Here is a 72089-nt window from a genome sequence, read left to right on the forward strand (position 1 = left end):
GGCATACTGAGCACTTTTGGCAGACTGGTGAAATCTGTACTTTGAAGTCATTTGTTTTGAATTAAGTGATTTTCTGTCCGGCAGTGTGCAGTGGTAAGACAGCTGATTCACGTGCAAAAAAAAACATTGGACAGAGCAAGGGCCGAGCATGTTTGGAGGACAGATGCCAATCATCCTGGTTTCAGCTCTCCATTTAACCCTGAGTGTAAATGCAAAATGATTGTGTGCTATGGAAAGTCATGTCATCGAGGATCTGTTGATGATAACTATGCATCAAGTGTAATAGCATTTACCAGCATGTCCATTAGGCAGAAAACAGACACAAAGATAAGATACATTAAACTCTAAAAAGCCTCTTCTGGAATCACACATGGTCACTCAGACTTGTTCTCCCAAAAAAAATAAATAAATAAATAAAATCCGGACATAACACTTCTCATAAATGATAAGAATGAGCTGCTCATTTCTCTTAAAGCCTAATCCATCACGAGAAGCTGTCAGGATGCAGGTTTAGACAATAGGCCTTCCCTCAAAGCTGTTATAGCTATGAACACTCATCACTATGGTGTGTTTCATCTCAACTGTTGAAACAGCAATAATCGATCTGATGGCAGCAAGAAAAACATGTTGTTTTTCCCTCTCCCCCTGGAGGCACACAGCACAAACACACACAACAGATGGTTTTTCACGACACGCACTAAATAAATACAAATATAATACAGACAGTGAGTATGTTGTGTGGTGACCCCCACCGAGCAAGTGTGTTTCTGTGTTTTGCACTGTGTGTGTGTTCAAAAGTTGGACTATATCACATGCAGGATAGTTCAAACTCCTGAAAAACTCCAGTAAAGCCTATAATACAGTGCTTTCTAAAGTGGGGTCCCTGTGGGGGGCTCCAGGGGCCCCAGCTAAATAAGAAACAGTTTAATTTCACTATTATTTCACTCCCTGGATGATAGCACAATGGGAGCATGTATTACTGTAATCTATTCTCATTAGAGGTTTTACTGTCCTACTGTTGTCAGACATCCAGAGCAGACAGTTGCACAGCTGTGTGGCCAAATTAAAGCTAGAGAGAGAGAGAGAGAGAGAGACAGAGAGACAGAGAGAGAGAAAGAGACTGGTCATCAAATAAGAGTCTGTGGTCTAATGTGGGCTGTATCCGTCTGGGGGATCTTGATATTAAAAGTTTGAGGACCTCTTCCCTTTCATATGAAGTGCCAAAGGTCTTGAGTGTTCATTGTGTAGCCAGCGGTGAATAACCTTGTGAACTGCGGTTTGATCCATCACAGCTAGATGTACTGACACGCAGCAAATAATAATGCTTCGGCAGAGTGCAATGCTGGCAGAGATAGCCTTGTGACCCGGGTACAACTCATAAACTGCAGTGCGGCATCAGCTGTATAAATATCACATAGTCGTCCCCATGTTTCCTTACACAGATGAATATTTCATTCCCAGAAACCTTCGGTGCGTGTTGTGCAAATTAAAGATGCGCTTCAAATGGCGCATCGTCTGTAATAACATCTGCCGGGCAGCGTGGTGCATTATGAACAGCCTCATATTTATACCAATGTTTTATAAAGGTAAAAAAGAACCACCACTGGATTCATACTGGCGACACTGTCAGAGCGCAGATTTCACCCCAGGCTGCAGAAAACTAATGAAATAAGCAAAACAGTCAAATGGAGAGAATAATTCAGGGGGCTAAAGTTGAGACTTACTCACCCCTTTTGAACATTTTGTAGGCCTAGGTGTATTTCGTCTTCTGTCCTCGGAGAATCATCTATTCTTATATTCCAGACTTAAAACTTGTGCGCTTTAGTTTTGAAGTTGATCCGGAGCCTTTCGTGGCTCGATCGTGTGAATGTCAGTTGTCACTCCTCTGGATTTTCTTGCGATCCACTGTGTTGAGTTGCACCGCAGGCTGCCGTGGGTTGGATGAAGACTGACAACAAACAATAATCTCCTTTTCCACAAAGTCTGGCGGACCTCGGTCGGACCTGGGAAATTAGGCGGCAATCATTGCGAAACAGACGCACTAAAATCATCCCCTCAGTCCGAAATAATAACTCCAGTGTATGTGTGTGTGTGTGTGTGAGAGAGAGAGAGGGGAGCACAAACGCACAGTGGTCCGATACAACCTCTGATAGCCAACTCCTTTTTTTTTTTAGACGCAAATGACCGTGGAGGCTGCAAATCAGTTCTGGGGGCAAGTCGACGGTGAACACAGGCAGTCTCCAAAAAACCCCACAGATATTTAAATCCAAGTGGCCAATCTGAAATTCTCCTCTCGGTGCTTCAGATCCGTTCAAATCGCATCATATTCGTTAAAATCTCTAATTAACATAAGTTATTTGGATTCACATTCCGCCTCTGATGTCGGATTATAAACGCAGACTCCTCAAATCCTCCTTAATAATGTAGACTTTGATGCCTTCGGTTTCCTTAAACCCCCCCCCCTCTTTTCAGCTCTCCTCTCCACTCGTAATTGTTACATTTCTGTGATCTTGTCTGTGTAGATCTCTCTGCTTTCCACCTATGGATCAGAGCTCGTTGATGCGCTCAAGGAGGGAGAAAGTGTGTTGTACTGCCTCAGCCCCTCCACCGGGCAGCATCCTGCTCCATCCATCTCACTGCCTCTGCCCCTGTCTGCGCCAGCCTGAGACACACTGCTCCCTGACACCAGAGGTCTTCATGATAGTAAATAGGATTTAACACAAGTGGACCAAACTTACATACAGCAGCTGTATATAGGTTATTAGATCTATTAACCAGCCAGACAAAGCATCACGGGAGATTTGTGATGCTTCCCATTCTGCTTTCATAAAAGAAACTGATTTCCTGATCAAATAGTCTGCAAATCACAGGGCTCTCTTATAGATAATGGATTATTGCATAAACTGAGTCTCTCTCTCTCTCTCTCTCTCTCTCTCTCTCTCACTCTCTCTCTCTCTCTCTCTCTCTCTCTCTCTCTCTCTCTCTCTCTCTCTCTCTACAACTCACACACACACAAAGACACACACACACAGAGACACACATTTCTTTTATATTTTTTTATATTTTATTTTAAAATGTAAAACACTATGAAACTGTCGCATTGAATTACTCATGCTCTAAAAATCCTCTCTCCTGTTTGATTTTTATTGTAATTATATGTATTATTTTTCGATTAATTTTTTATTTGATATTTTAATTGTTATTTTTTTATTAAGTTAAGCACTTTGAAACTGGGGCACAGTGTATAAATAATTTTTTATTTCATTTTATTTAATTGTATGTTTACTTTCTGTTTTTGTTGTTGTTTCTATTTTTTATTATATTTATTTACATTTTAAAGTGATTTTATATGATGTATAAAGAACCTCGAGACGAAATTGGGATTTTTATTTTATTTTATTTTATATATTGCCACTGCACCCATAGAAATTCTGTATACCTTGGTGAACTGCTCTGGTCTATCGGTACGGTCCGGTCCTGTCCTCCTGTCCCGTTCAGTGACATCGATTACATCGGTGCTCGACTTCTCTCCACTGTCCTCCTCAGTCGATTGGTTTCCCCTTTTTATTCCTCACATGTTTTATGTTTGGGGAAAAAAACATGGCTGCGCCTTCGAGTGAAGTCCAGATTGTTCCTGCCAAAAAGCCCACAGGTAAATATTAACGTGGAGAATGAAACGTTCAGTACAGGAGGCGGTGAAATTTATCATTTCTATGAGCACGTTATACAGTTACCTGGCCTCCACGTCGATGAGAAGGAACTACGACATTCAGTTTTTTTTTTTTTTTTATTATTGTCAGCACAACACTTTGGCAATGATGTCTAGTCTGCATGCTGTTTACTAGCTCTCCGGCTGTCTACATTATAATCAGTTTACACGACAGAACATTTGCTTCTTTAGCCTCATAGTTTGCATCCAGTTCGTGTTCAGTGTTGTCGACATGACTCACCAGGTTTCATTAGATCGATGTGGCGTGTTTGTGGAACAGGAAATCAGATTAGTTGAGTGTTTGAGGGTTTATGAAATATGTTGTGTTTCAGTGTGGCGTTTGATTTAGTACAACACCAGATCAATATCTTCTTGCTGAATCCATTGAAAATAAATATGACCTGAAAACATGGCCTTTTCTCTGATTAGACGATTGCACGCCAAACGTCTTAGATAATGTAATTAATCTATTAATTAAATTGAGTTGCAGTGGTTGTTTGTTCTATATTGGACTTATATTTTACTGATGTTTTTCAAAGCTTGTGGATAATTTGAACAGGCGGCTGCATGCATTGTAAAGGAGGTGGTTGAGAGACCAGAGACAAATTTTATAGTATGTGGCAGGATCTGATGTAGCTATTGTCAATGCTAAGGATGTTTACTTAAAAATGCAAGTTACATTATTATTCTTGGCAACCCTGTAGTGTATCCAACAGCATGACACAGCATACTCAATCTAACTTTGATTCAGACAGACATTTTCCAACATGATTTCAAACAATCCCAGCATGTACTCTGTCATTTTCCGCTTTAAACTTTTGAAAGGAAGACACACAAAAGAAATTACAAGGAAATTGTTTGGGTTCGGTCATACTTCCACATCCTGTTTATAGGGAAAAGCTATAACAGGAGCTCTTTGCAGACACTACAGTTATTAGTTGAGTCGTGTTTTTAAAATGTCAATAAGATAGAGGAGGTTTAAACTGCCAAAACATCTTCCACACTGCAAATCATCTGTATAGCAATTGACGCAATGCAGGGTTACTGCCAGAGGAGAAAGCTGACGATGATCCTTGTGGCCCATATCTAGAAAGGACTATAAAAGTTGTTTTTAATCAAGATTATTGTAGATAATACAATACTAGACAGGAGTTCTTCTTGAAAAGCAAAACAGTGTCTTTAGTGTCTGGTGGCAAAGATTTACATAGACACTTGTTCAAAGGTTGGATTAATTATGATAACTGTAGTTTGAGTGTTTAACAAGTTTTACATTTACATTTTTATAGAAAAAATAATGTCTGAGTTATTTATTGAACTCAACACCAAACCAATCATGTCAATACAGTGGTGGAAAGTAAAGTGGTGCATGGTCCTGCTGTCTATCAAGAAAACCAACAAACAATAGCAGACAGAAGGTTGTAGCCAAAATACAAATTAAAAATGGAATAAAAGACAGTAAATTAAAAAATGCTGGTGCAGTCCCAGTTGTAGAGTATACATTGTGCTTGTCATTGAAATCCTGGCTGTACCTGGGAACAAGACTGTATTGGAGCTCAAACTCTGCCAGCAAAATCTCCCTCAGTGTATCTCCCATTTCAGCTGACATTTCCAGCTACACAGCAGCTGGTAGAAAAACATTTTCAGGAGATGCTACAACGACAGATTTGTCTAATTCCCCACCTCTCCTTCCTCATTGTTTGTCGCCTATTACTGCAGAGGTGAGGGATGCATTTGTAGAGTGCTGATGACACAACAACTTTCAACAACAACAATTTTCCTGACCTGTATTAACCCCCTTCACACTCCAAGATCTTGTCCAAACTGTAGAACATGTCTTGCGCTTGTTTGAAAGTCTATAGCTTCATTTGGTGCAGGAGGCTCCCAACGATCAACTTCACCCATAACTCCTGTGTTTGTCTGAAGAATGTAAGGACAGTTAGGTCTGTTAGATATGGCTTCAGCCTGTGTTCACCACATTGCTAACAGCTCCATCATTTAACCCTCTCTTCAGTCCGAGGACCACGCCGAGTCGCCAATCAAATTCCAGATGAAATCCTGCAAGACGCCGAGTTACAGGAGGCGATCAAAGCCCTGCCTGCAAATTACAACTTTGAGATCCACAAGACAGTTTGGCGAGTGAGACAAGCCAATGCTAAGAGAGGTGAGCTCTGTTCTTTCTTTAATATATACACTTTATTCATTTTGCACATGACTAGAAATCTATATTTACTCTTTTAACAGAAGTGTTCACTGTTGTTGCTGTTGGGGGAAAAATGCCAGTAGTAAAATAAGCTTTACTGCAAAGGTAAAAACAGAGTCTGGGTGGTACTCACTTAAAAATTTGAATTTTTAACACAACAGTATTCAGCAGTGTCACAGTGCTCACAAATAAAGTCTAAATATAGCTAAGTACACACACATGCACAGATATATAAAACACTTTAATTTGCACAATTGACTTCTGAATTAAGTTACATTAGCTGAACTGGAGCAGAGGCTGGATGAAGTTACATGGAAGTAAAGGGTCTGAAATAAATACAGTCTTTTAAACTGCCTCGGTTTACATTAGAGGCTGTGTAATTATTGTCATGAGATGGCAGAGATGGAGCAGAAATGACACTTTTTGTTAAAAGTTAAAAAGAACTCATGACCATTTGCACTGTATTACTATTCCCTTCATCACCTTCATTCAACAATATTCATTTTATGTCCATGTAATGTCAGTGGCACCATAAGATAAGAGGTGTAAGCTGAGGGTTTATAACACAGTTCAGCACTCAAGTGTTTTCCTTTGCATTCTTATTCACACCTCATTAACAACTGCTTTGCAAGTTTATAGAGCGTTAGCACGACAGTTTGAAGGTCTGAACACACAGGTTACAGAGCATTAAGAATCCAGTGTTTACAGACTGTGTGCATGAGCATTAATACAAAAAGCCCTCCATGAGCACATCTGCGCTTTGACCTACTTGGATGACGAATGTACATTCCTGCAATGTTCACGCAGGTTTATCCAGTGTTTTGACAAATTTGACAAATCAATGACAGACCCAGTTTTCAAAAGGCCATGTAGGTCGTCCCATATGCTTATGTCAGTGCGATTCAAATCTCTCAGCACTGAACACACATTTAACAATGGACAACACAACCGAAAAAATGTAAAAATGAATACATAAAAATTGGTATGTTAAAGATGATGATGCATCTGTGGCTCTGCCATGACATAATTCAGAAAAAAAGCCTTTTTTCCTGTGGTGTGATCGCTCTTATTGCACAGCACGGACTCCAAAGTGATGCAGGATGCTGTTCACAATCACTCTGAGTGGTGTTTTACAGACAGTTAGCACAGAATTTGTGAATGAGGATCGGTAATCCTCCTTTGATCTTCAGGGAGGGGACAGTCCGCCTGGGAATTGTGCTTATGTGTTATTGACAGAGTTGGAAGGATCCACTAACACTGCAGCTGATTGTGTGTTCACACTCAGACTACTTCTCGCCAGTGTAACTAAAAGCATGTACAAGACTTTTTTTTTTTTTTTGAATTTTTTGGATGCTTATCAGAAGTAGAACTTGGCCTCATAAACAACAAAGAGTTCAAACCCAGTCTCAGAGCAAAAGGAGAAAAAATATTCTCTTCATCAGCTGGGAAACGATTTCTGTTGTTTCTGACAGACAGACATGTTGTATCTTTCGTTGTGATATCTTTTGTTCATTGGTGTTATTTCAGGATGGAGGTCACTTAAAACGGATACACGATATAGGTCGCTTAAAAAATATAGTTCAATCAAACAGAATCATCACATCTGAGATGAGTGGAGGAGCAAGGCCTGCAGTGGGATCGCAGCCTCAGAACTAAGAGTGTGGACACAGCGGGAGGCTTCACTGACATCGAGAAAGTGGTGTGTGGCAACAAGCACATCATTTTTGTTGCTCTAAAACTGCATTCAGTGACATGGGATGGTAATTTTACATCGTTATTATTAGGTGATAGTGACAGAACAAAAAAAAACAAAACAGGATTTGTAATTAGTACCAGCAGCTTTGAAGCGGTCCAGCCAGTCCCCTGTCAGCTTTACAGTGTGGAGGCTGAACTATTTTTCAAAGTCGGTAGGGAAACAAAGAAGCAAAGAAAAAGAATCACTGATGACGCATCCAGTACTTCCCTTTCACTGTCTGTTTCTACAGAATTCATGCTCATCGATATGACATCGCTGGTGTATAGTGTTGTGAATGTGTGTTACACAGCCGATCCACAGTTTGGAGGGACTCTTGTGTGAGACTGTAGAAACAAACCAGGGTTCAGGCTTACAGTCTTCTGCGCTTCTATTAAGTTGTCATCATTGTGATTTGAAATTCCTGTGAGCTGGAGAAAACGCAGTGACGAGGAGTTCAGATGTCTCAGGCAGAATTATATTTATTGTAAGCTTGGCGCTTAACTTTATCCTAAACATTCATCTATGAGGAGGCTGTTGGTCACCAAAATCTGCATTCTCCAGGTTCTTACCTAATTAATATTACATATATCTTGTCCCTTTCCCTACTTAGCTCATCCTTGACAAGAACTAGATTTGAACAATATCTTGTAGCTACTCTTTCCTTGTAAACCCTTATCTATAAGACTAAGGGTACCCTAGCTACGGATGATAGCAGTGGCTCCATCTAGACACATAGTCATAATAGAAGCTAAACAATGTCTAACAATGTGAAGGTTGACTTCTACTTGATTGCAGTGTTGCCTGTGAAACGGGTCATGGGGTAGTGTTACAATGCTGGCCTCCAGCCCAAGAAGAAAACCGTCCTTCACTAATATAAATGTCAAATTGTGTACTCTTCCAGTCGCTCCTGCCTTGGGTGGAAATATGCAGATGGCATGCCAAGAGGATTGAATCATTTTTTTGATGTCCCTGTGGGGAGTGTGTGGTTTACCACCGCCTGCTGGGTTTGCTTTTTTGTTGTGTGACGTTTTTTTATTTATTTTATTTATTTATTTATTTTATCAGAGCTCATCCTCTCTCTCTCTGAACTCAGAGAGTATAACACACCTTATCACCCCTCTCTCTCCCTCTCTGTTCTCTCTCTCTCTCTCTCTCTCTCTCTCTCTCTCTCTCTCTTTCTCTCTGCTCCTTTTTGTGTCCATCTGTTTCTTTGTCAGCCTTTGAACTCGCTTTTGAAATCGAGGACTAAGGGACATACAGTAGAATTTTATTTTCGCTGCCCAGGCTCTTTTGCTGAGCTTTATAAATAGTCAAAAGCCATGTGTTGTTTTGCTTAATTTCCTCATTTCATTCTAATTGTGTTGTTTTGAAATCATCTGTTGTGCATCTCAGCTCCTTACGAGAGCAGCTCAGTTCTGCAGACTTTGGCAGTCGGCTGTTTCCATTACTGTCGCACATTCAGTTCAAATAAAAACAAGTCAACACAAAATGTAATCAGATTCTGATAACTAGCTGACCTGAGTCTAGTCTTTTGTTAATAGAGAAGCAATAGCAATGAGTGACACACCTATGACAGGAATTCAGACCTATGAAAAGGCCAGATGGAGGCTCTTCTGGCCATTAAGAAAAAAGATGGAAACAATGTAATCATCCATATTCTATAGAAACAAGTGGTTGTGCACCTTGCAACACTGCTTCATTTCATTGTAGCTACTATATGTTTTTCCAGGTAATGACACTCTGCTCTTGATGTAAAGTTAAACTAATATATCCACAATATTAAGAAAACAAAGTTGTCCACTGTGGTTAAATCATCTTTATTTGAAACTCAACCAATCCTGCGTAATATCATTAATGACATATTGGCTGATCTCAGTTTGTGTTCATTCATACCATATTTTTTTGTGGCCTGCAGTGTGTTACGCAATAGTTTTTCAGCCTTGAAACTACTGAATCGCACTTGGTGAAAAAAATAAAAATTAGAAAAGACAGAGATAAAGCCATAGAAGCGAAAAAGCAGTACGGCCTTGAGTGTCTTGGGGGACCTTGAATCCATGAACAAGTTTCCCTTGGGGGTTTGTGAAATGCCTGAGGAGTTGTTCTGTTTCCCAAGGTCTTCTCACAGCTAAACTACAGACAATCAAAAGCTTAGCACAGTTGACACTTTCCTTGTGCTTGTTTCCTTGAGCTTCAGGACAATAAGCAACACGTGGAGCCTTTAATTCCTCCTTTTAGTTTCTTCAGCGCGCCCCCCCCCCCCATGGTGAAGTTACTTCTATGAGAGCACAGGGTGTGGGTAGAATAAGAGAAAAGCTGTAATGGGAATAATGTTGTAATCACAAAATCTTTTTTTTTTTTTTTTTTAAAAGTGAATTTTCAATTGAGGATTCCTGAGTGCTGCATGTTAACTAACTACACATCCAGCTAAGCCACAGATGGCCCACCACACTGAACAGAAGTGCTTCACAAGTCCAGAATGACAATTACGTCCATGGCTGGGAACTTGTATTTTTCTCCAATTAATTAATGGTCCTTTTCTAAATAGTCTTTTTGTTGCCACCCTAAATAACAGAACCAGCGTTTTCTTTCATCCCCGAGTACAAAATGACTCCTCAGTAAGCAGTCCAAGATGGCCTTTTCCCCTCTGTCTGAACAGCGTGTTCCTTTATAGAAAACATGACAGTAGTGAGAGTGCCGGCTGCCAGTGGAAAGTTCAAGCAGATCAGAGTCATTGTTGGTATCTACAGACCGGACATGCACATATGGAAATTTTTTGTGTTTGCTGAATACAGCTTTATGAATGGTAAATAGACATCTGACATTCAGAGTCTGTTTGTGTGACTTTCATTCACGCACGTGGAGATCTGCACATACTGTAGAGACTTTCCAAATGTAGACAATTCAAAATAAATAAGAAGTCATAATAATGAGTGTAATCTGTAAAATGTAGTGAATTATGTCAGAATATGTTGGTTAATTTATATAATTAAAATGGGAATCAGGTTGGAACGAATTCTGTACATCCTGCCGTAGCAGCCAGCACCTCTAAAATAGTTTCAACATCATGGACACAGGATTTGTTGTAGGACTGTTGCATAAGTCAATAAACTGGCAACTGGGTATGTTTATATTTTGTTCATTCAATGAATTCATTTTGTCCCCCTTTTCTAATATTGGCCATTTCCATTCCATAACATACAGTATATGAAGACAGAGGACAGACATGAATTATCATCAGCGTACTACTCCTGCCTTAATTGACATTTGACAAAACTTCACAGCTCAGCCTAAATGTTACTGTACACATTCAAACAGCCACAATCCAAATCTACTACAGGATGAACCCTATCTATAGCTATAGCACTATTCTCATCTTCCCGGCCAAAACCCCCCTTTTGGAAATTCAGAGTAATCCCTCGGCTTTATCCGGTCAGTCTGCCGTTCACTGATAAATTGGACTTCCCAGCAATTTCTTTAGTTTACCTCCTGTCTTTGATTGTTACCATAATCCCACATGTATCTCTTGTTGCCTGTACAGCTATTAGAGTTACAACAATAGATATGTCATAGGACAACAATGATTGGTGATTGACACTTCATGTTTGGCTTCATGTATAAGCGAGTTTTTTGTCACTGCAACTTGACAAAGCTGCTTGTATGTAATAGATAGATAGAAAGATACATAAATACATACAAACAAACAAACCACCAAACATTATTTTTATCCTCTTGGGGAAATTCATGAAGTAATAGTCAGAACCATCCAAACTTTTCTTGTCTCTCTCTTTATGTCTGCATGATTTGGATGCTTTATTTTTCGTCTTTTTTTTTTTCGGAGCAGTACTATACTTCCAAAGTTAGAAGCAGCTTATCATGCTTGCGTGCAAATATTCATTCAAACAGCCAGTCCCACCTCCAGCATCTGACTCACCTTTTCGCTGGGGGGAGCAGATGGAGAAAGCGCTTTGCTTCTGTCAGCCAGGGCAGAGGTGTGCTCTGAAACCTTTCTCTGTTAATAAACTTGCCCTTTTCGAGGTAATGACCTGTCTCTCACTGTCTGCATGAGCTCCTGGTGATCCCTTAACCTTTCATCAGTAAATAGTGCTCTCGCTCCTCCTCTTCATATCGCTCCATCTATCACTCCATCTCCTGGCCATCCTCCCTCAACTTTCCCGGCCTTTAGTCGGTCCCAGCTTTTATTGTTTAATGCTGTCTGGCACTGAAGTCTCGAAATCGTTTCAGGCCTAGTCATGTGAAAACATTCAGTGTTTTCGAATTATAAGTGTCCGCGGAGACATTGATGGATTTATTGAAGTAAGGTGTGACAGAGTGTGACTGGGGGAAAATGGCACGGTTGATTGCAGCAAAGCCTTTGCCTCCAGGTGCCGACTCCGTGTGTCTGAAGCGGTGACAGGGAGTTCACACTGAAATGGTCAACACCTTGTGAATGCATGTCTGTGATCATTTTACATTCACACCAACCGTAAATAACTGACTTCACAAAGGGCATTAAATGGGAATAAGAAACCTGTTGACAGGAGGCCTTGCTGACACACACACACACACACACACACACACACACACACACACACACACACACACACAAAACCACTAAACAGTGGAACCTCTATATTTCACACAGTTACAAACAGACAAAAAAAACACACTCACATTTAACTGAAAATTAGTTAATGAGTTTATGAAATAATCCTCAAACTGGAGTCTACATTTGAGTTGTGTATTTAAAACAATAGTCAGTTCTCAGCTAATTCCATCAAATGTTAATGTTTTAGGGTTTTTATCTACTCTGAAAAGTATGTTTATCTGCTGGTGAAACAAGGGATTTCCTTAACGTCTTTTGTTCTCTTGGAAAACACGTTTGTTCATTGAAGTCTTTACTGGATGAAATGGATTGGAATTATTTTTGCTAATTGATTAAATGTTTGCATCATTTTATCAAGCAAGATTTCCAAATATTTTCTGGTTCCAGCTTCTCAAATATGAGAAATTCCTACTTGGGTCTGTTTTTATATCTCTGACAAGTGGCTCTTCTCTTAACGGTTTTGCACTGTTGATCCTATGAAACAAGAAATTTAAATGTCACATGGGGCTCTGGGAAATTGTGATTTTCACCATCACCATAATCCGTAATCGGTTGATTGGAAAAACAATCAACAGATTTCTGGAGAAAGAAAAAGTCATTAGTTGCAGCCTGAATTGGTATATCGGTAAATGTTACACTCTAACTCTACTCTATTTCAAAAAACAGACCAAACTGAGGAACTAGGGAAACTATTATTATTATGAGCGTGTGAGCCATCTCCCAGCACCGTATTTGCTTTGCTTACTAATCTTTTCTCTGTCACTCTTGTCTTTATCCACTTCACGCTCTGATTCCTGTCCTGTTATTCCTTCCTGCGGGGTTAGCGTTGGCATAATCAATATCTGACTAGTCACTGATACCAAGATGTCATCCTGTTTATTGATGAAAGGATGGCTGGATTAATGTATACGGAATCATGGACTCCGCCAAAAGACATAGAAGACTTATCTTGTAAGAAATCCCCAAAGGACAGGACACTCATTAGTGCAGTGACATTTTATTTATTTGTTTGACCATGTATAACTCATAAAAATGTCTGTATTTATAGAGATGTTGAAAAATGAAAGCTCTATGAAAGCATTACTTTTTAAATAATCTACTAATCCAATGGTTCCCAACCTTTTCAACTCCTGGCCCACATGAAAATCTCAAAAATGTTAGCAACCGACATCCAACCCCATAACAACACAGAGGCCAGATAATGTGATAATGTGTTCTCAGAGCACTTTTTTTATTTTGATGGTAATGATCGAACACATTGAAGCGGAAAATGTAGGAAGTCTCCACAGTTGTTTTTAAGGACCATTTTGTTGTAAAACATTTTAAAACACTATTCACATATAATTATATACATATAAGGAGAGGAAGCATCGATGTGACTAATGTCACTGTAGAGCCAAAGCTCACAGCAGCATCATGTGTAAATGTGTCAAAAAATGTGCTATATACAGCTTCATATTAATATGTTTTATATTATATAGAAGTTAAACCAGCTTATTAGGGTTCAAGCTAAATGACTCATTGCTTTTCTTTCTCAGAAGCTCATATTTTCACTTGAGCTAATTTATTTAAAATCCCCCGCACACGTGTTAGTGGTGAGCTCGCACTTTCCATAGAAAACATGTTATTTAAATTTTCCTTTTCCCATTACAACCTTCCTTTTAATATACCTGCACCTGCTTTTTTTAGAGGTGGAGACGCTTTCATGCAATGCTGATCCCCACATTTATATTAGCAGCAAATCCAGGAGAATGTGCAACCTCGCATCACATCTCCAGTCATCATTTGACATGTGACTTTTCTTGAAATGAATATGCATAAAGGAACGAGCTGTACTTCACTGATTGCAGGCAGGGTGCAGTTGAGATGACAGGGAAACCGTGCTTCCAGGGCCTTCTGCCTGTTTGATAAAAAAAACATGTTCGTCTCTTGATGCAGAGTGAGTCTGAAACGAACCACTTAAAACCACTTAGTAAATCCTGCCCTAATCGAGATTTTTCCATTGGTTCACCTCAGTAGATCAGTAGGTCTGTTATCAACATGCAGCAGCATCAGCAGGACCAGTGTTTTGTTAATAGGTTGTTTAACTTCAGCTTTATAGCAGCCTCATCAGTAGTTTGTCCGTAATAAATTCCAGCTGTGACACGTAAACTTGTTTAAAGCTTGTTTTTGTGTGTTTCAGTAGCAGAGAGAGTGGATGTGTGTGAGTCACAGAGCCAGTGGCAGGCATAGAGAGACAGGAAAAAGAGTGTTTAATGGCTCGGTACAAGCCATGAGCTGTAAGGATAGACCTGTGGTGATTGGTTTGGACTATATTTCCAACAGCCCGTCACCCGCTAAAATAAACCAACAGTCCTGCTGTGGCAGAGGGGAAATTGCCCTGAAATGTCACTATTTGCTGTCAGTGGCGTACTCCGAACCAGTAGCGGGGGCTATGTATAGTTGTACTCTCCAGGATTTATTAAATAATATGTTGCCGTCACTCTAGTGCAAATGTGTAACTCTTCTGTTTGCTTTTTTCTGTTTTGTTTTTTTTTTCTCCCCACTCTCACCAGTGGCCTTGCAGCTTCCAGAGGGCCTGCAGATGTTTGCCTGTGTCATCGCTGACATCATTGAGAGGTAAGGCAGAGAGAGAGAGAGAGAGAGAGAGAGAAAGAGTAAGCAAGCCTTTCTGAATCTTTATTTGCTGGAGTTATTTGAGAGTCTCTGAGTGAGCAGCAGCGGACGAACTCTAACTGCCACAGCCACTTGATACTCATTAGGAAAGCGAGAGCTTTATCGTAATTCCCCACCTTCGACTCAATCAGGGATTCAGCAGAAAATGAGACACAATTGCACTGTTTTTACGACAGTGCTGATATCGCAACTTCCCTTGGTCACAGTTTGGAGGAAGGGACAGATATTATTCTTGTTAATTACATCTTCTTTCAGTACGCATATGCCCTATTGCACACCAGCTCTCCGTCACACAGACACCACAAAGTTGTTGCTTTGTTTTTTTCATCCTGCAGCGAGAAGTGCTTCAGCATTAAAGTGCTTCACTGTGGTTTTGGTCCGCACTGTGCTAAATAAAATTTGTACTTAAGTGCTTGGTAAACAGAAACACACATTCTGAAATACACTTCTGCGAGGGCCACTGTGAACTACAAGAAAAAGCTCCGTTGTTTTTCCACTTTCCTCCCTGGTTGTTGTCTCTGCGGTCTCATCTCACCTTGAGTTGACCTCTGTTTCTCAGGAGCTCTTTTCTGCTAAGTGTTTTCTCAAAGAAAATGGCTGCTATCATTAAACACCTAGAGTGGATCTCTTTCATAGGTGTTTAGTCAATACTAACCTGATTATGAGATGGACAAGATGAGGAATAGAGTGGTGGGAGTTGCCAAACGTTTTTCAGGCAGGCTGGATATTTGATTTCACGCAGGAAACTGCGAGCACAACAGTTTGTCTGTATTATTGTGTTTTTAATTCTTACATGCATTTTATATTACTATACTGAGACACATTTATTTACCATATAAATTATAAAGCTTTGGTCTTACTCATAGAAGCATCTGGAGGGCAGTTGTCTTTCTCCTTTGCCTCAACTGTTTTATCTATCCTCTATTTTTTTACACCATCATTTTGTTCATTTTTTTACTCCAGCTGTATCGGACTTCTATCGTTTTATCTTTCTATCACTCTCTTAATAGACATTTCTTTTCACTACAAGAAAGACGATAGAGTGAAATTTTGATGATAGGGGTCTGGTCTTATCATTCCTGCTGCTATCAGACTGAGAGCTACCAACGCGTGCTGCATGACTTTTAAACCACACACCCATGCAGTTCACATTTATATGTTTGAAGAGTCACTGTCCATCATAGAGTCTGCTAAATCGGCCCCATCTCTTCTAATGAGAGCAATTAGTGAACACTAATTGCTTTTCCCACTGTCTTCATACCTCCTCGTCGATCGCTCACGTGTCTGTCTTTTTCACCCTCTCTTCACCATCCACACGATTTCTCCCTGAGACTGCGGCAGAGAAGCAGCTCTCAAGGTTTCCCTTCATTAGGTCCTTCTATATAGTTTCCCTTAAGCCATTTTGCCTCTGCACGTACTGTTTTAGTAATTTCAGTCTCTCCAGATTTAACAGATGGGTTCTTTAAGTCCTGGATCAGAGCCTGTGCAAAGTTCTGAGTATCTTCCATCTTGTGCACCAACATCTTGTTTGTCCTGGATCATACAATGGCAGTTGCATCCTTAAAGGATATTTACATTTTATTTCAACTTGGGATTATTTTTTCAGGTTTTCTTATGATAACATTTTACTGACCAAAGTAACGGCTGAGATCTGGGAACATGTTGATATTGCTCCAATAAAGTTGGATAAAGAAAAAAGTGAGGCAGTCAGACAGATTGCAAACAAGATGGGAGTTCAGACAGATTATCTAAACCGCTTTATTTGGAGGGTGAAGTGAAAGTGAGCCCGCCTAAATTGTTGGCAATAATCCCTGATTGCAAAGGAAAGATATCTGTTTACACATCTACAGCAAGTGCTGTAGGTCAAAACTGATCGACAAAGTTTGTTTGTAAACTGGGATGTATGTTTACAACCGTTCACCTATGCTTTTTTTCCCCCCAATACATACGTTTGTTTAAAACTTTTTTGATTGTTTCCAAACCTACAACTTGGCTGTGTTATCATATTAGTGGCCAAAACTATGAAAATAAGATCAAGTCCCAATAAACAAGGATCATCCTCTGACCACCAGAGACACTACATGACAGTGGTTGACAGATTAGAACACCATGAATACCTTAGGAAACACAGCAACTGGGTCTTTGTTAAAGGTCTGCACCTGTAGGATTGGAAGCTGCGGTGTGTGTGATGAAGTGTGATGACCAAATGTCTGCAGTTAATGGCACCCAAGACGTCCAGTTGCCTTTTGATTTACCACGTGATGACCTGTCTGACTGAGAATCTACTGAAACATGCTTTGCTTCTGTGATGGCCACAGGATTGGCAGTTGTAGTTGACAGCCACATCAAGTCTGTCAATGGGAGCAAACAGTGACACCAAAATCGTCAGCTTTTATCCTCATGTGGGGATTAAATTGCAACATTTGTAAAGAGGAGCTAAAGAAACTCGGTGTCTTGGTCCGGATAGATAATGCCCTGGAAGTCAGAGTAGTTTCGATAACGGTGTCAACACAATAACTCACAATATGGCCATTTCAGAGCACTTTATCGTAGCAACCACCAAGCCAGTTGCTGAATCAATGAAAATCTAGCAAATGGGCACACCCATCCTAATATGGATCTAGTGTAGGATTGGAGGGTGGTGTTTGGAGAGAGTGAATGACGGCAACCTTTGCATGTTGGCACAGCAGTCAGCTGACCTTGTGTTGCCTAGCTTATGTTGAGGGTTACCAGAGGTCCCAGGAGTTGGGCGGCTCTTCCGTCACCATCACTGCCACAGTACCTCGTTCTCTGGAGACAGGGCTGAGGTCCATATCAAAATGGGGATGAAAGGGCTAAGCTGTCCTCAGAGTAAGGCGCTTCAGTGGGATGGACCGCTAAGTCTTAATGAGGACAAGCTGCTCTGAATTATGGCCATGCTGCAGTTAATACACTTAGGTCAAAACCCACACCCTTTCTATATGCGCACTTTACAGTCTACCATGCTTAATGTGCTAGCCAGTGAATTTCTTTTTCTAGCATGGTCTATATATATATGTCTACTCATCTATTTATACATCTATCAGTATGTCTTTCTGTCTGATTCTCCCTCTCTCTCCTTGTCTTTCTCTTTGAGTCGCATTCCCAGTAAAAACCAGGGGAATAGACATGATGTTATTATTTTGCTCTTACTTACAATGAAACAGCGCCACAAACTGGGTCCTCCAAAGTGACCGACACGTGTCTGACTTCAAAATGCTTTAAAAAGAATTTCAACCAAAAAAACAACAAAATAAATACTTGTTCAGTTTGAGTTTGGTTTAGTTATTCAAATGTTTAGACAGTGTGAACTTTCTGCCCAGCTGCCAGAATCCAGATGAGAGATGCTCTGAGTGCTCAATATTGCTTATGTGAGTCGCCTTCAGTATTACCATGCACTCACAGCAAATAAGCTTTGCCAGAGCCAGCAAGTGATATACTGTCTCTGTTTGCCCTGGGTTTCACCTCTCAGGCAACATACAGGCTGTCCTATCATCTAGGGTGGAGGTTGCTGTGAATGTATCCAACCTGAGAGTAATCCTGCAGACACTACTCAGGGCTGAATAATACATAATTTATCAGGTCTCAATCAAGGATATTATAGGTGATTATAAGGTAAAAGGTTATAAAGTTATAGATTATAAAATCATAAGGTTAAAGCATACATATAATAAAAGCAGTTTTAGTTGCATTTTCTTATGGAAAAGATGATAACATATTTTACCATGATTTGTTACTTAGTAGATGATGTATGTATATAAATGCAGGACATAGCCGTTCCATTAAAACTCATTAATGTATCATCAGTAAAATATCTAAGAAGAAGAAGAAGAATTTTATTTATAGAGCAATTTTCAAGCAACATACATACACATACACAAATACAGTATATACACATATATACAAATACACATATTAATGCTCACAGCTGACCTGAACTTTGACTGGTTTGACTAGTTAGAAAACCCAGACTAGCAGACCTGAGGGGCCTGTTTGAGCAGTAGGGTGTAAGAAGCTCAGAGATTTAAACCTAGCGCCTGATCATTCAGAGCCTTGTATGTGATTAAAAACACTTTAAACTGGATTCTAAAAGAGACTAGAAGCCAGTGCAGTTGAGCCAAAATTGGTATAATGTGTGATAATCGCTTTGTTTTGGTCAATACTACAATTTTGGAGCTGCCCCATACCGTGATTGTTCACACGAGTGAACAAGGCATTACTGTAATCAAGGCGGGAGGATGTAAGAGAATATATAATTTTCTCTGTGTTACTAAAAGACAGAACTGATCTAATTTAGGAAATATTCCTCAGTTGATAAAACCAAAACTGGACTACCTTCTTTACATGTTGCTCTATAGGCTCAAGTCACAGCCCAGGATTACAGTGTACATATATATATATATATATATATATATATGTGTGTGTATGTATGTATGTATGTATGTATGTACAAAAACATTCAAGCATTCATGTAGAGATGCTAAAATGTTAGGATGATATAAGGTGGGGGTTAGTCCAGGGCTGTTTAATTGAAATAAAACGTGTCTTATACGCTGTCAAATCAGTGTATAGTGTATAAGTAAACTGTATAATATTCCTGGATTTTAACATTTCATGACCTCATTACTAACCTACAGATGTTTTCCTGCATAATAATCCATATCATATATTGGTTTTCAGTTCACACTATGCAGGCAAAGAAAGATGTGAGCCCACTTGATACTTTACCGTAGATCTATAGGATCTTTGAAGTAAACTCCTCCGATGCCTGAAGTCTAAATACCCACAGAACCTCCCTCCTCTACCTGATTCTCTCCGTGCCATTTGATTCTTTACTCTTCCAGCGTTGAGATTGTCATAACAAATTCAAACAAATTCATAACGAATACAAAGACTTATGTTTTCACCAGTAAACAAAAGAGAAAAAGCTTTCAGAGTAAAAGAAAAACAGTAACTTGTGCAGGCGGGCGATGATGCATGTGCTGTCACTGTACCATATGTTTTATTGCCTTTGATGGTATGCCAGCTGTCTCATTCTAGCTCTGAAAGATACTTTTATGAACTTACTTCAGTATTTACTGCTGCTGCTTTTGTGACGGTGAAGGAATATAAAGCAAGTAGCAGAAAGCCGGGTGTGTGGGACCGTCGCCATGCCCTAATCCTGAGGAAAGCAGTAGCATTTAATGTTAATCACTGTTCTCCTGGCACAAAAAACTCTGGGCCTCTACACGGAGATGTTGGCCTGTAACCTAATCCAGGGTCTTGGTATCTGCTGTTTGGTGCTTGAACTACAAATTCGCTGAGCACACAAGGCCAAAGGGCTCCTATTATTGAAGTGAAAAACAACAGTGAAAAATGAAACATTACTTTCGCTGACTGAACAGAAGTCATCAGACTCCATTTGTCAGATCATAAGAGACAAACTACATGTTTTAATTGTGGTGTGGTTTTATTCAACAGTTTAATAAGTTTTCATAGACGTAGATTATAGTCAACATGTTTTGATGTGATTATATTCAGTCTATTTCCACGTTTCTGACTGCACAGGGAATCTGCCTTTAACAGCTATTACATTAAATGACTAAATTAACATAATTGACACATCTATCGTAGCCCTTGTTCCGAATATTTATACTGCTGTTAGACTGATGATCTGCTATGTGGATCTTTGTAATTATTTAAGTTTTATATTCAGACTCGCCTTTTAAAGAGAAAAATGATATATCGCCTCAAAAAAGGCAAAGGTATAGTACAATAAACATAAAGTCAAATGCATTGAAATAGCAAACACAATAAAAGAAAGGAGGATAGCAGGATAGAGGAAAGTAGAGATCAGTAAATTAAAATGTATGAGTAATTTGCTTTTTGCTTTTTTTACTATGAGCCTCGGCACTCACCAAACTACTCATTTCCCTTAGACCTGGCAGTTTCCCTAAACCAATTCACCACATTTTCACGCACAATAACAGTCAGCAAAAAAATATCCCGGGTCTTCAGACGGCAGTATAATGAGGCCCACATTTCTGATTAATATAGAAACAAGAGTAGGAAGGAAGCTTTCCCAAAAATGGCCTTATAAATAAAGATAGACCAGTGACTAAGCCTGCGCATTGACAGAAACGGCCAACCAGCCCCGGCAGTGAGTATACAGTGATGAGTCAGAGATTTACCATTTGTAAGAATCTCAAAACAGCATAATAAACAGTGTCTAACATCCAAAGACACTGAGCTGATGGAGGGAGTCACAACACATCACCATAACAATAGAAAAATGTGGCAAAAAAAGAAAGAAAAAACTTGTGTGTGTGAAACATTATGGTGAAGAACCAACTTAGGGGATTAGTCCTGATTGTAATATGAGCATACATGAATTCCAATACAGATTTTGAATGCATTCATAAAACATTATCTCTGAGCTGAATAACCAATTAAGGAAGCCAAAATCACAAATCAAACAACAAGTAAATCCAATCATTTAATTCATCAAATGAACATAGAAATAATCAATTGATAATTAAATCCAAATTCAATCTAGAATTGATAGACAAAATATAAGCATGCCATTATCAGTAATCAATCATCAAAATAGCAGGTAAATATAACAATCGATAATGAGCAGGTTGGAAATGGAAAAGCATTCGACTAAAATATCAAAGCAATCAACTAAAATCAGCTATAAAAATGTTCAGATGTTTCAAATTTAAAAAAAAAAGTTAAATTAAAAATGTAACCAAAGAAATCAATCAGTGCTTTCACACCAACTTTGAACACAATCTCGAGTCAGTCTAAAAGTCCACCAAAGAGGAGAGCAAAGGGTTTTCTCAAACCACTCTCAGGCAGACGGTTTCCCCAGCAATCATCAAGAAGCCCCCAAACTTCTTGCACTTAATCAGAACTGGTAGAGTTTTTGTGATGTAGGTGTTTGACACTCCGTGGACCTCTGAAATAGTCGAAAAGTGTGAACGCAAATGTCTGAAAAATGTGTGACCAGCAGTAACATGACTGTCAGAACAAGAGCGGGATTCAGTCAGGTGTGATCAGCGAGGCGAGCTGGTGTGGAGGGAACTGGTTCTCAGATGCTCATTGTTGAGGCTTCTGGAGGAGTTGTGTGCTTGTATGTATGATTGAACAAAACATGTGATGGAAGACGCGCACTTGGTGATCCCACTGACATACCGTACCTGTTTTCTGTCTCTCTCCATCATGTACTATCCTAGATAACTGTCAGCATAGACCCCAGATGGCTAAAGTAACCGTCATGTCAGATGCAGTGTGTTTTGGTAAATTAAGGTTCAGTATGCACACACAGCCCCCAGACATCGCTAGGTCCTTCAACGTAGCCGTCTCCATCCATCAGAATGGATTCCTCTATATTCTGCACGGCAGGTTGAATCATTTCTGTGGAAGCAGCAGCCCCAGCCCACAGCCTCCTGGGGTAAATGTCAACTCTACCATTAGGAAGGAGCCTGGTAGGAGCCTTGAACGCCTTCTTGTCCTCACACCGTCACAGTCTTCACAGCGCCCACAGCACAGCTGAGCTGTAGCAACAGATATGGGCGTTAAGTAAGTGAATGTGTCTGTGTGCCAGAATACAAAGTGTATGTATGTGCATATGCATTTGTTTTTGTACCTAATGGGCAATATGGTTGTGTGTCTGTGCTGACTCTAACCTTCAGCCTGCTCCTCAGCTATATGAGAACTTCATGTATGTGAGATCCGTATATGAGCTCCCAGCTCAGCCATACAGCCACGTGCTGTCTAATTAGGCCTCCTGCCAGACACAGCCTAAAGCTTATGCTGAGCTCCAACAATATCTCAACATCAGCGACCACCTGTAAGCCCTATAGAAACTTGTCAGTTTCGGTCAGGTTTTTATGTTCCTCTGTGTCCTTTCCAAAGTACAGAGAGAAGACATGGACTTGAAGATAAAATCAGAGAGGACAAAGGTTAAATATCTTACTTGAGACTATTTGCCAAATTTAACTGAAAGAAAGTTCATAGGTGTTAGATTTGCTAATAGGGCAAACCCAACCACAAACAAGATTTATACTCATCATGTAACCATCTCCTTATTATCCACATTCTTTTCAAAATGGTAAATACAACAGAGTGAAAAGCAAAAAAAAAGAGACGGCAAGCATTTCAGAATGAAAGTATAGACTGTCACAACTACCCCAGCTAGTTTTGTCAGAGCAGGTACTTGTCACCTCTGACACTGATGCCTTCACAGGTGAATTTGTATGGGAGAGCGATAAGTGCATCAGCCACACCTAAGTCCATGTGCTTCTCTCAGACAAAGGCTTGGAGAACCACTAGGATACCTACAGTTTCTGTCTTTGCTAATCTCAATCACATCTCATCTAGGGGGACATCATGTCCAGGCAGACTGGAAATCCAGATAGGTGCTGACATGCTGTAATATGATATCTTGGCAGATAGCACCTTTGAAATTGCCTGAGCTGTAGAGCTGTGCTCCGTCTACAGATACAGTAAGAAAAAAAAAAGTCACTTTGGCTGTAACTTGGACATAACTGAGCAAGCCCGATTTAAGTTGTGATTAGAGGTCTTCACAGGTCCAAGATTTTCAGACAGACTGTAGAATCCATATCCGAACCCAAAAGTGCATAAATTAAGAAGAGAACCGCGGCTCATTAGACCCAATCCAAAATGCGGACCAGCAGCAGCAGCAGCAGCATGATGCGCTATCAGTTAATTTGATCAATCAACAATCGTCAAAACGAGAGCGAGAGTGATAATACTAGTAATGTCCTAAGAATGTAAAGTCATAGAAACTAAAAGATTTTGTTAATACGCTTCATACACAAATTTATATACAGTAAATAATGTGAACTCCTATTTTCGCCTCATGCACCATTGATAAAACATTCATGGACAAAAGACAAAAGAGCAATTTAATATATGTGAATCAGCTCCCAGAGTAAAGCTCCAGCGAGCTGTGAAGGTCACAGTTGTCAGTCTCCCTCTCACCCTCAAAGCACACCTGATACTGTGTACGCTTGGGTCCATTCAGATCCACTTAGGTATTGGACATATTGACACAGAGACCTGAGGCCCATGGCAGTGAAACGAGGCCTCACCCAAACGGATCAAACCGAACGTGGATTTGGGCCGAGTCGAGTCCCATGTGCCCTTTGACGTGAAGATAGGAATGAGCACTGGGGGGGGGGACAGTAGCTGCTAGTTCTTCTGCTGTTGTTGTCCAAGACTGGATACTTCTTATTTATGAAGTGATGATACAAGCACATTTCCCTCCTCTCAGCAGTGTGTAGAAGAGATAAGCAGTGCTTAGTGCTGAAGGTTATAGTCCCTCTGTTCCCCTCTGTTCCCGCTCCAGTACAACCACTCAGACTGGTCATGATCACTCTCATTTTGGATAGCGCAGTACCCTGCACATGTCCATATAATTGCACTCACAGAGAGCCATGTAATATTATGCACAGCCTTGAAAGAATGTGTTGGGAGAATTATTTTGTATGCTTTTAAAATGTCCTTTCACAGTAATTCCACTGTCATTGCTATGGCAGTTGAAGGACGCAAATTGGGGGTTGCACAATCCACAAAATGGAAAGAATAAAAACAACAGAATAACATTGGAAAGCATCATTTGATCATGAAATTTTGAATGAAACATCAAGTGTTGTGAACCGAGCCCAATGGATGGCTAGAAAAAGATGAATATGATTCCTAATGAAACATGAAACAGCTGGTCTTCTACTATGAAAACACAAACATATCTTTCCTCATATTTTGCATTATTTTGTTCAATTTTTCACATATATGTACCCACATGAAAATGCCTAAGTAAACAGAATAGAGTCGGGGAAAACACAATATAAATTGCACAAAGTGTAACTCAACTTAACAAGACTCCTATCAAGAGAAGGAGAGAGAGAAAAGCAGCTATTAGAATGTCCTTTTTCGTTAGAGGATAAATAAAGGACAACTCAATCACTAGATTTGTCAAGCACTGAGAGATACCCTAATGAGTGGGCGTTCCCAAAAATTAAGTAGGCGATGTAATGACAGACAGCAGCTCAGAGAAATTATGACAAGGAGCATAAGAGGAGAGGAGAGGACTCAGAAAGCTAGAGAAAATGAAGAGAGAGGAGAAGGACTGAAATAACTTGAGGGAGCCGAGTGACAGATGATAGAAGGAAGCCTCAGGGGTGACTGAAAGAGGGATTAGATGGATGTGATTTCATCAATCGCAACGAGAAAAGGTTTTTAAAATCTTAAATTTTTTTGGTTGAGTTTTATGTGACGAGGATTGTGGCTAGCGAAGCAATGTAGTGCTGTGTTTGATAAATATGGTTGTCCAAACTGGAATGAGCAGGCGCAGCATGTAAATTAGGTCCAGGGGGTCTGAGCTTGGAATTGTAGTCATTACATTTTAAAGGTCTACAAAACCTATTCTCTCAGTCGGCTTCTTACCAAAAGCGATTGCAAACAGTTTGCAAAAAGTTTGAATGTTGTTGATTATTTCACTAGAGATTATTTCACTGTTTTTTGGCTCAGCCGGGGAAAAGGTCACATCGCGTACTTCCTTGCAACAGCCAGTTTAACAACATCTTAATAAAAACGTATCAGTTGTTGGGTTGTTTCCTTTTTTTTCCAGCAGTATCCATCAACTCTGATCAAACCACACCCACATGGTGTCGATCAAGCAGATTATTTAGTAGCATTTTTGAGTCTCACACCCTTAAACCTGCAATAACAGGTATTTGCCCATTTGGGGGCAGTGGAAAGACTGTGTCCCAATTCAGGGGCTGCATACTTCGGAAGATGCAGTCCATGAAGGTGTGGCACTTCGTAGCCATCGTGATTGCGAAGGCAGAACCGAAATGAGACAGAGGATTTTCGCTTTGCAACACCAGCCCTTACCATTGCGTTGCAAAGCATGGCTCATGTTGCCTAGCAACCTTGATAACACGTAAGGTTTCCACAGAAACCTGAGGTTTTAAGGCCCTTGGTTTTCTCAGTTGTTCAAGAGAGCTTAACCAAATGTTTACATTTAAAAGTGTAATCCTCGGGGTCTTTGTCGATGTTGTTTGCTGCCATACTATTTCCTCAATGAATCTTGGAATAGGTTGGGCCACGAAGGATCCATCCTTGAAAACTTTGTTGCCCAGGAAAAGAAGGCTGCATTTCTTGGCCACATTTGAAGGAGCCTTTGAAAGGGCACAGCCTAGTCACGCCACCGTGATGCAATCAGCCATTAAATGCAGTCTCCCAATTAGGACATATTGAGCAACATTAGCCTTTATTTGCCGTGGGTTTCCGACCACCTGAATGTAAGTCTAACATTCACACTCATCATCTCCTTACATAAGGGAAATGTCTGTCTTCATAGCTGCTAAGTCTTCCACTATATTGTCCAGGTAGTCGTTAACTTTGTCTGCTTTTTGTTGTTAGGCAGGTAGTATACAGTCGTTTTTTTGGAGCTTTTTTAACTGAAAAAAAATACAAACTGTGTCCAGAAATATTGCAGTGAGCTTGGTGATGTGGACCAAAACAGTTACCTTACATGCCAGAAAAACCAAAACAATGAGCTGAAAGATGCTGGAAAGCTCAATAGAGCTGAGGGGAGCTGCAAACTCAGGTAAAAGTTATTTGTGGTTTCATCACTAAGAACAATCCCTTTCCCATTGCACACAGTAATTTCATGCATTGTTGTTATAAAAATACTGATTATAAGCACTTTGATAAATAACAACGGAAACAGTTTTTATTGGAACTTTAACTTTCTTCTTGCTGATTCAGTCATGAATATTTAATGTTGTTGAGAAACAGTTATGATTTAAAAACCAAATTTTCAGGAGTCCCTCAAACAGTATACCCATGCTGGTTTTCCATGGCCGTCTATGGTATGATTAATTACATAAGGCTAAGCAAGAGGTGAATAAATAGTTTCAGCCAGCAACAGCAACTTCAAAGAAGCTTTAGTGCTGTGTTCTTGTAGCTGCACAATAGATAGCACTTAATACCCCCATTATCTGTCCTCTTTGGTCCCTTATCTTGATCCCTGTCTTCATACCCGCACAGATCTGATAACCACTGTGTCAAACTAGATTTAGTTTTCTGTATTATTTTCTTAGAGATCCTTGGAGATCATATCTATTCTTGGTTGTAGGCCTTGCCCTGAGTTTTCACCTCCTAGAACAGTATCAGCACAACAGCAGTCACTTGTAATAACTGTTGCCATATCACCATTTTGTTTTGTTCACTAAATTGGATTGCAGCTCTTTTAAGCATACTCAGCTATGCTGCAGTTTGGGGCTCTATCTTGATAAAGCTGTAGGCTTTTCCATAATGACCCATGGCTCAGGCTTTTGAATAAATGCCATGACAAATAGATGAGATACACTCACAGAAATAGCAGTAATGATCTTGTTTTTCAGGGAGTTAAAGGATTATCTAATGGTATTACTGAAAACATCTGTCTAAGCATCATCCCGTACTCGCTGCCTCACGTCTCTCTGTTTACTCATTCCTGGCAGATGTTCAATGACTGCAGTTAGACTGTCATATTTTACAGGGGGTTTTGTCTCCAAATTTTCACTGTAGAAGACAGGAGGCTCAGGAGCCTTGTGCCAATATGACAATGAAATGAACTGGGAGAGACATCGAATGGAAGATATATATATATGACAAAAGAAGGAGTGGAGATCATTTAATCCTCCTGCCCAATGCCCTGTGCCAAATTTGTAATTGGGACGGGAGTACTTTGTCAGGATATTTACTATGTTATATGTGCAAAAAGCAGATTAGAGATATCTGATTTGCTAATATTACAAACATGGCAGCATACAGCTCATTGGTCTTAACATATTCTGTCCTCGCCTCATCATCATCGTCATTTTCTCCTTCTCTCCTTCTCTCTTCCTTTACCTCCATCTCTCTTGATCTTGTGTAGAAAACACTCCTGCCATGTTTTTCAGCTCACGTTAGCTCGTTTCCCCCGTGTTACCTCCCACTCAACATTAACTCTTCCACTGGACTTTAATTTTGCTCCTTTCATCCTGGTTTAATCTTATTTTCTCCTCATTCATTCAAACTGAACTCATTTAAAGAGAAAATAACGACAGCTCATCTTTACCCTGCTCTGCTGCTACCTTTGGGAGAAGCCTCTTTTCCTGGGCCAGTCTGTTCTGCCCTGTGCCAGAGCCCACTCACAGACCCACAATAAGCTGATGTCTGAAATGTAATGGAATAAAAGATGAACCTTCACCAGATGTAGGGAATAATTCACACATTTATTTTGTTTACAGGGGAAGGTGAGCGTGCATGTGTGCGCGCATGTGTATACGCACAATGCATGCATGGTTTCACTTGGTATGCGAACACGCTACATATGCTCATTCGAGCTGTCTACCCATAGTGTATCGGTGGCAACTGTGCAAGAGCAGTGCTGCTGCACCTGTACGCACCTTGCTGACCTGCTTGTCACTTTGTTTCCTACGAGACCATTCAGCTACCTCTGCTATTATTAGACCTCAGATGTAAAAAATAAAAAAAAATAAAAAAAAAAAAAATCTCCCTGGCAGCATAGTCATATGGACAGACAACCTACTGTGGAGTTTACTGCAGCCTTCCTATTAGGCTGCCAGGAGAGACAGTAGCAATACTGACTGTCAGTGCCCCTGGCCTAGTCTAGTCTCTTTCTCTACTTATTTGTCAGGGTCAGTCAAGGTACATCAGCCTAAACCATATTCATTCAAAACATTAATCTTGAATGTACAAATGGTTAAGCAATCATGAAATCCCTTAATCCCTCAACTCTTTTATTTTCCTAGTTGCACAATGATTCATTCAAATGTGTGTATAAAAACATGCACAAACACAGTATAAGTAACTTAAGTCATGCCTCTGTGTTATGGCTATATCCCTACTGATACACAAGTCTTTTTAAAATTTATTTAAATATGTTAAAACACCTTCTGTTAAGTCTGTTGGTTTAATTCTGCTGTTCATCTCATACCTTGAATATTTACAGTGCCAGAATAAAAGGCCGTGTACAGCAAAGTCTAAAATATATCCAACATTGGATACAGTTTTAGAAAAGCAAAGGCTGCCTATCTAACAATTTTTGACATTACTTTAAACACAGGCCCACATGATGCACAGTAGTTGGACCTCAAACTATTACTACTAAGGACTCAGTTCTCATAAAAACTTTAATCTATCCACTATTTACTACAAAATACATTTTATTGAGATCTGTTTTTATTATTAGTTCTAAGCAATGGCAGAGGATGATGGAAATTCTTTGAAGAGGGGCCAACTGGATCAGAGTAACTCTATACATCTTCTGGAAATTTAGGACATTTCTCATTGTATCATAAATAAGAGCAAAAGGTGCAAAAGAAATAATCTAACTGCCCACACAGGTTTTGCACATCAGAATCTCTTCATTTGTTGAGGTCATGACTTTGTACTATGCTGTAGCAAAGTGAGCTGAGAGGCTCACTGCAGTCCCGCTATGTATAAACAGTAGAAAAAAATTGTAAAAGAAGAAAAAGTCCACATTATGATGCAGAAGGACAGCATTAGTTTTTTTTAAAGAAAACACAACAATGAGATGGAGCCATCATGATAATTCTGAAGCTCGCCTATTAGTATTGATTGATAATTACTTGCGAAGAACTTTTGTCATTTTGTGCATATTATATGAATACAAAGGGATACCTGCAATGTTAAATTGCTGCCTGGCAACAGCTGCGGTAACCTTAAAACAGATGAATGAAAGAAGATGTTGGAAATAATATCAACCCCAAGTAAAGAATACGTTTGCCATTATTCAAGAAATATCATGAACATAAGTCAGAACATACTGTTACACACAAGTGCACCTGTGCTACATATACACAGCTGTTTTAGCCAGTTGTCTATATGCTTATTAGCCAACTACATCAGCAGATTCCTTAATGTAATCATTTTGAAGTGTTGCTTTAATGTACTGTAAATGCTAATATGTGCATGTAAAGTAAGGTGCTAACAGCCCATTAACAGCTGCCAATGAGCTATAATGTGAGAAGGATCCAAATCCCTCTGACTGCAGGATGTTCTCTTATAGTTCTGTATTGGATTTGATTCTAAACAAAGTATAATTTACTGCATATTTATATACAGGATGTATATCTTAGTGTTCATACCACAGAACTCAAGTAACATAATAGGTTAGTCTGAAATATAAAGAAACACAGGGCAACTGAGGCCATCCCAGCATGCTCTGAGTGAAAGGCAGTGAATAGATTTCAAAACCAACAGGGTGATGTTCTCAATCCTGCTTGGCACAAAATCCATCTACGTGTGTTTGTTTGAGTATCAGAGAGAACTCGGAGACCCTTGAGGAAACCCACACACCACCAGGAGAACATGTAAACATGTACAGATGGGTGACACATTAAAGGAAGAAGCTGAATAAATGAGTGGAGAAAAATAACGAATGCGGATGCTTCCACACGGCTGCACTGTATGGTACATTTAAGCAGTTAAGAGCAACTCTTCCTCAGGTGACTGAGGATGTCAATGCAGAACGTGATCAGACTGTGTCAGCAAGAACACTCGGTAAACAGTTACATACTGAGCGATATCATACTTGCAACACTAGGGTTGCAGTGCATAAACACCTCATTACAAAGATGAATACACGTTTGATCAATGGATATGTGGAAAAATGTGATATGGTCAAATGACTCATCCTTCACCGTATTCTCCACAAGTGGGCGAGTGCATGTGGGGCATACACCGAGAGAACAGTACAGGCCTGAATGCTTGACCCCTACAGTGAGGGGATCCAGTGGCTCTGTTATGCTGTGGGGGGCATTTTGCTGGCATGGGTTTAGGTCCACTTGTCCCCTCAAAGGAGGGGGTCGCTGCAAAGTAGTGACTGGTGACCTTCATCCTGTGATGAAATACTTCTATCCTGATGGGAGTGGTCTCTTCAAGGATGACGGTGCCCCCGCCCATAGGGTGCGATGGGTCAGAGAATAGTTTGATGACTATGAAAATTATGTGAATCATATGCTATGGCCTTCACAGTCACCAGATCTGAACCCAGTTGAACTCCTATGGGAGGTTTTTGACTGACGTGTTAGACAGCGCTCATCATCAAAACAACAAATGAGGGAATATGTTTTGGAAGTTGCTTTGTTCAGAGTTTCAGAGACTTGTAGCATCAATACCAAGGAGCACTGAAGCTGTTTTGGCTACACGTGGTGGCCCAGCACCTTACTGAGACACTTCATGTTGAGTTTTCTTATAATTTGTCTGCAGGAAGAGCTTTGACTGAAGATTAAAAGCAGAACTCATTTGTGAGAGAATAGTGGTAAGCTAAGCTATTATGCTGCCAGAGTAACACGGTGGGTTGTTCATATTCCCTGTCATAGCTTAACGTCATGGTAAAGACTTAATTAGATGGCAGACGTGCATTAGGTACCATGGAAATTACCATTAGATACCATAAAAGCACTATGATGTTAACCACTGACCCCAAAGGATGCCAAACCTTAAAACATGGAAAGGTTGGAAAAGCTCTAATTATTTCCGTACCCATTTTTCACTTGACTAGCAAAGTTACCGCTGAACAAATTAAATCACATCAGTAGGGAAATAATGAAGCATGCAAATTTGCAAATTGGATTAGCCCACCTCGTGATGGCATACGACTGAAAAGTTCAGCTGTTGCCAGTTTTTTTCCTTTTTGGGTTTTTGGTCTGACGGGCTTGTTGACCGTCCACACACTTGCCAAGCAAATGCATAACTGCATGACAAGCAGCACTAATGCAGTTTATGAGAGCTTGTTACCAAACACGACTGTGTGTGTGTGTGTGTGTGTGTGTGTGTGTGTGTGTGTGTGTGTGTGTGTGTGTGTCATCATGGCAACTACCACAGAGATGGATTTCAGTACCTTGGCAGGTTTTTATATGTCTGTCTGCCTGTGGAAAAATATTGTCAGCATGATGGCGTCACATCCATGTAAGATAGAGCACAAAACTTTACAGGTCGAAATCAACGACACACCCATTTGAGGGCCGAGTTCAAACCCATGAATACTGAGCACTCAAATAATAATGTAGTAAATACTTCTGAGTATTCATGGGTCAGATGGTCAACATGTTGACTTGGCTGGTCCCATTGCAAGATGGTCTCTAGTATCTATTTTTGAAATGGGCTTGATTGCACTCTGATCATCAGAACAGTGAAGCATTATAAGAGTCATATGACTTTTTTTTATTCTCAAGCACTGCTTCCTTTATATCAGCAGAAGGAAAAAATGGGGGTCAGGAAGTTAAGTGGTAACCTTTTCTCTTCATTCCTCATCTTGCCCTTGAGCAACATGGAAAGCCACATTTAGTTATCTATACAGCTAATGTTGATGGTTTAGAGTGAAAAAAACATGGCTAGCAATTATTCATATTCTGTATATTAACATACACAATGACAAAAATATGACATGCAATGTACTGCATAGCCACTGCTTTAAAAAAAAAATATGTTTCAAAGTATCAAATATAGTGTTTTTAATACAAACTTCAACATCATTACTAGTTTAAAGGTATCTGGCTCATGAATGTGAATGTCATCATTGATTTGTGTACATACTTAGTTGCCCTGCATCAGAGTAAAACTTGAAACTGACGGATCTGTCTGCGTGACTTTGGGAATATCTGAAACACCATATTTGAAATTGAGCACTGATGCTACATTTGACACCTTCCAGGTATGAATGTTTGAAATATATGAATGTGAAGCACTGTTGCATGAAGTCTGGTGAGTTCACTTTCCCTGAATAAAGTACAAAGACATCTGCTTTTAGTAGAAATGTACCCATAGCACCATACACACACACACACACACACACAACCCCACTCCTTCAAACACATGGAAATTTGCATGAAAAAAAACTGCCAGAAAAAAACTGTGTAAATACAGTAAAATGGATCAAAAATGGAGCCTTACTGCTCAGCCAGCAGTAATATAATAAAATATAAAATATAATATAATAATATAATATTGAAAGTTTAAAGGAGCTGTTTGTAAGTTTTGCTATTGCTACATAGCCAATGTTAGCATTAACAGCTGTTTACTACAAGTCTATTAGAAATGTTGCAAGTTCAGCATCAAACGTCATTCCTTTATGCATCAAGAGCTGTCTCCAGTGGTAGAAAGCAACCCTCTTCTTTTACTTCTGTTTCTATCATTTCTTCTACTGTAGTTAGCATGCTAGCCAGCTAGCCCAGGCTCAGGGCTAGATCGCTTTTCAAAACTGAGTCATGGTAGCATCCAGTCTGGTAAGTAAACAGCTGTTAATGCTAACCTTTGATACTGTATGTAGCAATAGCAAAACTTGCAAATAAAACTAACAAATAAACGGGGGACAAATAAAGTTTCTTTAATTGGATTGAATTGAATTAAGTACAGCACACTGTAGTTTTTCATGCAGTTTTTGAATAGAAAAACTTCCCTTTTAGAGCCTTTTTTTTTTTTTTTTTTAACTGTAATCCTTTCTCAAGCTAATGGGTCCAAGAGTGAAGATGAATGTTGGAATGAAAACACCTGCAAGTTCTCACATCTCAAAACTGCACAAACCTTAAATCAACAGTTATTCAAACAGTTGGTGGAAGCCTGTTAGTTAAATTCACCCTAGTCATTTTCATCAGCAGATAAGTGTTATCTGTGACAGAGTGGCTTTGTATGTGCTAATGGGATGGTAGGGAGACGGAAGTTTTTCATTCTCTTTGTCTGCTGCAACATCTCCGAGCTGTGAGGCGCTGGTGGCAACAAGTCCCTCTTTTATGGCGGCATCAGAGGAAATTCCTGTCAAAATCAGAAGCGGATATCATCTCTAGAGGACAGGAGCAGAAAGATTAATCTGCTTTCATGCCTACTCTGCCACATTAGGACAATAATGGAGCTGAGTGAGATGCTATTTATATACAACGTATCAGATACTTAACCTGTTGATAAACAGTAATACAATCAGCTCGCACGAAATCCACAGTCGTGTGCGTGCGTATGTGTGCGTGCATATGTATATGGCAGTTTCGCCCCAGACTCGCATTTGCACCACACACAAGCGCAGTGGTTTTTATAACAAAGATTCAAATCAGTTGGCAATTTCTCACACATATTGAGCTGTAAGCTAAAGAGCTAATTAACAAGGGCTGTTATAGAGTTCACAAGCTTCTCTGACATCTTAATTAGATCTTAATGACATTTCAGTTGGAATGGCTGAACTGAGTATCCTGAGATGAGGCAAAACCAGTGCTAATATACAGCGGGGGAAAGCGACTGACACTGGAGTACAGTCAGGAATGGAGGGAAGGACAGATAGTTGAGTAGATGAAGAGAGGCATGAATGGAAATTAGGAGGGTCCGAGGGCATTTGTGCTTTATATGTGCCCTGCAGTCATATACAATGTCCCGCGTGACATAGTGTGTGCGTTAGAAAAAGGATTTGATTAACACTGATACACATTAAAGTCTGTCGTTCTCCCTCTACCGTTATTTAATCGTGTCTTCTTTCTTCCCACTTTTCCTCACTCCCAGTGAGATATGGGACTATACATTGCCCAGTAATTACTCTGCCAATGTCCCAGTAGCATCACATGTCTCATATGGGCCTCTTAATCAGATTCTTAGCATTTATTACCATGAAATTTCAGTGTACTCACTCTGGAAAATAACTAGATATGCCTTGCCCTGCCAATGGAGATAGCGTGATAATGGTGTTTCTGGCAGATAGATGGCTGATTAGATACAATAATCTTCTGTAGTGTAGTGTTTTGCATTGTAGATGGTTCTGCTTGGTCTGCAGTGGATTGGAGGGAATAGAATAGCCTCTCTCATGTTTTTGGTGGGCTGGCTGTGTATTTTTAGCTGAAAGGTTGATGCACGTTTATGCAACTCCAAACAAAGTCAGCGGACTGCAATGAAAGAAAAATGGGCTGCAGTGAATGAGAAAACTAGTGCACAAGAGCGCAATGATTATATCATTTTTAACAACCTATAATTACCTTCCTCCATGTGCATGTGTATGCAGTACAAACAGACATGCACGGGCAAAATCAAAACCTTGAGAAGAGAGATGGTAATTGATTCAAATCTTCTATGGCAAATATTTATTTACCAGATGAGTTGCCGTCTCTGTTTTTCCTGGGCTCAGCTGGCCTGCACTGCCCTTCACTTGAGAGCAGCCATTAGAGGAGAAGGGACAGGGAAATGGGGAGAGAGGGAGAGAGACAACATAGAAATCTAGGGGACGATGATGAGGAACCCGGAGAGAGTGCAAACCAGAGATTACATCAGAGAAAACAGGGAGGAAAGGCTAAATAGAAACTTTGTCTGAAGCCCCTTGTGAGCAGCAGAGTCCGGAATAAACAGAGAGAGTGGATGTGGGTTGAAAGACTGAGCAGCAGGAGACACATTACTAAGAATCTGTTGGTTGCTACAGATGTTGTTCTGTGTGCAGCCATGTCTGTTTATCACTTCCCTCTTCTCCGAGCCCTCCATCGCATCTCTACCCCCCCCCCCTTCTGCCTAGCCTACATCTGTCAGAATACAGCCACAAATACCTGACAACTTCCACCATTTACAGCCACCCCCTCATCTACCCATCTTTCTTCCCCCACAATACCTCAAGCTTCTGTTCACTTGCATTCCCTCTCAGTCTTTATGCATTTTATTTAGTCTTTATGGGTTTACTTAGCATTTTATCTGCCCATAAAGGGTGATAAAAGAAAGAGCTTGTTTTTCTATAGTTCGATCAGCAATTCATTCCAACAGATCTGGGTCCACAGATGCCTGTATAATTTGGTAGCGTTGCTCTCAAAAAGGCCATGAATTCCTTTTTTTTTTTTCTACAACAGCCACAAAGTGGAACATGAGGTCCACATGGTCTGTGCTGTGCTCTGACAACCTACTTGTGGCATAAAGCATCTATTCTGAATAGTTTATTCTCATCCTGCAAATACTAACTGTTGCTTAGGCTGTTTCTCCTGTTTCCAGGCAGATGTGCTATAAATCCAGGCCAGAGACAGACTGGCCAAGGTCCTTTCAAACTCTAATCTGTTTATGTGTACCAGTCGTAGCCCTCCTCTCCTACTTCTCCTTCTCCTGTGCGCGCCTCCTCTCTGTGGTCAGGCTGACTGGTGACCTATTAACCCTTGTCTGGCAGTGCTTTAACCAGACAGCTTCTGCCGCACTCGGGCCGTTGGCTGCCGGTCATGAAGAGCAAAAGAAAAACAGTGTGTCACCCAGATACGCTGTGAGTCAGACATTGACTGACAAAGCGCTCAGATAGTATATCGTCTCCTCCGTCTGTAGCAGCTGAATAGGGATTGATCTTATTCAGCTGTCTCATAATCACACCGTGCCTGGCTTGCTATGTGTATCGATCGCTGTGGTAACAAACAGGAAGTGGATATGGTCTGTGACTGTACTGATTAGTGCCTCTGTGTGCATACAGGTTCACGGAGGCAGATACCATTGTGATGGGAGACGTGACATATGGGGCCTGCTGTGTGGACGACTTCACCGCCCGGGCACTGGGAGCTGATTTCATGGTGCACTATGGACACAGTTGTCTCAGTGAGTCCCTTTACCTGCCTGTGAGAATGTTTGTCCGTCTCTCTGTCGTCACTCTGCACTCACATTGTTCCACATATAGGAACGTGATGCGAGCAAGCATCAAGGACTCCCACCTACAGAGAGTGGGCTGCATGAAAAATAAGTCAGACCATAGAGAGACAGACAGATGGACGGACAGGAGCTATTGATCAACAGGAAACATAACTAGTTGGTGCAGCCTGCTCAACTCTAGTACGGAAGGCATATCAGACCTTTGGAGCCTGGACATCACATTTACCCGGCAGATCAATGGGGAACATGCATTAGAGCAGTCCTTTGAAAACCTCAAGTAGTTCTTGAGGACCTTCACCCTCGCCCCCGCTGTCTGTCTCTTGCAGAACATGGGAGGAAATGCTAAATCAATAGTTTTGATATATCCCTGCCAGAACAACCTCACCTCTCCCAAATACCAGGGATGACCAACAGAATTTTAATACACTGTAAAGCGCCCTCTGTGTTTTTTCTTTGTTTTTGTTTTTTTTTTGTTTTTTTTTTGAGTTTGTCTTTGTGTGTGGTGTGTGCGCACAACTGTTGTTTGATTTTCGTGGAGGAATTATGTGAATGCTTGCTTGTATGTTTGCGAAAAAGATAAGATGTGGATGCATTCCCATTTAAGCTCAGAAGAACCCAGTAAAGGCAAACATAAAGGCACCAAAGATCAGTTTTTTTTTTTTTTTGCTGGTAGTGCAGTAAGATCAGACATTAATTGATGGAAGCATTTGTCAAAGAAATGGGGTGAACTACAGATTCCCAAAGAATATGCAGAGTGTAAGAGTGCCAGTGTGTATGTGTTCCTGACCTTCATCACTCAATCATGAGGACGTCATCTGCACTGTTTCCCAAGATGTCACACACCCTGGGAGATTAAAGACACTGTGTTCTGACTGACTCATAGAGAAACCGTCTCTCTTGTGTTCCTTTATTTCCCTTTCATTTCCTCTGCGGTATCTCCTTCTGAATATTGGTGTCGTCTCGTCTTTTATCACCTCCATCTAGTGCAGGACAACACGGGCAACATCATGAAACCATGTTTTTGTATGTTTTAACGTTATAACAATATTTACTGCTATGAGATATGGGAATTGACTTAACCACACTGATGTTTTTGAAACTGAATGTCTGACTAGTCTGCACAAAAAAAGACCAAGAAAGAACGTGTGTGGGCAAGAGAGAGAGGGAGCTAAATATTTTTTTATTATTAATAATATTTGTTATATTTTTACATTTGTCACTTATTTCTTTGTGGTTATTTAGCAAACTGGTAAAAGCACAGGAGGAAAAAAAAACTGGCAAGGCATAGCTGCCTTGCTCAGATAATGCCAAGCCAGCTGCCATTGCTTTCAGTATTACTGGACCTTTTTCCACATCACAAGCAGATCATTACTATTTTGGTGGCATGACTCATTTCACAAGAGCGTTATAAAGCAAAACTTACCCGAGGCACAATTTTAGTTTGAGCTGGTGTAATTGACATTGACCAACGTGGCACTTGGGTTTAAATGATAGGCCAGTTAACAGTTTACATCCACAGACATTACTTACTAGATATTTTAGTATTTCAGTTATTATGGTATACACACAATTTCAAATTCACTGCTCAGATGATGATTTTTATCATTGTTTTTTTTTTAAGGCTGTATGCTATGTTTTCATTGGCTCCTCTCTAAAATGACCCACATGTTTAAAAGAGCAGCTACAAAGAACAAAGCTCTGTCATTATTATTGTTATTATTAAGGCTAAGACATTGAACAAGGTTAAGGAGGTAATGAGAAAAAATTTAAGGCTCTGCCTACTGTGGTATCTCTACAAGGCTCTGAACACCATTTATCTGATCATTTATTTCAAGTCAAACAACAGGAAGGTGGAATAAACAGGGAAGACATAGTTGGTTAAAAGTAAGAACAATGAGTTGCTCATTTGTCACATACATATGTGGAAAGGCCACGTGGAAGTATTCTCCACATGCACAACATGGAATGGAACCTGGTTGGACGTATTGATTTGTAAACAAGCCGGAACACCATTACGTCCAACCTTTTCTTAATCCCACTTGCTGCAAATGTGCCTGTGTGTGTTTACATGGGCACTAACAAGCAGCTGTGCTGAGTGACCTTATTGCTATAACACAGATGAATAAAACCACTGATGGTGCAAGTGAGTCCTGTCCATCTCATTGACTGTGTCTCTAATTGCAGCATCTAAGTGCTCTCAGGCTACCATGCTAATGTGAGCACAGATCGATGTCACTTTTCTTTGCCCTTTGCGTTTTAGGAGTGCCTATAAACAAGCAACAGACAGCTGTTCGTCTCAGTCTGGATTTTTTACACAACTCCTCCACCCTGTTTTTAGCCTTATGATCTGTTTAACTCCTTGGGTTCTCACTCAACATGTGGCTCGTAGCCAAAACCTACCTTTTAATTTCCCTATCCATCCCCAACCATTCGCTCTCCGCTGAGATGTGAGCCCATTCATCACTTCTGTTACCAGTTAATTGACAACCCACCCCTTAACGCTCTCACACACACACACACACACACACACACAGACAGTATCCTATTACCTTTTCCACTTCTCTCTTCCATCCCCTATCTTGTGGAATTTATATAGTTCATTATTAAATCGCCTACCCCCAACCCCGAACTGAATTTCAGTGTTTTCCAGCCTACTTTCATTGGAATTTCCTATTCCTATTCCTTTCATTCCTCACTCCTGTTTCCATCCCATCAGCCCTTTGTAAAGATATGTATCTCACAGCTCTTCAGTCTCTCCCAGGCCACACTTGTGGTTTCTTCCCCATTGTCACGCTTTGCTCCCCTATCTCCCTCTCAGTGTTGCTTTAATCAAGGCCATCAAGTGAGCTGCATTTGCTCCTAAGACATTTTCACCATAATGGTTCATTTACTTAATCATAACAAAAAAAAGAAGGTCCCCTTGCTCCTGATCTGCAAATTAAATGTAACACCACAGGAAGAATAATTATGCTGATCAATGCAAACGATAATTCTTCTTTCTTATCCGTGACCTTTCCCCCTCTTTTCTTGGACTCCCACCTACTTTTTCAACATCTATCTCAGCATGTCTCTAGCTACCTCTCTCAGGCCCGCGTGCGTAGCAAATGGTCTGTGAAATTAATGGCATTAATAGTAATCACATGTGTCCCTCTCCTTCCCTAAATAATTGAGGTCTTTGCATCAGTTGCCGCGTGTGCCGGAGACTCGCAGTGAATAAGTTTCAGTTATATGACACGGGTGCCTCCTGCGAGCTATATACGTATGTACTGTGTTCCCGTGTAGCTGCATCGCTGAATGTTTGAGGCACCATCAATAGTGTATATACCGCAGGCTTACCTGACATAACGGAGTGAATAATTCATCTGTCTTTCTTTCTCTTTGTCTCCCTGCAGTCCCCATCGACTCCACAGCAGGTATTAAGATGCTGTATGTGTTTGTGGATATCCAGATGGACAATGCGCACTTCCTGGACACGGTCAAGTTCAACTTCCCCCCTGGACAATCTCTGGCACTCGTCAGCACTATTCAGTTTGTAGCAGCACTGCAGGTGATTGCGCACTGGGTCTGTCTGATTTCGTGTGTATGTGGGTCTGTTTCCGTGCAGAGAGAGCCGAGGTGGAGTGATTCAGTATCTGTAGCTGAATAATTGTTGTCACTTGTGTGTATTTTCAGATTTTCCCAAGTATTTTTGTATGTACAGTATAGGGGCACACAAAGACTTGTTTATATTTGTACAGTATACTTTTTTTGGTCCCTGGTTTTTATGAACAAGCTCACACTCCACACTTAAGCTCAGTTCAAGAGTGGGGTTTTAGATATCGGCCGGCAGTTATTTTGGATTTGAAAGGTGGAATGAACTCGGAAGGCCTCTCGGTTCAGCGTCGTGCTCAGCTCTGCTCTTTACATAAGCAGTGGCAGCAGCTATAGCATTAAACTTGAACACCGTTTTTTTTTTTTTTTTTTTTTTTTTCCAGCTTCTCTTCTATAATGCCTTTTGCAGCTTTCATTTGCTGTGCTGAACCAACACCACTCTGGGCCTTCACTAATGTAACTGCTGTTATTTTTAAACCACGCTCTGCCCATGTGGGTCATATTTTATGTTGGGGTGTTTGAGTGCATCAATGTGTGCATATGTGTCTGTGTTTGTAGTTGTGTATTGCATCCATCTCACTCATGTCTTATGGTGTGTAGGCTTGTCGAGGTCACACAGTATGGGAGGGAGAAGCTGGGAGTTCATCTGTATTCCCTGTGGACTGGCTTAAATAAGCCTTAAATCCTTCAATTTGTCCTTCCACCTCCGAGCGCAACAGCTCATTTTATTTTTATTTTTGCTGTAATTGTTTGTTCTCTCATCTTCTCTATTTGCTTAAATGAATGTAGGTGTGTGGAAAATATTTTTTCCCTTGTCAATCTTGTGTTGATATTCTTCTTATTAACATCTTTTCATGATTTATTTTTAGCATGATATACAGGTGACTTCACTGGGAATTAAATCTTTGGGAGAGTTAGTGACATGCATGACCCCTTCAGGATCACTTTAGGGCCACATTAGTATAATCTTTTCTGCTCTTTATCAGTCTTTTCATCATTGCCCTCTCTTGATCCTTTATCTTTTGGTTACTACGTACTGTTTTTTTCCGTATACATATTCAGTATCTTCTGTCTAATCTGCCCCCATTTTCTGTGGCTTCTGTTTCTATTCTTCGTTACAAAAAAAAGAGGAGAGCAATTGAATGCAGAAAAGTGAGAAAATTAACTGAATAAGTGCACAAGTACAGGCACACAGTGTTATTAAAAACACAAAAAAGAATTGGATCGGCCATCTTCACCTTTTTTGCTCCTTAATACATAGTTTCTTTTTTGCTGTCAGCTTCTAATGGTGTGTACAAGTTATGAATAGCAGCTAATTCGGTTGTTACTTTAAGACTGTCTCTCACAGCTCTATTTTTGGAGAGCCATTCCAAAACAAGGAAGAGGTTAAAGTTGAGCTGGGCAAAACCTGTAAATCTCTAACCATCTCTCGTTCTCCCTTCCTCCATGCTGCAGGCTGTGAGTGCAGCCCTCAAGCCAGAATATGACATGCTGGTCCCACAGTGTCGACCTCTGTCGCCAGGAGAAATTTTGGGCTGTACCTCACCTCGTTTGGACCGCAATGTCAACGCCATAATGTAAGAAATCTCCCTTTTCCTCCTCCTGTCTTCCACCTCACAGTTTCAACCCGGGCCCTGTCCTTTCTTTCTTCCTTTCAGTTAGTTAGAAGAGATATCCACATATCCAAAGACATCCAGCCTTGACTCATCTCGTCACTGCTCCCCTCCCCTCCAGTTAGCCACAATAATTATCCCTGCCATTGCCATCTCCCACCCATGTGACATGCGGATGGATCAGTATGACATCACACCAGTCACACCAGGCATACATACATGTGGCTAGCTGTGACAACCAGCCATGTCTGTGTGCTTCCGATCAGGCTTCTGTAATATCCAGCTGGATATAACAACCAGATGCTGATCCAGGATGGCAAGGCTAAAAATACCTTAACACTGTGCAAAGCAGTGAATTGTATGAAGCCAGTCAGACACGGCCACTTTGGGCTGTTTCAAAGCAACCAAAGCACATCCACATGCTCGCCAATTTTCCCATGTTTTAAAGAAATGTTTTCACAAAGTGTTCCACCTACTGTGACACGTACATGGTGAGAAGTGATAAACTGCAACATGTCACCGTTTGTCTGTAAATTAGTTTCATTGCCTGCTTTTTGCTTTTATTTTCCCCTTCATTTCCGATAAATGGAACAAAAAAAAAAAGATGTGTAGTAGTTGGTCGCTGCACGTGTCCTAACAGACTAGCTCTTCAGTGTTTTGACATCAACATAAATGCTGCGCATGTGAGACTTGTCAAAGTGATGCTTATCTCACTGTGCTGCAGGGAAGAGAGTGCTCTGTCAAAGTAACAGGTCCGTGCAACAAACAACACCTCCGCAGCCACTTTGTGTCTGTACATCTCACGCAGCTCTACAGTAGAGAGAATCTTATGCTTTACGGTGCATGGCGAGTTGAAGTAATTCCCCAGGTATAATTATGTCTAGGTGCTTCAGCCTGGTACGTCTGATCCACACACATCTGGTGGTAGTCCATGTGATTAAAATCTCCCAGTGCATGACATTAAAACGGCTACACGAGGGCAAGCTTTGCTATGTGCATAAGCCAGTCCCTGTGGGAGACAAAAGTGGTGTGCGTGTGTGTCTTTGTACATGTGAAGGAAGTGGAAGGGTTAGGGTACGCTTCACCTACTAATCCAATGTGCGTTGTCTTTGATGTGTGAGTCGAGGTGTGTAGGGGTGTGATGGGAGACAGAATCGATTAGCCTGCCTGAGAGTTGGTACGCTTCTCCCCTCCCATTCCTCCCTCTCTCTCACACTCTCTCTCTCTCACTCTGTGTCTCCACACATGCACATTCAGTATACTTGTATTCGTGTACATTACCTCAATGAATAACTGTTAAGGCATTGACACAATTGATTATCCAATATCTCTAACAAAAGCAGCACAGAACAAGCTTTTATTTAACCATTGCAGGGTTTTGTTCATCACCTTTAATAGTACAGTAAATTCATATTTAACATTGAGTTATATTACATTAATTAGGAATTAGTCAGTGCTCCAAAAATGTTACATGCACTGGTTGTAATTGCATTTTGCCTAAGCTTTGAACTACTTGAGCATTATGGAGAATGAGTAGTGGTCCATTAGTCTTTGAGGCTTTAGAAAAGGCCTGGTCTGCCTCGTTTTTATAATGAAGAAAAGTATTTTTAAAAGCTGAAAAGTGCATTGAAAAGAATTATAAGAAATGATCAGTCGACCATTTCTATCTGCCTGTTCTCTTGCTCTCTCCTCATGATAGAACAGTATGAAGATGTAAATGTGAAGATAGGGTGTTACATAACGCAAAGACGCGTAGCATTTACCATTAAAGCGACAGCACTTTTACAAAGAACAATAGAATATGGATGGAAGAACTGTGATCGTGGAGAGAGCTTGAGTCGAGCACAGCAGCCTCTTAAAGCTATAGAGGGCTGAGGACAGCCCTGGCTGAAGTGCAGCAGGCTTATTGTTGGGAACATAATTATATGAGGTCCTTGGATGTTGCTAAGCAAAGAGAAGCAGTGCAACAGAGGCTGTTCTCAGGTTCGTTTTGTGTTGTCGCTCAGTGTTATTTGTGATACACACAAGTACAGTGAGACAGACGTGTGCTTTGAAAGCACTGCTTTCACAAAGGCCCATTCACGCACACGAGATTTGTCTCCAGGTAGTGTATATGGCAAACCACCCACAGCCATTTCTAAGCTGCTCTAAACACTGACCAATTAGTGGGTTTAATTGCATTTCCTGTCTCAGTAGGCCTACCAAGGCTGTACAGTAATGAGTAGAGGTACCAACCTGAGCCCCCTCACACTAACAGCATGATTCTTCTCAGCCTGACCCTGAGATTGGGGGGTTATGTCAGTGTTCTGCCTGAGCTTGTGTTTTCAGGCGCCTACATGACTGTGTGTACTTATGGTTTTTGAACTCTGCCTCTGCTTGTGCTCTGGTGAATCCCCAGCACCAGACCCAGGGTTAATTGGAAGGGCGTGCATTCTCTGTAAACAGCATGCTCCAATCGTCGGGGTCATGTTCCTGGACAGCAGAGATGGGCAAGCCCTCTACCCCAGCCTTAGGCCTTCTGCCTGGTAACACTTTGGTCTATTGTTAAAAGGCTGCAGAGAGTAAATAGATAAGAGAGAGAGAGAGAGAGAGAGAGAGAGAGAGAGAGAGAGAGAGAGCGAGCGAGCTGGTGGAGAGAATAGGAAAATAATAGGCCAGTATTTAATATGATTACATATTGAACATTGACTGTCTAGTGCGGGTTTCCGTGGCACGAATTATGTTTCTTCGTTTCTTTTCTTTACTTCTAACACTGAATTGATTGATGTTTTTCTCTAGTTATCTGGGAGATGGAAGATTTCACCTGGAGTCGATCATGATAGCAAACCCAGACGTCCCTGCCTACAGGTATTGTGCTCTTTCCACCATTTGTCTTCAAATATTTTCATGTGTCTGTAATTTATATACTGACAGCATTAAGAAAATGTTAGCATTATATTTCTAATTTTATTTACACAACTAAATCATGTTAATGGAATAAAATAATCTGATTGCAAAAGGTAAACAAAGGAGAAAAGTAAACAATTTTACAAATAAAGATTTTAAAAGATATGTGAATACCCGTTAAGATGTTTTATAGATAGAGATGTTTTGTATCATGCCGACGGTCGTGATCACTCGCCATATTACAGTGTCATGATAACATTTTGTGAGTATGAAGTTCTGTTTTGATGAGGTCTTGTTTGCATGCAAAGTGAAATTGTGTTGTTATAGACATATGCACTGTCGCACAGATCACAGGTCTCTCTCATAAACAAGATTCTAATCTCAAGTGAACCCCTTGTACCGGAGAAAAGGAGATTAGATGCTCAGAAATACCTCCATTTTCTCAAGGATACACTGACTCCTGTCATACTCGATGGCTTTTCATGATTGGATTTTTTTCACCTTTTCTTGCATTTCTATCCTCAAGATAGATACCTGAACAATAGAGGCTAATGTGTATAATGAGGTTTGTGTCTGTTTATGTCTATGCAAACGTTCCATTCACATTTGTGTGTCTTTGCCTTTTTCTGTCTGTGTTTATTTGTAGATATGACCCCTACAGTAAGGTTTTCTCCAGGGAGTACTATGACCATGAGGCCATGCGTGCCTTAAGGCTCCAGGCTATTAACAACGCTCGTTCAGCCCAGAGGTGGGGCCTGATCTTGGGCACGCTAGGCCGGCAGGGCAGCCCCAAAGTGCTTGAGGTGAGTGTCTGCACCCTCCTTTCAACATGTCTACATGTCCTGAGGCCACTTATGCAATGGTTTGTAATATTTTTCAGTGTGAGTTTCTCTGACAAGTGATGTGTTGACATGAAGTACTAATAGGACTAGCAGTCTTCACACTGGGAGCTTGTTATTTCATATTTAGGATGATGCAGCCACACAGCCATAGAAAGTTGTAACCTTGATCCCACAGTTGGCCTCAAGGTTGGCTGTATTGCAGTGTTACTGCTAGGGATGTAAATTTTAAGCAATTCCTTGTTATCACTTTGGCGACATAAATGAGAAATAATCAACCATAGATAACAATTTAAAAGCTAAAAAGAATACAGCACAAAAATCCATGCTTTCCTTCAATGAAAGCTTTTTCAATTAATTGGCAATTTGAATCTTAAATCAAATTAATTAGAGAAATTCAATCACTCACAATTGGTGGTAAGGTTGTTATTCAGCAACCTGACAAACAGATTTCAAAGGTTAAGTGTAATGAGACTGGGATTCTTTCTCCCTTTTAAAACGTATACGATTTTGAATTAGACAACACTAATCATTCAAGGCTGTGGTCAAGGCTCTTTGTATATAAGTCACACTTTTACCAACTGTATCAACATTTGATATAAGTTGAAAACACTCACTTAGATAGAAATGATGGCCAGGGAATTCATAAATACTATGTATGTGCACACACTCACATGCTGGTCCATTAGGAGCAGACTCATAAATTCTAAACTCTAAGTCTTTGCAAGTACGTCTGAGGGTATCAATCGATTGACCAAGATGCCCTCTCTGGTCACTCCTAATCCACAGCTGCTCTTCCAGCTGCTTCCCTCTCCCGCTCTATATTGCTCTCTTTTTTTCTTTCTCCTTTGTTTGATGTACCCATACTTGAGTTTTCTGTGCTGTTGATTATTTGGCCTTGTCATGTCATCATGTCTGAAATGAATACACATTACATCATGGTAGAGTACATGGACTTCCACTTGAACCCTACATGTAAAAGGTTTAAAACCACATCACAGCTAGGTTTCATCAGTCTTTATACATCCTGATGCTCATATTGGTGCACGTCTCCTGTTTGTAAATACCCAGGCTTAAAAGACGAAGTTAGCATTGATATAAAAATGTCAGCCAGAGAGAGAAAAGTTTTACTTTAGGGTGGCAGGAGGTGATGGATTAAAAAAGGGGGATTTTAATAAAAAGACCCACCAGCTCTCCCATAGTGATCTGTCGAGATTAAGTGTAGTTTCAGATAACCTCTCAAGTAAGGGGACAGTACTTTCTGCGATAAGAGCACAGTTGTAGAAATGTCTCATGATAGTCCCAAGGACAGTGGATATCAGCAAATACTGGTACCTTTATCTCACCAAAGAGACATTTGTGAGATTTCTTAGCTGCTTCCTGTATCCCTGAATAACACCCCTCCAAAACTTCAAAAGCTGAGGACCAGAGTTCCCTGAACTGGCTAAACATTTATAACTTATTGATAAATTATATGAGGCCTGGTGTCTGGGCTTGTACCCGAGCGGCCTGATCCAGCTCAGCCTTAGGAAGTAAAGTAGGGACAGCTGTGGGCCCCCCACTATCTTCCAGGGTGGTGTAGGGGTCTAGTGCATTGTGAAATGCCAGGCAAAGCTGAGAGCTAAACCCTGGCTAGGAAAACTGGATGGTGGGATGTACAGTGCTACCTCTTTGAGGTACCAATCCAATATAGTTAGGCTCACCTCTACATATAGCCCCCAACTATGACACCGAAGTCCTGGCTAGACCCTCCTTTTCCAGTGTTGCTTCAAGTGAAAGATGCCAGAAGGGTGTCAGAACCCGCTTAGAACCACTATTTTCCCCTATTGAAAAAGTTTGTCACATCTTACAACTGTGTCATGGAGGGCAAGGCTCTGACTGGCGTTTGTTCAGTCAGTTGTTGAACCTCAGTTTCAGAAGGACCAAAGTGTACTCCCTGTTGTTTGTCAAGCAATGGACCAGTTCTTTCACTTGCCAGGAAGGGTCATGGGAGTTTTTTTTTTGGACTTATGGTTTATGATTGTACCCCTCATGATGTTGTGTGGGGTACTTCAAGAATACAGTGAGAGGTGTGTTGTATACTCAGCAACAATCAAAGTGTGTTCTCAGTGGGGGTGGGTTTTGCTTTGTTACCAATTGCATGATCTTTATGGACAGAATTTCCAGGTACACCCAAGAGGTAGAGAAACACCAATTTGTTGTTTGTGTCCTCAGGACTGAATCTTTGCTGATGGTGTAGTTCTGTTCGCTTCATCAGCCTCTGACCTCCAACACTCATTGTAGCAATTTACAGCTGAATGTGAAGTGATTGTGAGAGTCAGCTCTTCCAAGTCTGAGGGTGTTTTAGTCAGCAGGAAAAAACTGGATACCAGACTTTAGATTGGGAACGAATTGCTGTCAACAGTGAACGAGTTCAAGTATCACTTGGTCTTATTAGTTTATTCGTCTAAGATGTCCTATGAGAATGACAGGGGGAATGGTTCAGTGACGGGAATAATGTGGCCATTGTGCTGGACATCCATGAAGAGGGAGTCTGAAGCAAAAGTGCGTGATCTGAACTCTTGCCCTCTTCAGTTTTGAGCTCTGGGCAAAGACTGAAAGAATGCAATTGTGGCTGTGAGCACCTAAACTGAGTTCCCTTCTGTGTGTCTGGGCTCATAGTTGTAGGTTTAGGAGACTGAACATCCGGAGGATGAGTAGAACTGCTGCTCCTTTGGGAACCTAATCCAGATGCTCCTCTGTGGAGGCTTTTGGCCAGAGCCAAATGGACAGAGGAAGCCCCAGAATATGTTGGAGGGATTACATATCCCAATTTGGCCTGAGAATGCCAGGAGGAGCTAGAGGACATGGCTGAGGAGACAGATTTGTATGTTACCTTCCTTACCTTGCTCTCAGCACAATGTGGACTTGGAAAAGCAGCAAAAAATGGATGGATGGGCATATGAGGCTTCAGAAACTGACAGCTGGATAAAATAGTCTTTCTGTTAAGATTGACAATAGAGGAAAAACCTTGGGAGTACCTTAGATTGGACTGCTTAAAAGATTGTGTCTGTGTGGGTGGAAGTCATGGGCTATGCAACTTATGATTTGTTACGGTGGAGTTTCACAACACAAGAGAGAATTGTGTTTGATGTGTGGATCGCAAACCATTTCCATTGGTCTTTTATGCCTCCATGCCAGTGATAGCCAGGGCCGCAGGCATTATGTTTTTTTGTGTTGCCATAATCTTACTTCTGTCCATCCCATTCTGGTGAACATGATATCCCATTTTTTGGCCATAGCTCACAAATTCATACGCTAATTATGACGCAATCTAACACAAAAATCTAAGAGGATAAAATGATGATGTGATGACATTTTATATCCAAATGGTCAAGGGTCAACTTCACTGTGACATAATGTTCTGCAAATACACTTCTGTCCATTATTCAGTGCTGTAGCTCTGGAGGGAGAGATTGTGTCCATATTTCCTGCATGTTGGCCGGTTGGCTGAGGCATACAACCGTGAGGTGGTAATTCTAGTTCTTCTTTCTCTTCCTAGCACCTGGAGTCAAGGCTTCAGTCTCTGGGCAAGAACTTCACTCGAGTTCTCCTGTCTGAGATTTTCCCCAGCAAGCTGGATCTTATGCAGGATATAGATGCGTGAGTATTAAGATACACACTAAGACACACCCAATTGAGTCCATGTGCTATTCATTGTGTAACAACTGCTTGGCCATGGTAGATGAAGTAAAAACGATGACCCATATACTCCTCGCCGAGCAGACGCCAACCCAAATGTTGTGAACTCAGTTTTCGCTACATAACGTGAATGCAGAAAACAAATCAAGCAGCTTGTTTAGGTTGTGTTTGTGGCTGGTTTGAAGCTGATCTAGTTGCTTGCAAAGACATTTTGGTCTATTAGCCATTACAATACCCCCGATGCACAGTGCATGAGGCATTGCGGGGCAAAGCAGCTTCCTTACGCAGCAAAAAGAAAAAGAAGATTTTATTTTTGTTTCTGTAAAGACTTGAAGATCCTCTTATACATGTATTTGATAGGTTTTCCATGTCCAAATGCCAAAGCTTCCTGCAACATAAAAGTTGAGATTACTTTCATTGTCTTGCACATGTCACCAAAACACTTTCTCCTTTTGCTCACTGTTTTCTTCATTTCTTACTTCTTAATCACCGTTGTGTGTCTTTGTTTTATAGAACTGGTGATTTATCTTTCAAAACACCAGACCCCAGCACAGCTATTACAATCAACAGCAAGTAGTCACCCAAAAGTTATAATCAACAACATTTGAAATGTATTCTGTAAGCATCATTGCACACATAATTGGGGAGTCAGCATAATTTGCCAGTGCACACTATAACAAGGAGCTGGCAAACAGTAGTCTAGAGTCTACAGCTTCATAAACAAAATTGGCATTCATGCCTCGGTCAGACTCCATAGTTTTGCCTTCGTAGCAAAAACAAATAGTCCAGCGTAATGAACTTGGGATGCTTGATACAGTTTCCTCATCTTTGACACACAGGGCATAGAAAGAAGAATTTTATACATGAATAATCTATTAAAGTGCTTACTTTTCACTCTGTACTTTTGCAATAAGGTCAGAGTATGATATAAACCAAAAAAAATAAAAAATTAGCCTTGCCCTTGGCTCCAGATGGCTTATTATTTATTTATTTTACCTTTAGGTTCCAAATTCTGTTTAATCATCTTACCAGAGTCTAAAAATATGTTGCCTTACCTGAAACCAAGGAAACTGTGAACTCATCACACATAATAAACACTTTCACTCATTCCCTCATAAACAATGAAACTATTGGTGAAGTGGGAGGCTATTGATGCACATGTGGTTCTTGTCATTAATACATGTTCTTTATAAAGACAGTGGCCAGGGAAATGTGTTCTGCCATTTAACACTGTTTCCCAGCCCAGCAACACCCATTAATGTATTTGAAAAATAAACTCCTCGGGGCGACCTGGTAGCCAAATGGTTAGGGCACATACAACGTGGGCTCGTATGCCTGGAGCTGTGAGTCCGCGGTTCAAATCCCATCCAGCCTCCCCTGCTCTCTCCTTGAATATCCTGTCAGTCTCTGTGGGTCCTATCAAATAAAGGCATAAAATGGCCAAAAAAAACAATAATAATAATAATGATAATAACAATCAACTCCTCAGGTTTCTCAATGAAGTATCAAGTGCTCAGACTTCAAGGTGCAGTTCCTCTGATTTGTCTGACTTCCAGCCGGAATGACCAAAGGTGAAGATGGATTAGGGGTTAGTGACACACTGATGTGCAACAGCTCCAATCACAGTCACGCGGGCACAGGCACTCACACAGTCACACACGCGCTCCTCACACTCCCTCAGATTGGCCTCTCGCTGGGGAGTAATGAGAGGTGTGATGTGTGAGGGAGGAGTGGGTGAGAGAGGGACAGAAGGTCTGAGAGTGAGTCGGAGAGGGAGGGAGGGAGAGAGAGAGAGATGCAGAGGTAGTTGAGGGGGCTGTGTTTGGAAAGAGAGCGATCACGGAAAATGTTTTTTTTTTCTTTGTTTTTTGGCTCTCCTCCTCAGACTGATGTATGAGTGTAACTTGAAAATTATGTAAGTCAGGCACGATTCACCGAACCAAAACAAACCCTCATTACAGACAAAGAGCTTTTCAACAAGGTCTGTTTCAGCAGCATCTATGGTATTGATGTCAAGAAAACCAAAGTGTTTGAATACAAAATTAAGGCCTGTTGTATAAATATATATCAGATGGGAATACACTATATGCTTCTATACTGAGTTGCCAGTTTATTAGGTACACCTAGCTAACTAATTTTCACGTAACAAATCCTATATAATGAGATTTTTCTAAGATTTAGTCTTCCTGTATTTATACAAATGGGGTGTACAAAAAAAATTGAAACATCTCTCAGTTTAACAGAACATAATTAAGTAACACCCTCCAAAATTACCATACATTTGAATTAACACCTCTCTAAAACAGAATTAGAAACAAAGCTGAACATAGGTAGAATCTATTGCAGGGCTGTTGTATTAGACAGCATTAGTTTTAGCTAGGTGTACCTAATAAATTGGCAACTGATTCTAATTGTTCTTTGTACTACTGAAGACTAAGGCTTGTAATCATTTGAGGATTTTCAGTACTAGTGCCAACACAATACCTCCTCAAAGAATAAGACCTTCAATAATCGGAGCAGGCATTTGATGCCAGCTTTTAGTCACTGACAGTTTTGATACTTGATGCTCTGGTCAATACCAAAAAAGTATTAAAGTTCAATTTCCTGCTTTATTTGAGACCATTACATGTATTCATCGTAATGGTGTTTTTGTCAGTGTAATGTGTTTGAAAAAAAAAATGTTTTAGTGTTCCTTAATGAGTCTAGGCTAGATGAAAGTGGAAAATGAAGGTTCATTTTGGAAGACATGACACACTGACAACATTGTTTACATCATTAATCACAGATTCTTATTTAGAGTGAAATTAGACAGCATCGAGTGGATGTCTCCTGCTAATATTTTGGTATTTTGGTATTTTGTTATTTATCAGCCATTTTATTTTCTCTCTTTTTCTTCTGTTTTTCTCCCTCACTGCTCAGAAGAGTTTGTAAGAACACGGGTATCCTACATGAGGCTACAATAGACATTACAAACCACCAGGTGGTTGAAGCTGTGTTGGATCCGGCTGAAGGAGGAATAGAAGAGAGAGAGAGACAGAGAGATTGAGCAATAGACGATGGGGTGGTAAAGGACGCATTAGTGCTCAGCACTAGCGGACACGGCACACTGTACAGAGCCCACCCCCAGGCTTTCTCTGTCATTAGACACACACATGCTCACTCATATAAAGAGAGAGGCGCCATTAGCATATGCTCTTAAGTGTGTAATTAGGCTGTCCCCAAGCAGGTTTTAAACTATTGTACAGATATCTCCACACCACACACACTTATCTCAACTAGACCGCAAATACCACCCAGTGCATCACAGCCTTTTATCTTTCTGTTTGAATTTTAATTTTTGACTCTATTGGAATTAAATTGTTTGTTTTAATTGAATTGAATTTGCAGTTAAAGGTGAAAACTTTCCATTTTCCTGCCGAGCTGAAAGGTTAATTGTTCTTGCTTTTGGCGGTTCAAGAATGTGAGTGTAATTGAAGCAAAGCCACGCAGGTGGAGGTCATCCTAACAGTGTCAGGGTGCAATGGGCCAACGCAGTTAATGTGGCGAAGCTTGGGCTCACATTGCATAGTAGCACTAAATGTCATGCGATCTTACCTTTTATATGTCGCAGCAGAGCCCTCACTAGCCCTGCATCCTGCTTGTTTAATCCTTATACGTGTTGTGGGTTTGTATTTTCAGTAGAAGTAAGTACAGTAAGTAAACACATTCTTTAGAGAGGGACTGAGCAGACAAGATTTATATCAAAGTTTTGTTCATTTATTCTTTTTTATTCAGTTAATCTTTGCCTAGTAATGTTCTTAAGTTGTGGAACAAGGCTCAGCTACCAGAGACAAACCCCCACCTTTTACCTGTGTCTGTACACCTCTCTCCTTCTTTCCTCCAGCTTTCGCTTTGTTTCACTGCACCCCTTGCTGTGTGTTCTCCCTTCTGTGCTGGCTAGATTGAAGGCCAGATAAGGGCTGGAAATACAATTTGGGCTGCATTCAGGGGGCAATACCTGGCATGGTACCATGTATTTTACTGAACTGCACCGTTCAGTCAGTCCCTGTGCTAATATTAGAAAAGTCCCCTCTGGCTCTATGTGCCAATCAACTATCTGCTGCTCAGGAGGGATCCTCTCTGCCTTCCCTTTCATGCTTTCTGTCTTACTTTCCTCTCAGTGCTAGCCCCAAGGATTTCATTTAAAGAGTCTTGGTGTCCTTATTAATCACCCTCCTGCTTTTAGCCACTCCCAGCGTTCTTTTCACTTCATACAACAGCAGAGGCTCACATACATGTGCACACACATGCAAACTGTCAGACTTCTCCTCCTGTAATTAGTCCCTTCTCTGTGTGTACAAGCTAAGGCGGTTTTGATACAGTGTTTGGCTACGAAACAGGCTCCAGTTATGAAAAGAAGCTGATGGACTTAAAGGTCATATTTCTCCATCTAAACTCAGCAAACTTAGGTCTGAGGAGATTGGTTCTTTGTACAAATATCTCTGACTCAGCTGGCTCTCAAATTAGTAGGATGAATAAGAATTCACCCTTTTTTTTTTCTTTTTTTTTTTTTTCTAAAGTGTTATTTGAAAATGAGAAAATGCCATGCGTTTGCCCAGAGGGGGTGGAATATTTCTGTGACAGAAAGAGGAGTAGAGCGAAAGTCAACGGTGCAATCAATTCTGCAGTTGAGAAACTGTGTGAAAGTTGGCAAATGAAGAATAGACAGATGGGGGGATGTGACGCAGTAGACATGAAAGTATTCAAGCGATTATTGCAAAAGTTGTTTTGTTTTTTTTTTTGTCTTTCATGTGTTTTCCATCTATGCCTCTGTACTCGCCTGTACTCCTTTGCTTTAATCGCAAGCAGGTATATTCTTATTGACATTTACCTACATCTAGCGTTATCTCCGGGGCTTTTATATGCACTGCAGCTAAGTTCATATCTGTCAATATTCCTGATGGAGCTCCATCATTAGGATTAGGGACAAGGGAGGGTCTGCTCCCTCCATGGAGATGGAGCTGTGGATAGCATTGATCTGTGAAAGCTAACCCCTGTAGTCCCGGCCGATTCTCTCGTCTCCATTTTCCCATTGTTCATTTTTCCCTCCAGCTGTTTACATCCACGCCCTCCTCATCCCGCTCTCATGCATTTTCCAGAATAAACACTTCTCTCCCTGCCAATCTTCCTCTTCTCTTCTGCCTCTGTTCTCTCCTCTCTTCTTGCCTGTGCGTCTTTACCCCCCCCCCAACCACCACCACCACCCCACTCCCTCTGTTTTTCATCTTCATTGCTCTCTTTCTCCCTATCGCTGTGTATCTGTGTCCTCTCTTTTTTTCTCACCCCCTCCCCATCTCTTTTATACACTCCCCCCATTACCCCCCACTCCCACCAACCCCACCACCCCACCACCCTGTCTGCCAGCTATGTAGGCTACCTCCGTGGAGACCGGGCTGGTGCGGCTTTTTTATTCACACTCACCTATCCTCTCCCTCTTTTCTTTTCGCTGCATTTCTTCTCTTTTCACCTCTGTTCACTTCTTTCCCTGTTTTTTCTGTTTATGCCTCCTGCAACCAAGTCGTCGTCGCCCCCCCACCCCCGCTTTTCCACCACCACCACTACCACAAAACCTTCCTCCGTCTCTCCCGACTCCCTCTTTCACTGGCTAGCTATGCATTCAGACAGTGTAGTGTGGCTGTCTTTAGAGCTGTTGCAAATCAGGACAGATCTCTCCAACAGATGCTGGAGATCAGGTGGAGGGAGGCTCCCTCCCTGCACAACCCATTGCATCACATATCCACATGCAGCATGGAGTCGCAGATGTGCCCTGCCTGTCTAATAGGATCTTGGGCTCTCACCCTCTCTGACTGCTTCTGTTTTACGCACACATTTGTACTCAGTCATGGATGTATATTTGTACCTTGTCTCTCCTACAGGTGGGTCCAGATTGCTTGTCCACGCCTGTCTATCGATTGGGGCAAAGCCTTCTCCAAACCCCTGCTGTCTCCATATGAGGTAAACATGCACCTTATAGTCTGTTAGTGAGATCACAGCTGTCACTCAGGGGGCTCATGAATTACACACACACACACACACACACACACACACACACACACACACACACACACACACACGCACAGAGAAACCTTTCTGCCAGTACACAGACCCCTTGGCAGATGTCCTGCTGAAGCCTTCAAAGTACAGAAGATAGGGGAGCTACTACAATGTTACAGTATGGGAACGTGTTTGAAAGGGTGGTGAATTTGTATAGGACTCATTAAGGCCTGCTTGTGCTGGAGATGGAATAGCACACCTCTTCCTCCTCCTCCTCCTCCTCCTCCTTTCTCTCCCTCTCTCCCCAGCTATAGAGCACACCAGCACACATACACATAAGACCAGCATCAGCAGCAGACTAGCCCCCCCTACTGGCTAAAGGAATACACAGTCCCTCCCCTCCTGCAGCTGTCTTGTTTTTCTAAAGGGAGAGAGATAGATCGGACAGCAACCCATAAAGATCCATTTCAAAGCAAGTGTTTGTTTGTGTGCCGCTGCAGCTGGTGTAGCAAGGCTGCAAAAAAAAAAAAAAAAAGAAAAAAAAAGGCTTGCTTTGTGATGGGTTTGGCAGTTATGTGCTATTATGTGACTTGGCTGCTTAGCATTTGATGTCAACTATTAATTCATTCAGTGATTTTCCTCAAAGATATGCCACTGATTTGGATCCTTGTGAAATGGATGCGAGGGGAATTGCTGTCTTGAATATTGGGTTTTGATTTGAAATGGTTGCTGTTTTTCTCCACTGCTTGTGCTGCACTTATGTTTCAGAACGAGGCCGTTAAGAATAATGATAGCATTCACCTTAGAGGAGAAAGTGATGATTGTTTTGTATTGCTTTTGACTGATGTCTATAACGGTGCATTTGTAGTCTGAAATTCGCCCTGCTGTAATGAGGAAAGCGGCAATCTGTTTTCTTAAGCCGTTTGTGTTACAGCTCACGTTGCTCTCCCCAGCAGCTATTTGGGTACAATGTCTGTACATTTAAATAATTTGCAGCTGCACTTGTGTCTAAACATGTGTGCTTGTGTGCGGTTGTGATAAGTCTTAATTCACCGCCATCTCGTACCTATGAGTGTTATAGGTCTCAGTGCACTGTGCTTTTTCCACTGTGGCATTTAGAATGAAGATGAAGAGGAGCAAGATGGGAGGATGGGGTAAGCAAGGAGAAGAGGGGAGGAGAGGGGTGGGAGGTGGGGGTGGGGGGGCAGCAGCAGCATTTATTTTCAGTGCGTCTCATGTTATATTTATAGTCAATAAGACACACTTGGCTCTCCTGTCAGAGCAGGGATTAGCAAGAGAAGCTAGCTTCCACAGAGAGAGGCAGTTGGTGTGAGAGGGGAGAGGAGGAGAGCAGTGGGTAAAAGCTGGGGAAATGAGAGACGGGTGGAATAAGGGCAGATGAGAGCAGAAAATGAAGAGGACTCTAGCAGAAAGATGTCTGGGGAAAGGAAAGGCAAAAAATAAGACAATAAAAGATTTATTCCAGTATACAGTTTGTTTGTTTAGGAGTAAATACTATGGGATTTGGTTGACCCATATATTGAATTTTTAATTGATGGATCTGAAGGAAGCATGTTCGGGTATTATTTTTGTCAATCCTGAAAGACACATACACAGAAATCAGATCTCTGCTACATTTTGCCTTTTATATAAGACTTTATACATAGTGTGTGACAAAACCTTGGAAAACTTATAAAAAAAAAGAAGCTTCATTTCCAGTTCCTCTATGGAGCAAGAAAATTCATATCTGTGTTTCTACTGCTGTTGCTTTTATCCTTTCATGCTGCTTGTTCATATGAAGGTATGAAACCACATTTAAAGGGAGTGTTGTATTCCTGTGTCTGTTTAAAGATGCAGCCACCGTGTAAGAGAACACTATCCTGTCAACGTTGGTACACACCATACTAACAAAATAAACTACGGTAGCTGCACACAAGCTGTGTAACAGTGATGAATTATGTCCCACTAGAACAGCAATTTCATCACTTTGAAGCTGCGTTTTTTTTTTTTTATGTTTCCTTTGAACTAAATTCTCTAATGGGTCAAATGGCTGTTTTTTTTATGATATTAATATGACTTGTTTTCCTCATCATCATGTTTCCATACATTATCTAAATAATCCCAAACATTATATGAAGCTGAAGGGAGGGGTCCTGGCATCTAAATAGTTTGAAAGATGGATGATTCGTTGGATAAATGAATAAATGAACGATTGCATGATTTGTTCTTTCATGCAACATCCGTGTTTATTTATCTGCTCAGTCATTCAGCTGCTCTCCTTTCTTTCATTCACAATCGGTATTCACAGGCGCCTCTCTTCCATATGGAGCAGTCTGCACTTATGTCACAGCACTGTCATGCCAGTACTGTTGCTCTCCTCTAGCAGCTGTTGAGTCGTGCAGTGCAGCTGCATAGGGATAACATGACAACTCTTCCTGTTATCCAAGCTTAATATTATGACACCTGTCTTGTCTGTACAGTCAGTCTGTTGTGTCTTCTCATCACTCTGCGGTTTTCTTGCAGCTGGTTTGCCCAAAAACTGCAAATCCAGGACATGATAACAGGAGGGGTTGTGTACTGTAGCATCTCCTAGGGTGCTGGAATTGCAATTTTAGCTAGTCATCTTTCTTGTTCTTTTTCATTTTTTACATGATTTGTCATCTGTCTGTCTCTCAGGCAGCTGTGGCTTTACAGGAAGTAGGCTGGAAGGAAGTCTACCCCATGGACTTCTACTCCAATCAGAGCCTGGGGCCGTGGGCGCCCAACCACCCTGACAACCAACCTGTGCGGCCCACTCGCAGACAAGCCCAGGTGAGCAGGGGTGGGAGATAAAAGAATGAATGACAGGGGAGGGAGAGGAGAGGAAGAAGGGAGGGGGGAGGAAGAAGCTGGTAAAGAGTGTTCAGCATGTGTTCGATGGCTTTTATCAGTACATCACCACACTGACACCCAGTGGTACAATGACAGTAGGACATGTATCTGGACATCTGTCTGAAAGGCGTGGTTATGACCTTGACCTTGATGTGTGCATCATAAAATGTCTCATTTATTTAAAAAAATTTAAAAAAGACTGTTGTTAGATATTCAGTTAATTGCTGCTTTGTGGATTCACCCAACAATAACCATATTGCTCCATATTACCACTAATCTGTCTGAGGTAGGTACTGTCACTATTCCAAGTGTTAATGCTATCCCACTGCCTGCCTGCAGAAGCCAGGCTCAGAGCCAGCTCTTCCTACCAAGCAGTGTGGGCAGACCCAGTGCACCCCCTGTGGCTGTCAAGGGAAGTGACACATCGTGACCAGCGCCGTCTTTGACTCGTCCCGTGCCTGTGGGTGCCTTTGTCTCTGTTAATGGCTGGAGGGAGGTCAGACCAGAGGGGGAGAGAGGGTATTTGTCCACACAGTCTATCAGCAAGCAGAGCTAAACCAGAGGAGCCCTCGGCCGCTCCTCAAATGGATTACTAGCCATAAATAATCTCTCATTTTACAGCACAGCAGATCAAACCAAATTCATTGCTCTTATTCACATTTTTTGGCATTCATTCTGAGCTCAAAATACACGCAACAGAGAGAATAGCTTTTGTGTTTGAGCTCACACATGTTCATGTGAATCAAATTTCCACGAAGGCGCTGCTCTCTGCTGTGCTAAGAAAGGAATTCTTCCTGCACAGGGAGGAAATGTGTGGGCCTTTCTTTTATTCAGACACGGCTTTCGTGATTGTTAGAGAGACAGAGCGTGCAAGATGACCTTGAACAAGTTGTATGGAATTAAAGTGTCTGTTAATGTGGGTGGCTTTAGTCAAATGCAATCCACTTGTCCTTGGATAAAGCACTGTATGTTGATGGACACTTGAAATAAGTTTCCCTTCATGCTGTATTTCAAAGAGAGTCATAGACATATTGTATGAAGCACTTTATTTGATGTACTCTGCTGAAATTTTGGTAGTAAAAATGTGATAGATTATGACATGACCTTGTTTCTCTTTCTTGCTTTTCTAGTCAAATTCTGAAACAATAAATCAGAAATGGAATCCTGCTTCTCGTCTGAGTGTTTTTTGATAAAGGCGGTGCCATGCTGAAGCCATGAGCCTGTTCTTAAAGGCTGAGGAGTGTGAGTTCCTAGATGCGTGCAGTGCTAGTCACGACTGCTCTCCTTCCTCATTATTTATTGATGGTGGAGTCTGTCAATAAATAAATAAATAAATAAAACACACTATTGCTGTTTGGCTACCACTGAAGAAAACCAACAGCAACACACCACGGCCTCAGCTGATCCCGAGAACTTGCCAACCTTCCCCAGGTTGCAGCACGTTGTCTCAGGTGGGTGTGATCTTCTGTGAGTTTTGTTGTTTACCTACAAACTACTAGGCTTCTCCAGGCAGATCCTCTCTCTTACTCTCCACCATCGTATCTCCTTGGCAACAGAGGCCAATATGATACAGCCCGTCCCGCAAGACGTCCGTCTCATGGTGTTTCTCGCGTGTCCAACTTGTGGCTCTGATTTTGAAGAGCTCAGTGTTTGCTACAGTACAGTGTGTGATGCACGGCGGTGGAGAATACATCACTGGGCAGCAAAGCTCTCTATCTCCCAGCTGATGTTTGATTTATTTTTTGGTGCACTAGTTTAGGTGGAAAGTGGGGAGAAGTTTAATAAATCCCCTTTTCTCTCCATCTAGAGAGTGCAGGTTTTTTAATCTCACAGCATAAAGATTTGTTTTAAATATTAACTACTGATTCGAACATCAGTACAAAACTGAAAAATGTTTTCTTCTTTTTTTCTTTTTTTTTTTTTAAAATGTCCTCACTGGCAAGACATACCGTATCTGTGATAGGGTCAGAATTGAAGCCATTTTAGACACGACAGAGGGAACTAATGGGTATTTAAATATCCTAATTAAAGTTAAATAGGGCCCTCATTACATCATTATAACAGGTCTGGGTACTTTGAGCTACACTGCTGTAAAATGTTTTCATAATCAAACTAATGATACATTCTTGTCAGTATGTGTGAAATTAAATTGGTATTTCAATTTTGTAGATCATAATTATTTTAAAGTAATGGAGATCAGATTGAATATATTCAGTTTTTGCGTGTAAATATTATCTGAACAAATTATAATTCCTGTTCTCTCATCCTTACTGCTCATTGTTTATTTGTTGATTGGTACCTTGGCAACGTAAACCTCTCTATGGATCTATATTTAAAAAATTACGATAGTCAACAAATGTTTACTCTGATAGTACAAAAAGTACATGATATAGTTGTGCAAATAATCTCTACCATTTCTAACAATATCACCATTACACCCATCAGAATAGATTTATATAAAAATCTCACATTACATACAAAAAAGTAAACTAACTGACCAGCACAACATGAAATTTGAACTTCCATACCTCAAACAGTTAGAATACTTGTTTTACAGGCCTGTCCTCAAGAATAGCCTCCTCAGTTGATTCTGTAAACATGTTTCACTAAATTATTGCAGCATTAAATATTCCAGTGACGCGGCTCTGCATAACTCGTTTTTCACTCTTTGGTTGAGGTGTTGTGTTGTGCTACCCCAAAAGCATGTGTGTTTGCTCTTATTATAACAATGAACCAGTAGAACACAAGGTAGAGCTACTGTATTATTTAAAGTGGAATAAAATGAGTTTAGCTAACCCTGCCTGTGTAAAATATAGAAAGAACAAAATGGTGGAGTAGCACCAAACCTCCTAAACTCTATAAAAGTGAATTTCTGAGTAGTTGGATGGAACTATATCAAAGCATATTGTGGTTTCTTGATTTGGCACATGGAAGCAAACCAATAGGGGAGTTAGACCTGAAATTTAATGAGGCGTTGATTCACAGATCTGTTTTAACTCTGCCAGTTGCAGACAGACGGCTGTGTGAGTCATAGAAACCCCAGTCAGCCTGGCCTGTTCTGTCAGATTCATTACCTGCTGTGCCAACAGCTGAGTGACCACTGGGTGGCGCTCTTTGCATACCTTATTTGCATCCTGTGAGGCATTCAAGTCACACACTGTTCACAGTGGAAAGGCTTTGTTGGGTATGGCAGCATGTGAGTGAGTGAGCTTGGCAGAGTGCGAGTACCCAGTGTACTTTTGTAACTAGTGTGTGCAATTGTTTCCAGATGTTGTAGGAATGTGACTGCACTCTACCTCATCCTCCTTGGCACCCCATCTCTTCCCTTCTCCCCTGCACCCTTCCCGTTCTGAATGTGTTTGCCATCCCACTTCCTCTGCCATCAGCGCCGAGTTTCCTGTCCTGAGGACACAGCTCGCCACAGAGAATCTTTGACGTGGTATTATTGGCATGATAACTCTACAGAGGCCACAGCCTCCAGCTTGCCCTTAGCACAACAGGTGCTCAGGTCACGTACTGCTGACAATGATATCAATATACCCTGACTGCATGATCAGCTGGTTGCTGGTGCCCATCCCCTGTTTGCGTAGCCTACATCTGTAAGCGGTGATATGACCTAAAAGCTGTCAGCTAATGCACCCTCAAAAACCACACATCATCAAATATCCAGAGGAGTTGATTGAAATAACACATTTTTCAGTAAATATGAAGCATTTGCCTGAGTTAATGTTTTAGCCTGGCTTTGTCTGCTACCTGCGAGCAGGAAAGTCATGTCAGCATCCATGATGCATTTAGTTGTTTATTTCTCTAACCAGGGAAAGGCTGAGTCACAGCAGCCTCTCGCTGTCCCTTCCTCTCTTTCATTGTCACTGACCCTGTCTGTTCAACACCTTCCTGCACGTCAGGCATGTTTACATTCACCCTCATGTTAAGCATTAACCCAAGCTTTTATCATAGATGAGCTTTCATTTGTTTCTCATACTGTATGTTTCTCATTGTTACTGGATTTTTCTGTCCAAGAGGAAAATCAAACATGCCTAAAAAAGACACAGATGTTTTGAAATATATTTCGTGACTCATGGCACTACAATAAAAACAAACAGAAGAGGAGATTTGTTTCGCAAATTTTGTTTTTTTTTTCTTTTCTTTTTTTCTTCCTTTTTTTTCTCATCAGTGTCGCTTTGAGGCAGATTATGTCTTCACACAGCCACATGTGACTGGGGCTGAGCTAGGGAAGGAGTGGCAGTAGAGGACATGTATATAAGATCCAAACTGAGTGAATATAAGTCTGTATTTCATTATCTGCCCTCTCTGTGTATCTCTGTTTTTCTCTCTTTCGTCTTTCTGCCATTCAACCTGGATTATATTAGAAATGAACAGACGTGGCAACAAAAGATGACTGATTTGGTTTAACATGACTGTATTTGCATCTGTCGAGACACTCTGGTGGGTGAGAAACTGTGAGATGACGTCTCACAAACTAGAAACTAGAGAAGAATTTGAAGGAAAGAAAAAGTTGATGCTTGGCTGCAGTGGAATGCTCCTTGAAAGATTTCTTTGAGTGTGCAATGGCAATAATAATGGATGTCTGATGTGAAAGTGCATGTACAATTACAATTTTTGATGAAGGGGCTGGGGAAGGACAGCTGCATGTTGTCAGTGTAAAATCTGTTTCTGCATGAAATGGATATTGATCACTGATCCAATGATCCGTGCAGGTTTATGGAAAACCTATTTTAGTTGTGTCGCATGGTACAGCATGTCTAATCCTGAAAGTAGTGTGTTTTTGAGTAAACTGGGCTTGGGCAGGTAAGTTTGACCAGTCTTTGTATCACTGATCTACAGTATTGTGTCCTGCTGCCACATCTGATGAGACTGAGTAAACAAAACAACTGTAAAAAAAAAAAAAAAAAAAAAAAAAAAGACAGCAGCACTATTATTGAAAAAATCATAAGACTGGAGAGAGACCTGCTAACATTGACAGCCTGTTAAGTCTTATTCCAAGTGTTTCTTTGATGTAGTTTGGTTAAGCAAAACGCTGATAATAGTGGAAATTAGAAGCTAGATATTTAACAACCCCTTAATCTGCATCCCTGTGGAAATTTGAACAATAAATGATTATGTCCAGAGGCTGCCGACTCTGTGTGTGTGTGTGTGTGTGTGGGAGAGAAGAAGCCTGGGCGGCCAAACAGCAATGTGAAAGAAGGTTGCTAGAAGGTTGAATAAGAGTCTTTAGTGGAAAAAAAAAAAGTTGTTTAAAGAGATGACTAATTCTGCGTGGGAGGTCAGCCTGTCCCTGATCATCCGGCCAAGAGCCACCCCAGCACAGGGCTGTCACAAAGTCACCTTATTCTTCAACCCACTCTGTCCTACCGTGGATTGTCAGTCTTTTCCTCTCATTCTATGATCTGTCTTTTCTAATTAATTAATGTCGTTCTTTCTTGCTCAGTCCAGAGGGATGTGGCTGAATGGAAAACAGCTCAACTCAAAGGGTTACTTATTTTCATTTGTTGCTTTACTTGAAGGCTATTTTGTCTCTTAATAGTTGTGTGTTCATGTTGTGAGGATCATTGAAATCCATTAAAACTTGAGACAAGTTTTCAAATATACAAACCTGGTGGTCTGAAAGTATACATACATAATGTTTTCTTCTAAATCCTTGAGATTCTTATTTTGGTTAACACTTTAAAATAACAAATGCCTTCAGTAATCAGTTGGTTCATGAAAAATTAAAGGTACCATCTGTATTATCAGCCAAACTCCATTCAATCCACTGCCAAATACTCACTGAAAACCCCCCTGTGCTCTATTCCCTTTTTCCTTTTCTTATCGAGAACCCAATGAACTTCAATTCCTAAATAGTGTGAAGGAGGATCTAGTGGCTCCTGACACTACTTGAGAACAGACTATATCACTCAAACGTACAAGAATCTAATGATTAGTTCTTCGATATCTGTGAATATATATACCGACCCTTCCTCAATTACTATTTAATAGCATTGATTTTAGTCTAAATTCCAATGAAGAGCAGCAGCCACGGACTCATTGTGCTGACCTGCTGCGGTAAATGTAATGGCTGGTGCTGGTATTGGTGTGTTGTGCTGTTCTGTCTCAATTCAGTTATTTTTGGTGTTTTTTTTATTACAGTGGCATACCTGTTGTATATCTAAACATGCATTAGTTTTACCCAAGCACTCATAGCTCTCTGTCTTTGAGCAACTTTCTTGCTAATCCAGAGTTGTTTACACGCTATTCAGGTCCGCTAGTTACTGAATTCCAACAGTGTAGTGTGCCCCCTGTGTCACACTAGAGGAAATTAGGCCAAACCAGTTTGAAAATACATTGGTGATCCCTCCCCTTCCGCTGCATAGCCAAGATGGCGACCGTTGAGGGTGAAACGTGTCCATCGTTTAACACTCAATATTTTGACTATTTTGAGTAAACCGAGTATTTGTAGTACATTATATTTTGCCATACTTGTCAATGTGAACACACTTAAAACTGCAAGTGAATGGAAGTACGTGAATTTAGACACAGCATCTCTCTCCAACTCACTCTCCTGCTCTCTCTTGCTCGAGGTGCCTTGTGTTTGGTTACTATTCTGCCTCCTTTAGTGATAACAGTATGTATTATAATTATAGATTTTTTGTTGACATGAAGACGAGGCTCAGTGAATTGGAAGCACAGCTCTGCACCATGGAAACCACAGCGTTAGCTCCTATAGTTAGCCAGCCTCCAGCAACTGGTGCAGGCCAATCCAGTGTAGCTCCTACTCTCCCCTCAGCAGTTCTTGAGCAGCCAGGAAGCCAGGGCAGCTGGGTGACTGTTCGTAACAATGAGAGGCATAGCCCTAAGCAAAAGCCCATGGTTCACCACTTACCTGTTCACGTTTCTAACAGGTTCTCCCCACTTAGCAACACACCCACTGAGAAACCAACTCTGGTTATTGGCAGCTCTATTTTGAGAAACTTGACACAGGCGAGCATCATATCCTGAGGACAGAGCAGGTGATGATGAATCCTATTTAAAACTGCTGGCTAGGGATAAACGTAAATACAGTAAGACTGTTATCACATCAGCGGTAATGACTCCCAACTATGCCAATCAGAGCTCACTAAGATTAATGTGGAGTCAGGGGTGTACATATGCAAAGACAATGTCAGACTCTGTAGTTTTTCTCAGGGCCCCTGGATGTGTCTGACAAGTGATGACCTGTACAGCCGCATGTCATCATTCAACTGCTGGCTGTCAAGGTGGTGTCCAGCAAACGATGTGGGCTTTGTAGATAATTGGCGGACTTTCTGGGGTAGACCTGGTCTGATTAGGAGAGACAGCATACATCCCACGCTGGATTGAGCAGCTCTCATGTCTTGAAGTCGGGCCGAGTTTATTAGAAAGCCAAAGCCATGACAACCCAGAGTTGAGACCGGGAGGCAGAGTCTTACACACTTCTGTGCGCTTCTCTTAGAGCAGTCACCTGCAATAAACCCCATAGAAACTGTGTTTGCCCCACAACCTAAATGTATTAAATCAATAGTAAACAGAAGAGGAGTTATACATAAAAACCTAATGAAAACTACTGTAACAAAACCAAAAAATAGGACAATTAAATGTGGACTATAAAATATTACACAATTCTCATCTAAATCTCATCACTCCAGCATTTTAATCAACCCTAAAGCTTAATTTTATCGTAACTCATTTGAAAGCCTTACCCTTAGTCATTCACATCCAAGTTGGTAAACACAAAACCAGTTCTACAAGTTACTGTAGCTATATCGTCCACCTGCCCCTTACTCAGAATTTTTATTTGAATTGCTACTACTTGAAAACTTTTTTAGTTAGTGAGTTAGTTCAGACAAAACTAATATTATTGTACTTGATCCTAAACAACTCGGAACTACACTGTTTGATAATATAGTTATTTTGGACGGTGTGACACTGGGCTCCATTGCTACAGTAAGAAAACTTAGAGTCATTTTTAACCAGGACATGACCTTTACTTCACACATAAAACAAATCTCTACAACAGCTTTCTTCCACTTGCGCAATATTTAAAAAAATCAGAAACGTCCTATCTCAAAATGATGCTGATAAACTAGTCCATGCATTTGTTACCTCTTGACTGAACTCCTCTAATTCTGTGTTATCAGGATGTCCCAATAACACTATGAAAAGCCTTCAACTGATTCAAAATGCTGCAGCACCAGTACCAACAGAGTGCTGGCACCGTCATATCTTAAAGAGCTCATTATTATCCTGTCAGAATACTCCGCTCTCAAAATGCAGGCGTACTTGTGGTGCCTAGAGTTTCCAAGAGTAGAATGGGAGGCAGAGCCTTCAGCTGTCAGTCTCCTCTCCTGTGGCAACAGCTACCAGCTTGGGTTCAGGAGGCAGACGCACTCTCTACATTTAAGATTAGGCTTAAACCTCTCCTCTTTGATAAAGCTTATAGTTAGAGCTGGCTCAGGTAAGCCCTGAATCATCCCTTAGTTGTGCTGCTATAGGCCAGGACTGCTGGTGGTACTCCCATGATGAACAGAGCTCTTCTCTTCTCTTCTCTTCTCTTCTCTTCTCTTCTCTCTCTCTCTCTCTCTCTCTCTCTCTCTCTCTCTCCACATGCATTTATATACTACTTCATGTCATTAACTTTGTATTTTCTCCCTCCCATAGTTTGCACTTCTCCTCTCTGTCTCTTTCTCTTTCTCTGTCCTGAGTCTACAGATATCTCTTACTCTGGAGCTGTAGGATCTCATTATTATAATTATTAGTATTATTATTATTATTATTTCTTCTCCCTACCAATTTCTCTCCTCTCAACCCAACCTCTCGAGAGCAAAAGGGTTGCCTGGGGACCTGATCCAATGTTGCCAAGCACTTGTTTATTATGGTAACTGTTGTGTGTCTCTCTATAATATCGTGAGGTCATGATCTTACCCTGTAAGGTATAATATATAATACAAATAATAATACATACAATACATAATAATACAAATAAAATTGAATTGAATTGTTAAAAGCTTGAATTACTTTTTAGCTGTTGGTTATCAAGTTGGTAAAAGGGGAGAGGAAGTATGAGTCACTTGGACTTGTCAGTTTAACACTCTACTATATAGTGTGGCTGTGTTAGCAAATAATATGACACATGGATGTGAATATTAATGCAAATGTTCTTTGAACTGATTAATTAATTTTCTAGTTTGGGGCTTCAGCTGTCTGTCTTGTGTCATTCATGAGCTTGTGATGCTTTCCAAGTAAAAACTATTATTGCTCTAACAATGAGTAGTTTCTGGTTTCGTGACAAACCATCTGATTTAGAATTAACCAGTGATCAGCATGCAGATTCACACATAATAAGGGACTAATATATACTGCTTGTACTGGTTATTTTATATAGTATTTTGAAGTGGGCTGTCAAGAAACTTCTGTAGCACATTATCGTATTTATTCTTATATTATTTATTATTTTATGTATTCATTCTTATTTGTTCCATACTTTACAACCTTGATAACTACTTAAAATGTTGTATACTTTATTCTAAAAGGTCAACAACAAGTTGTTGTTCACCAACACTTGACATCTAAATATATAATAAAGCATTTACTCATTTATCCTGAAATAAACGTTAGACTATACTGAAGCTTTACAGTTGGTAATATTTCAAAATGTGTGTATAAGCAAAGCTTTTCTTGACTTATAAATAAAACAGCTAATGTCAAACATATTGATGTAATCTGTTATAAAGTATTAGGATAAAGGCTAATTGGGAAATAAAAGATACTAATGAATATTTATTAAGTTATTAATAGTTTATTATGAAGTCATCATGAGCACATTGTTTACTATGGACACATTAACATTCCTTTTAAGTGTTACTAAAGATTTTGTTACGATGTTGTAACAGGTTTACAAGACAATAAGGACACGTGTTGACACAACACTGAACTTTCCCAGTGTGATAGTCGAGGGTTTTTTTTTTTCTCTCTGTTCTCAGGTGGATGAGAGGAAAGAAACCTCACAATTTCAGTACCCAATGATTTTCTCTCTCTTATTCTGATGAACCTGATTACCCACCAACAACTAAAGAAACACTGTTACATTTTATCGCTAGCATTACCGTGAAAGGTCAGTTTGTTTAAAAAGTGTAGCATAGTTGTGCGTTTATGATGTGTATAACTCCTCTGAGGGCAGCAGGTTCATACTGTGACATACTTTACTTTGTAAAAGAATCTTATTTTTTTCAAAATAACACAGTTGTGACTGTGCTGATTCTTGAGTTTAAAAAAAAAGCACAAAAAAGATGAATTAGGGGATGGGGACAGATATATTGTGGCTCAAGGCCACAGCCATTTACTTTATGTGATATGAATTCTTCAGCCTAAGACCTCCTTATCTTTACAGAATATTTCTTGCTACATGAAATTTAAAGGTTAAAAATATTTATTTCTATTAAACTACCTTGTAATAAGTGAAACATTTACCATTTCTTTCAACTTGAGAATAATTCATCATAAAGGATGTATTTACTGAGTCACATTATTAGATGATTCACTCAATCATTAATTTTCTTCTCAAGGTTTTTGCATTTTTTTCTTTGCTGCACATGTGAAATCCTTACAATGTATAGTATCTTTATACCTTTAATTAGCATTTACTTCTTCTGATCTTGTGTTTCAAAAAACTGCTGAAAAGTAAGACACAAATAATGGAACTTTTTATGACCAGGTCAGTCACAGATATTAAAATCAGGCTAATTATAACCAACAGTGGTGCCAATTTTATGATCTGGGTCTTGGTATCTGAACAGTAAAGAGTTCATATGCTGCTAGAAAGGAGTTCAGAATGTATAGTCTTACAGTGCAGAGACTAAGACTACTCATCCTCAGAGGGCTGGCAATACACCTTCAGGATGAGGTTTTGATGTGCCTGATAAGCAATGTATTTCATTCTTAAACCAGTACAACCAAGTGTCCTTGAGCAAGACATTGAATCCCTGCCAAGTCCAAAGTTACTGCTGGGTGGCTGTCCCTGAGCTTTCACTTCATTGTTAAAAAGCAATTGACTGACAAAGATACAAAGTTTGATGTGTTCATGATTAATTAATTTATTGATAGGAAATTCTACATTACATGGGTATGATTCAAATATGCATGTACCATAACACCGACATGGAAATGAGTTCAGGAAGGATCAAACCCCTACAGCTTTTGTAAGACAATAAAACGGAATAACCTGTAGAGCTACAGCCAACACACTGCTATAACCAGTGATAAGGAGTAACACTTTCAGGATGTTCTCTGAGCTCTTCTCCTGGCACAAGTGTATCAGTTTCCATCAGGAGTGGACAGGTAGCCTCCACCTGACACTGCTGCTCTGATAAACCTTCTACACCCAAGACTTTCATGTACTTGTGGAGGAGTCTTCCCTCCTCCAGAATGTGGATATACTAGAATATTCCTTCTCAAATGTGCAGCAGATATGTGAGGTTTTTTTTCCCTGACATGTAAGGAGTTCTGCTTCTGTGGGCTTAATTATGGTCAGGTTCACAGAGTTCAGTTACATACAGTATATATATGCAGCCAGGCTCTTTTGTTTGTATTAGTTTGACTTATTTTGCATTGTACATCATGTATTTTTAACCACCATGATTTGAGTCAATCTTTTTGTTTTCTTATCTTCTTATTTTTTAAATCATCAAATGAATTACATGAATGACTCACTTCATATCGAGTGCTGTAAAATATGTTCTAGAAAAATTATATTTTTTGTCACTTTTCCTCTCTTGCTGACTCTTACATGTAGCGTGTCTGTTTTTAACAGCTTGCTCTTTTGCACCACTCTGGTTCAGATGTGTGTTTTGCCCCCTAGCGACCATGGCTGTAGACTGTTACCAGTGGTGCTGTTGCTACAGTAACAATCTAATGCCACGGTCACCATGGAGACAGCCGGCGAAATATGATTGGCTGTGGTAACCACTGACGTCCTCGGTGGTTTGATGATGTTGGTGATGCAGCCTTCAGTAGTGCTGAGCTCCGAAAGGAAACTTCACACAGTGCAGCAGCATCTTCCCACTCATCTTAACTCTTACAGTCACAAAGGTGAATTTGATCACACAGAGCAGAGGTTTGCCAGACGTCAGTAGCCATGACTGTAGACTGTTACTGTACTTTGGAGCAGTTTTAGCAGTAAGCAGTCTAGAGCCAAGGTATTGATGCACTGACTGGTAGAACAGAGCTGTAGCATAGAATATTACATCAGACTGCAGAGAGTAAGAAAGCATACAAGCTGGTAACAACATGCAGAGGGAAATGTGAGGGATTCAGAGAGAGACATTATGATGCTGCCCTTTGTTTAACAATTAAATGTCATCTATAATTGCATTACATAAACAAATCAAGGCGTGAAGTGCAAAGAAAAAAAAAGCTCTTTAGTTCTCTTTACAGTTACCTGCCATATCGCTGTGGCACACTACTCAGCCATTAGCAAAAGCAGATCATATACTATGACACAGTGCTCACAGTAGCACACATCACAGCCTTTCCCACCAGAGGCCTTAGGCTATGGGTGGCCAGACAGGCAGTTACATAGCCCACTTGTTGTGTTTGTAGTATTGATTTCCATGCTGATTATCTATGAGTCAGCCACAGGATATGGACAGACAGGAGAACAGGGTGGTTTGGTGGCTTATGCAAGCTCAACTGAGTAACTCTAGGACTGACGTCAGCAGTCAGGAAATTTGAGTACTCACAAGCACTAATCTCATGTTTATATACTGTTTGTTTCGAGCTATGTCAAGTGGTTTATGGTGGTGATTTTGTGTCTTTTCATGTGACCAATGTGTCTTCTGAAGGAATCTAGAAAGGTGAGGAGCACTGTGAGTCGACAAGTACAAAAGTTTTCACCCAAGTGGCGTCAGAGGTTACCACTGACTTGGCCTTTTACCTGTGTCATATTTTTGCCTGTCTGTCTCTGGTGGTGTCACTGTAACTTACTTATATTATTGCTAACATTAGTAACAGTAATCTGAGCTCTACCCCATATGGAAAAAATACATGTAAAAAAAAAACAACTGTGTGATTGGACCATTTTCTCCTGTGACAGACCGAGTATCTGGACTATGTCACTGTCCATGGTCCTGAAGATCATCCACTGGCCGACAAACACTGCTGGCCGAGTTTCTGCTGCTGCCTGAGCCGTAAATAGCTCTAGAGATGCGCCTCTCTATTTCTAATAGACATACACACGTTAGCTAGAGGTCAGAGAGTTTAGAATATTGCTACTGTTACTATCGACCTGATCACAAACTTAAATAGAGGACAGACAGAAGGATCTCTAAGGTTATCTCCCAATAACAATTTAAAATACCTATTACATTTAGCTACCATATGAGGACATTTCGAATGGTTCTCCATTTGTATGATAACAAATCAGATGAAGCCTAGTTTGTGTGTACATGTGTATCAGAAATCGCAGCTTCTTTGTGTAACACAGTGTTGTTTAAATTCAGCAGGTCAGCCCACCGACCACGTTCAGCACCGCGGACAGCACCAAGCAGCTTCAAGGAGCCGCTGGTTGTTTCAGTTGTTCATTTCTTTAAGACTCATGTTGTTTCCAGTGCTCTGTCAAGTTCATTTAAAGCCGGTGTGAATATATACTTAAAGGCTAAAAACAGCGGGAGAGGTTGTTGAACCGTGCTCATTGTAATTCTGGTCATGGGCCCCTCCAGGAGTTACCTTGGGGAGTTTTCATCAGGTCCCCAGGCCTTCCCACCCCCTCACCTCCCCTCATCTCCCCACCTAGTATAGAAACACATCGCAATGCAGGCTGTGGACGTATATAGGCGACTGGCACTGTGTCTTTAAAGCCCAGTGATGGGTGATTGGAAGTCGTCTGCATGTGCGCAGGAATGACGCAAAATTGACTTCATCTCAAGAACACGTCACGATGTCATTTCAACATGAAAAAAAGGA

General features: G+C 40.7%; 1 protein-coding gene across 1 annotated transcript; it reads left to right on the forward strand.

The window, feature by feature from the left end:
- Positions 1-3582: 3582 nt before the first annotated feature.
- On the forward strand, positions 3583-59274 carry dph1 (diphthamide biosynthesis 1). The gene is made up of 12 exons (XM_022759773.1): positions 3583-3652; positions 5721-5870; positions 14803-14866; positions 36432-36553; positions 39997-40151; positions 41651-41772; positions 44587-44655; positions 45341-45497; positions 49075-49175; positions 55130-55208; positions 57924-58058; positions 58458-59274. The coding sequence occupies exons 1-12, from the start codon at positions 3583-3585 to the stop codon at positions 58536-58538; spliced, it is 1305 nt and encodes a 434-aa protein (XP_022615494.1). The 3' UTR covers positions 58539-59274.
- The last annotated feature ends 12815 nt before the right edge of the window (positions 59275-72089 follow it).

The sequence above is a fragment of the Seriola dumerili genome, unplaced genomic scaffold, assembly GCF_002260705.1.
Source record: "Seriola dumerili isolate Sdu_G_001 unplaced genomic scaffold, Sdu_1.0 BDQW01000330.1, whole genome shotgun sequence".
NCBI classification, from domain to species: domain Eukaryota; kingdom Metazoa; phylum Chordata; class Actinopteri; order Carangiformes; family Carangidae; genus Seriola; species Seriola dumerili.

Coding starts and splice junctions, on each gene's coding strand:
- dph1 (XM_022759773.1), top strand. CDS start 3,583: ATGTTTGGGGAAAAAAACATGGCTGCGCCTTCGAGTGAAGTCCAGATT. Junction 45,498..49,074: donor GCAGCCCCAAAGTGCTTGAG/GTGAGTGTCTGC, acceptor TTCTCTTCCTAG/CACCTGGAGTCAAGGCTTCA. Junction 49,176..55,129: donor CTTATGCAGGATATAGATGC/GTGAGTATTAAG, acceptor TCTCTCCTACAG/GTGGGTCCAGATTGCTTGTC.